This window comes from Urtica dioica, chromosome 7 (genome assembly GCF_054948205.1).
Source record: "Urtica dioica subsp. dioica isolate 48M chromosome 7, U.dioica_male_clone48M_v1_H2, whole genome shotgun sequence".
In the NCBI taxonomy this organism is placed as follows: Eukaryota; Viridiplantae; Streptophyta; class Magnoliopsida; order Rosales; family Urticaceae; genus Urtica; species Urtica dioica.
In genome coordinates, this window is record NC_142762.1 from 25,801,475 (window position 1) to 25,873,563 (window position 72,089).

General features: G+C 38.1%; 3 protein-coding genes and 1 pseudogene across 3 annotated transcripts; 2 read left to right on the top strand and 2 right to left on the bottom strand.

Annotated features, from left to right (window-relative positions):
• Positions 1–26,116: 26,116 nt before the first annotated feature.
• On the top strand, positions 26,117–29,543 carry FBP (Inositol monophosphatase family protein). The gene is made up of 11 exons (XM_089619458.1): positions 26,117–26,638; positions 26,722–26,769; positions 27,021–27,095; positions 27,204–27,332; positions 27,440–27,553; positions 28,144–28,230; positions 28,350–28,420; positions 28,495–28,560; positions 28,630–28,716; positions 28,796–28,871; positions 29,241–29,543. Exons 1-11 carry the CDS (start codon positions 26,480–26,482, stop codon positions 29,349–29,351), a joined length of 1,023 nt encoding a protein of 340 aa, XP_089475584.1. The 5' UTR covers positions 26,117–26,479; the 3' UTR covers positions 29,352–29,543.
• Positions 29,544–29,880: 337 nt separating this feature from the next.
• On the bottom strand, positions 29,881–31,155 carry LOC149390549 (sm-like protein LSM3A). Its single transcript, XM_089620287.1, has 3 exons — positions 30,963–31,155; positions 30,638–30,733; positions 29,881–30,228 (listed from the first exon to the last, which is right to left on the bottom strand). Exons 1-3 carry the CDS (start codon positions 31,080–31,082, stop codon positions 30,148–30,150), a joined length of 297 nt encoding a protein of 98 aa, XP_089476413.1. The 5' UTR covers positions 31,083–31,155; the 3' UTR covers positions 29,881–30,147.
• Positions 31,156–53,706: 22,551 nt separating this feature from the next.
• Positions 53,707–55,993, top strand: LOC149390550 (sequence-specific DNA binding transcription factor). Its single transcript, XM_089620406.1, has one exon. The coding sequence runs from the start codon at positions 54,259–54,261 to the stop codon at positions 55,573–55,575; it is 1,317 nt and encodes a 438-aa protein (XP_089476532.1). The 5' UTR covers positions 53,707–54,258; the 3' UTR covers positions 55,576–55,993.
• Positions 55,994–67,368: 11,375 nt separating this feature from the next.
• LOC149390551 (protein DEFECTIVE IN MERISTEM SILENCING 3-like) lies at positions 67,369–68,944 on the bottom strand (annotated as a pseudogene).
• Between the last annotated feature and the right edge of the window lie 3,145 nt (positions 68,945–72,089).

A 72,089-nucleotide genomic window follows, 5' to 3' on the forward strand; every position in this document is an offset into this window, starting at 1 on the left:
CCATGACTTGATCATTGGGCCTTGTGAATTAATTTCATTTCATAAGAATTTTATTGAAAATTCTTATTGGGCCTTTTTCATGTTGTCATGAACAAATGGAAAAGCTTCTAGAAGCCCATTCTAGAAGGACATAGGCGCCCAACATACCCAACCAAGAGAGAATATTTTGTGCATAAATGTATCAAGATACTTGCCAAAAGAAAAAGAGGAAAAAAATTTGCATGAGGATGCTTTAGGGTAATCGGCCAAGAGAGAGACAAGGCAAGGCAAGGAACAAAAATGGAAACAAATCCAAGCCTTCTAGAAGGCATCCTTGGCCGAGCATCTCAAGTGGGAAAAGAGGTAATTGGCTCATGAATATGTGATATTCTATAGAAGAGGAAACTACCTTATAGAAGGTGAGACCTCTCCTATAAATAGGAGCCCCTTTTCCTCACAATTGATTCATCGAAAGTTTTAGAGATTGAGAGCTTCTCTCTCTAGACTTGGCCGCCCCTTCCTCTCTCACTCTCTAGTTTATATTTTCGATTTTTCTTGTCTTGGCACCTAGGTCTTCACTCGACCTAGCCTTTAGCTCTGCGACTTTGAGACTCGTTCTTAAGTCGTAGCGTTTAAAAGTGCCCACTCACTGATTCCTTCTTTTCGAGTGATTTAGTGATAGAAACTTTCGTGGTTGCTCGAGGTGCCGAGGAAAGAAAGAGAGACGTGCTGCGAGGGGAGACGAGCGTTGCAAACTTTCCACAAGCTTCTTCAAAGTTCAAGCTTCAAGAAAGGTTAGTAAACTTCTAGCTCATATTGGTTTTTAATTACATGTACTTGCACTTGTCTAGGTTAGTAAAAACTGTTTTACTTGTAAAAGAAATTTTTTAAAATTCCGCCGCTTACCGAAGCGTTAATTATTTTCTCAAACCCTAGATCGATTCCAACAGCCGCACCACTTGTTTGGCACGAGCACGGAGAGCCGAATTGTCAGGCTCACGTACGCGCCTCCTTTTTGAGGTATGCGTGGGAAGCATTTAGGAGCGCGCTCCCCGCTCATGTCGAGCGCGGGGCATGAGAGCAGGCTGCGCGCGTGCCTTCTATGCTATGGCATGGGGTGCGCAGCCCATGTTGTGCGTGGTTGTGACGCGAGCGAGCGCGGGCTCTCCTTGGGCCGGTTTTAAGTGGGCCTTAATGCGCTTTTTCATGGCCCAGTCCGTTGGGCCTCCGCATTTGAGATTCTACGCGGAATTCTTCGTAAGTCACGAGGAATTTAATAATTTCTGAAAACCACCGACAAACTACCCATTACAATTAGCTCGTTATCTCTCTTCATGTCTCTTCCCATTAGCTCATTATCTCTCTTCGTTTATCTTCCCATTATTCCGACCACCACTCTTTCTCCTCCAACCCACAATTTCCGACTAGACCCGCTCTCTCTGTCTCCTTTTCCTCATTTTTCCAGCTCAACTTTCTCTCTCCGTTCTCTTCCTCATTTTCTCTGACCAGCTGTGTCTCCCAGCTTAGCGACAAAGCTCTGCAGCACAACGATCATCTCAAAAGCTTTGACATTAAACTGATTACGATAAGTTGTTCGTAGACCTAAGTTTAGTTGAACATTTTTCCCAAAATCTGATAGATTTGTTAGTGATCGGCTCCAAAAATCACTAAACAAATCTAGTTTTCCGATTGAAGGCTTCATGAATATGTTGTCATAAATTAGTATCTATGTTCAACGATACCACTAAATCTTCAACGAAAAACCAAATTTGGGTATATATTTCGTGACAACATAATCACGAAATAACCTATTCATGACCATGCTATCATGAAATATATCTATTGCGTGACCAGATAGTCACAAAAACTCAACAAAATATCATTAGAATATTTCGTGACGATATGATCACCAAACATGTGTATATCTTGATAACATGTTGTACAGAAATACTCTTGCCGCTAGTTATCTTCCTCAAATATTACTTTATTTTGTTATAAATTTTGAATTGTTATGCATATTTAGACTATGTGTAGTGATGAGACACGTTCATACATTTTTCAAGCATAGCGGAAGATGTTAGGAATATTGCCCACTAGAAGATGATGATTATTAAATAAGATAAGAAGTTACTTTATTGGCATCATATGATTAGTGGGTTGAGGTCTGATAACATTAAGAATCAATAACAACTATCATCCATAGTCTCCGTATCAAACTGAATCGCATGTTGGGCATCCGAGATCGGGCGGTGAACTAAAACTTGGTCGATAACTTATATATGCCTGGAAAGCCTTATCTAAAGTCATAGATGTGGAACACAAGTGAAGTTTTATCACTTAGTAGGAGCATTCTTCATTTGTGGTAAGTGTACGACCCGGACAGACCTTGCATGTAAATGTGTCGTTTAAGGACCGTTACGACACACTAGCCAGGGCCACAAATGATGGTCACAGTGACGCTTGATATTAATCCTGAAGTGAACATGGACTTGTAGGTCATGTTACCGGGTTCTTTGATTCATCATGTTAAAGGCCAATGAAGGTTGAATAAAAGAATATTTTGGGAACTCGGGACATGATTGTAGAAGAAAGTGGTTTACAGATACGGAATCCAACCTTCCTAAAAGAAGGTTAATGTTCTCTCACCTAAGGATTGATTTCAGAACCGATTGCTTGTGCACACTTCCGAAGTTGGCTTACGTTCGGTTGAATCTTTCGCTGGGAAAGCAACGATGCTTAAGGCTTATATGTAACGAGAAAGGTATAACGAAGCAAATTGACCTATCTCGATACGGGCAGAACCTGGAGGGTCATGATCACGTACTGACTAAATCAGTGGAAACTCGTTACGATGAGTAAATATAATTCCAGTATTAAAGGAGAGTTCACTCTTAGCTTACACAGTGGAGTATTGACAAAGATTAGACGAATCGATCAAAAAAGAGAAAAGACTTTTTTCGTCTTTTTTATCGGATTTGTTAAACTTCTACTACTAGGTCCATCGTCCCCGATTCAGCCTCGATAAAGGCGGATAAGAACGTTAATATAATAGTATGTATTATTATTATAATCTCAGTTGTTGTAATAGTAATTGACAGCATTAACTTCCAAAAAGGGTATTTTGGGAATTAAATAAATGTTTATAGTAAAGCTATTTATTGCTAGATCAAGTAAATAAACTTATTATTAATTGTTGGACAAGTAAATAAGTGTTTAATGGGCTTAAATCTATTGGGCCTTGAAAAAGCAAAAAAATCGCCTACCCCCCTACGGTGTTGGACATTTTTTGCACTGGTGTGGTAACCAGTATTTTTTCTGTTCCTAAAATATAGGAGAATAAATAGGAGATATATTTTCCTATATTCTCTCCTAATATTTAGGCTAAATATTAGGAGGATATTTAGGAGAAAATCTAGGAGAATATATTTTCCTTGATTTTCTCAACAGCAAAATATTTTATACTATTGTATAAAATAAAATCCTAGATACTGATCTGATGGATGAGAGAAAAAAATAGGATTCACTTGTTGAGATCCAATGGCTGAGATTTAATCCACTCATGTGAACACAATAAAAGGAAATAATATCTTTTTGAATATTCTGGAATAATCTATAAAGATACCTTTTAACCTGCTATAAATAGAGGGCTGATGTGAAGCAAAATTTAACCCAGCCAAACAGCTAAAAATGCCCACACCTTCCCCCTTGTGGCCGTGAGCTTCTTGCTTCTTGTTCCCCTCGGAATTGCTTCAATTCCATTCTTAGAAATAAGAGAGAAAGATCAGAAACACCTCGTTTCCAGATCTAGTGAGATATAACGAAGCCCACTCTTTTGTCTTATCTTCCTCGAAGATTACGTTTCGGAAGACTTTGGTGTCATCACATCGAGTCCTTGAAGGAGGAGTTTCAGATCTGATCGTGTGGAGGCTTGTACGTTCAAGACGAAGACGGATTGTGAAAGCTTTCGATTCGTGAGCCAAAAACTGTAAGTTTTCTAAAACTCGTCTTTTATCTGATATGGTTGCTTGATGAAGTTTCTTATAATTAATTAATTAAGTAATCTAGATCTTGTTTAATAACCATGTTAATAATTAGCTCTTGTTAGCTTAATTATTCTTTTTCGCATTTAATTGGTTATTTAAGGTGTACTAATACCAACAAGTGGTATCAGAGCTAGTTGATTACTTAATTAATCGATTCGTTCTATTAATTAATTTTAATATGGTTTTTATGAGTTTATATTATGATATGTTATTCATTCAATTCAGTATGATATGATATGTGAATTGTGATTTGTGGTTGATCGTAGTTTATTTATTCTCGCTTTTCTAGAATTGTTGTTTAAACCCGAAATTCAAAGGGTATAGGATTTTTGTAATTTTATTTTAAATAATTTCTTTAATCCGATCATCATGAAATTCAGAGGGCTGACTACCCACTGCGAGATGAGATGATAGTATGAAGCACAGCCCCATCGGAGTTCCAGAGATCCACCTTTGACGAAGAAAACGAATTTTGTGTCATCCTTGTCACAAAATTCCGCCTACCCCTTAGATAGGAGTCTCAGATTTTTTGCCCCTTGGCTCTTGATCCGAGCTAACTTGTTGAGCCCTACCTTGGCAAGTGAGCTCAAGGATTCGACCGGGTCAAAGCCCGTTAGCCCGGTTGGGCCCAAGAGGCCCAAACCGATTTTTATTAAAAAAAAAATTAATTTTTTGATGTTTTATTTAAATTAATTATATGGGATGGGCCCTAATAAATTTTATTTAAAACATGAAAAATAAATGATCAAGGACATCGGTTTATTTTTTCAAAGGTCAATTATATTGGGCCTTAATCATTAAATTATTTTTTTGACAACTATGGAAAAATAAATAATCTTTGACATTGATTTATTTTTCACTTGAGACATAGAATGTGCTCAACAATAATCCATGAACTAATGTGATTGAGTTCATCAAGTTAGATTTATAAGAATCAATTAGGATACGATCAATCCGAATCAAAACCATATATGCTTTGTCATGCTTGTTTAATTAATTGTTTTGCCATGTATGATATATCTTGAAAAATTGTTTTGTGGGTTATCATGGGCTTTCATTTATTATATGTAACTTATCTAATATGATTAGGATAGTTTTTAATAAATGAATTGAACGGGTCGGAGAAGCTTAGTCACCAAGCCGATAAGAGGCTAAGCTTGGGGGTTATTATAAGACTATGTCTTCCCTCCTCGCTGGAAGCTTTTTCTGTGAAGGAATGCTATTAGGATAATCAAGACTAGATGTCACGATATTTCTAATCACTAAGCTATATCGAAACTTTATTGTTTTTAAGGGTAGCTTAGAAACACTCGACTTTTTAATATGATTAGATAATTCGAGTGGATCACTTAGATTAAAGTTAATGCTAGGAGATAAAATAATAATACTGAAAGTATATTGAGTCGTAGACCTCCAACATTGCCACAACACCGTGAGGATTAGAGATCCCTGCTTGATCGGCGGTCGTTTAGACATGATGATCTGCTCCTAAGGACAGTTTTTTCTTATTCCAATAACAAGGTTGTGTCTCTAGCGATAGGTGGGGGAGTTGAATTTGGCGTATACTGGCTAAGTCAGTGCGTTTGGGTGATACTCTTTCTGCTGAAATGTTGGGTTGACTCATGCGTGAATCCAACCGGTGGTTGCTCATGTGGTCAAAGATTTCGAATTAATTGGTAGTTAGTGAACATAGTTATGAAGTGTCATGAACCACGATTGTTCACTAATCTAATATGGTTCTCGATTTTCACTAGGTGCACTCCGTTACGCCACCATAGTGGGACGGACTGTGGCTATTGGTGGATTACCGTGGAATATAAAAACTGGGTTCTTTTCTTCAGTATTTTATCCCGTGCTTGGTTGCATTATGTTTTTACTTTCCTAAATCTTATTGATAGCTTGTTTCTTTTCATATTGCTAATATATATGTGCTTTTATATTTTAGTAATCATGTCGAACCCTATTATGGCCATGTTGTCAAAAGACGTCCTGACTGGTGAGAATTTCCCAAAATGGAAGTCTAACTTGAATATTGTGCTGGTGAGTGAAAGCACTCGCTTTATCCTCACTGAAGAGAGTCTTCTCTTTCCGACATCAAATTGATCCCGCTCACAGAAGGATGATTTTGACAGTAGACTGTGGCAAACAACAAAGCCATAGCCTACATGCTCGCAAGCATATCTGATGTGTTGCGAACAAAGTTGGAAGGTAAGGAGACTGATGTGGAGCTAGATCGTTGACTCCCTGTAGGAAATGTTTGGAATGCAGAGTGAGCAAGCCCATATTGAACTCACCCGTAAGTGCACTAGCACTAGGATGATTGCGGGAACTCCTGTGAGGGATCATGTCATGAAAATGACTAATTACTTCACAGAAGCTGAACTCCATGGGGCTTTGATGGATGAGGTCACTCAGGTGGGAATTATCCTGAATTCCCTTTCGAGTGATTTCATACAGTTCGCGTCGAACTATATCATGAATAAGTTGACGCATGGACTGCCTCAGCTATTGAATGAGTTACGGACTTTCGAGTCTATCACTCATCAAGGAAAGAACAAAGGATCGGCTCTGTATGCTCACAAAATCCAAAAAGAACATGTCTTCTGAAGCTGGGTCATCAAAGGCACGTCCTAGTACTTCGAAGGGGAAAGCTCCCGTTAGCAAAGAAAGGAGAAACTTCAAGAGAAGTGGAAAAGGAAAAGAGAAGAAGCGTGGAATGGTGGGCATATGCCACCACTGTATCACACTGAAGGCCATTGGAAGAGGAACTGTCCTTTGTACATAGCCGAGCTTGAAAAGAACAAGAAGAATGCTGGTAATGCATCGAAAAATTCATGATATCCTTAAGTTGTTTTTTAGGATAATTATTCATGAGCATACTTCTATTCTTGTTGCTGAATATATCTAGAGGAACACGATGGTGTTGGTGAGCTTGCTGAGCAATGTCGGATTCAAGCCCGAATTATTGAGAAGCTCATACTCCAACTCAAGATCTAAAATTTTATTACTTTCATTTTTGGATTTATTTTTTAACATAAAAGTTGTGTCACAAATAATCCGAGGTTTTATGGACTGTAGTCTTTTATGACTATTCCAGATAGGATGAATCTTTTCTTTCTTTATGTTTTATTACATTATTTATGAAGATATGAATATGTCATTAAATATTTCTCTACTCATTTATGAATTTCCTTAAATTGCTTTTATGATATTTGAATATTCATAAATGCTTAACCCTTAATTAAATATAGAATATGAAGGACCGTGTTTCCGTTCATTAACTATAGGTGTATAATATTATATTATCCGAGTAAATAATCTCTGTTAGAATTTTAATTAGCTTTTATTGCTTTATTAAAACTACTATTATGAATGTGTTTTATGAAATAATAAGAACTGTTTAGAACTCTGGTAGTGTCTAAATAATTATCTCATATCGACAAATGATTTGTGTGATTAAGAGATAATAAGATAACACTACTTTAAAGTTAGTGTTGATGATATATTGATTGAGTGGGAGGATCTTTATAAGAACCTAGACACTCTAGTTCAATAACTAAGTGGGAGCTTCCTTGAATGGAACCTAGTCACTAGAATTGATTAAGTGGTAGCATCCTTTATTGGATCCTAGTCACTAGAATCACATTATTGAGTGGGAGCATACTTTAAAGGATTCTAGCCACGATTGTTCATTGAATTTAATGGGAGCATCTTTATAAGAATCTCGCCATTATTGAACAATATAATGAAAGCGATGTCCTTCACAGGACTGTTACCATCATTTATGATGGAATCCTTTAATATGGATTAATATTGATATCATGACAATAATATGACTGGAAGTGTAATTAATTATTGACTTTCCATAAATAATCCATTAATAAGTGGGAGTATCTTTAATTAGAATCTTGTCGCTATTGAACGAATTTAAAATAGCTTAATCCTTCACATGATTTTATGCATCATTTATGATGAGATTCTTAAATGAATCTAATAAGCTATTAAATCATACAATAAATGGAAGTATGCATTACTTGCCATTAAGTAGAAAGCATCCATTAATGGATCATTGTCTTTAATCATCAACAGAATCTTTCATTAAATGAAAGTATTGATCTTTAATAATGAAGATCAAGCTAACTTGTTTTAAGTCAATAAACCATTATTTAGTAGATCAACCTGTCAAACTATTAGCTTGTAGGATTTGAGAGATCTATAAATTGAACAATGAATGTGTTCAAACAAGCGGATTGGTACTTAAAGGATTGAGCCCTTGAGAAGAGACATTGGCAATGATGTTTCTCTTCTCTCTGATACCACGAACCAGTTCATTTGGGATCTTATTTAAAATAAGATGAACTGTCCTTTGAGGAACATGTTCTGTTGACTTTGGATCTAAGTAGTTAGATACTACTGAACCTTTTATTAAAGGGTAATTAACTTATATAGCCACACGGTTATAGTGAATTGAGATATAGCCCACCTTTAGTTAATTTCTTGTAAATAGCCAAGTGGACATATTAACAGATTAGTAAAAGACTTATTTAACACAGCTAAACATGTATGAAATAGGTAGTGAATAGGCTGCCACGTCTGTAAATTGGCTATTTACAAAGTATTTACCAAAGGTTGGCTAATTTACAATTCATATAGTTTAGGTGGCTTACTTAACCAATTTTTTGTTTATTAAAAGGTAGATCTTTAAAAAACGAACAAATAATCATATGATGACTCTTGGATTTTTGTTATAATCGATATTCTTGGAATGATCGATATGTGTTATTATTATACACGTGTCATTGAGAAAGTTATTACCATTGTGTAATGGACTTAATGATGATACGATTGATTGAGCTAAAACAATTTATGAAACTTGAGGTTTAAAAACGACAAACTCGTTCCATAAATATCTCAAACTTACTTATTGTGTTAAGGTATGAGCTCAAAGTTGAGGCTAAGGACATTGTCAATAAGTGGACTATAAATTAGCCCTTTTGACAACGCCAAATTTCCGAGAATACTAACGAGTGTTTTAAAACACTGTAATATTTTGGAAATAGTTAGATACTTAATTATTTAATTTTAAATCCTTAAAGTCATGTATATTGAATATGACTTGACCAACAAGGATGCACAATAAATAACTAAGTAATGGAAGAAGTCAATAAAGTTCTTATTGAAACATATTTAATCACACTATGGTTAGTGGTGATGAGATTTGAGCATGCAACAGTGCAAATTGTTAAAGGCACCAATAGATGTACACCAACGAATAGGGTAACTTCGTATCTTTAGATATGAAGTCTGGTGTATAGTTTGAAACATACAAAATGTTAGAATGTTCTAAAGTAAATTATTTTACTAAGAACAAAATGACTTGACCTTAAGAGGTAAGTCAAGAATACTTGCATGTTAGCATGGACTGTGGATATATATTTGGGATATAAGTCGAATCGATATAACATGTGGAGTATGATAAAATTGAGAATCCATGGGAATTTCAATCCTGGGTCAAAACTTCTGAAACTATCTTTACAATGGCTACGAATAAATTGACTCATGGTAACTTATCTTCTCTAGTCAAAATGGGCGATTGTTAGGAATATTGCCCACTAGAAGATGATGATTACTAAATAAGATAAGAAGTTACTTTATTAGCATCATATGATTAGTGGGTTGAGGTCTGATAACATTAAGAATCAATAACAACTATCATCCATAGTCTCCGTATCAAACTGAATCGCATGCTGGGCATCCGAGATCGGGCGGTGAACTAAAACTTGGTCGATGACTGATATGTGCCTTATCTAAAGTCATATATGTGGAGCACAAGTGAAGGTTGATCACTTAGTGGGAGCATTCTGCACTTGTGGTAAGTGTATGACCCGGACAGACCTTGCTTATAGATGTGTCGTTTAAGGACCGTTATGACACACTAGCCAGGGTCACAAATGATGGTCACAGTGACGCTTGATCTTAATCCTGAAGTGATCATGGACTTCTAGGTCATGTTACCAGGTTCTTTGATTCATCACCTTAAAGGCCAATGAAGGTTGGATAAATGGATGTTTTGGGAACTCGTGACATGATTGTAGAAGAAAGTGGTTTACAGATACGGAATCCAGCCTTCCTGAAAGAAGGTTAACATTCTCTCACCTAAGGGTTGATTCTAGAACCGATTAGTTATGCACACTACCAAAGTTGGCTTACGTTCGGTTGAATCTTTCGCTGGGGAAGCAACGATGCTTAGGGCTTATATGTAACGAGAAAGGTATAATGGAACAAATTGACCTATCTCGATATGGGTAGAACCTGGAGGGTCATGATCACGTACTGACAAAATCAGTGGACACTTGTTACAATGAGTAAATATAATTCTAGTATTAAAGGAGAGTTCATTCTTAGGTTACACGGTGGAGTATTGACTAAGATTAGACGAATCGATCGAAAAAGAGAAAGGACTTTTTTCGTCTCTTGATCGGATTTGTTAAGCTTCTACTACTAGGTCCATCGTCTCCGATTCAGCTTCGATAAAGGCGGATAAGAACGTTAATATAATAGTATATATTATTATTATAATCTCAGTTGCTGTAATAGTGATTGACAACATTAACTTCCAAAAAGGGTATTTTGGGAATTAAATAAATATTTATAGTAAAGCCGTTTATTTATTGCTTGATAAAGTAAATAAACTTATTATTTATTGTTAGACAAGTAAATAATTGTTTAATGAGCTTAAATCTATTGGGCCTTGAAAAAGCAAAAAAATCGCATACCCTTACGGTGTTGAACGTTTTTTGCACTGGTGTGGTAACCAGTATTTTTTTTTGTTTTTTTTGTTCCTAAAATATAGGAGAATAAATATGAGATATATTTTTCTACATTCTCTCCTAATATTTAGGCTAAATATTAGGAGGATATTTAGGAGAAAATCTAGGAGAATATATTTTCCTAGATTTTCTCAACTGCAAAATATTTTATACTGTTGTATAAAATAAATCCTAGATACCAATCTGATGGATGAGAGAAAAATAGGATTCACTTGTTGAGATCCAATGGCTGAGATTTAATCCACTAGTGTGAACACAATAAAAGGAAATAATATCTTTTAGAATATTCTGGAATAATATATAAAGATACCTTTTAAGCTGCTATAAATAGAGGGTTGATGTGAAGCAAAATTTAACCTAGTCAAACAGCGAAAAACGCCTTCACCTTCCTCCTTGTGGCCGTGAGCTTCTTGCTTCTTGTTCCCCTTGGAATTGCTTCAATTCCATTCATTGAAATAAGAGAGAAAGATCAGAAACACCTTGTTTCCAGATCTAGTGAGATATAACGAAGCCCACTCTTTTGTCTTATCTTCCTCGAAGATTACGTTTCGGAAGACTTTGGTGTCATCACATCGAGTCCTTGAAGGAGGAGTTTCAGATCTGATCGTGTGGAGGCTTGTACGTTCAAGACGAAGACGGATTGTGAAAGCTTTCGGTTCGTGAGCCAAAAACTGTAAGTTTTCTTAAACTCGTCTTTTATCTGATATGGTTGCTTGATGAAGTTTCTTATAATTAATTAATTAAGTAATTTAGATCTTGTTTAATAATCATGTTAAGAATTAGCTCTTGTTAGCGTAATTATTCTTTTCCGCATTTAATTGGTTATTTAAGGTGCACTAATCACCAACAAAAGATGGGTGAAACCTTCACTATACTTGACCAAGAGGAGTGAGACTATTTTAATACATGTGAACGCGACGTACGATGAGTTTTTGCATCTATTGTATGCCACGCTACAACTTTCACCTTCTACTCATAAGTTCTATGTTAAGTACGAGACTGAAGGGTCTGTGCCACCAGTTATTATTGTGTCGGACCTAAGTTTGAAATGTTATTTGCATCTTCAGAGGGAGAAAACAGACATATTACAATTGAATTTGGTAGTGGACATGGAGCAATTGAAGCCAGACCAACCCAATGTTGATTCTGATATGTCGTGTCTAGAGACGGGGGGTGGTGCTGCTGAAATCCCAAACCACAACTCTGCACGAGTTGGTTCTACTCAAACTCAATCAGATATGCCGTGTCCAAAGTCGGAGGGTGGTGCTTCTGAGACCCCCAACCACTATTTAGAACGAGTCAAACTCAACCAAATATGTGGTGTCCAAAGCCGGATGGTGGTGCTTCTGAGAACCCCTACCACCATTCGGCACAAGTTGCTCCCACTCCAACTCAATTGGATATGCCGTGTCCAGAGCGGGAGGGTGGTGCTTCTTAGATCCCTAACCACGACTCTGCACTAGTTGGTTCAGATAAAATTTTATGATATGTCTTTTCCAAATACAGAGTTGATGTTTCTGAGCTTCCCAACTACGACCCAAGTTAGAGTCCTTTAGGTACACCAGGGCATATTCATGTGTCTTCAGGCACACCGGAGCCCACTCCAGCATCTTCAGGCACTCCAGAGGAGTGCCATTCACCTTCATCAGAAGACCCAACAGACTGGATGCTTGACGTCGGTTTGATGGATATTCATTCTCCCATAAGAATATTCAAAGGAGGAATGTATATCAACAAAGCAGCTTTTAAGAAACATTTAAGCATGTTCTCTATACTCAACCATTTCTGTTTTAAAACAAAAACTTCTAATAAACAGATCATCCATGTAGTTTGCGTTGATGACTCATGTGTGTGGTCAATTCGTGGAGTTAAATTACGGTAAGGTGAAGTCTTTGTTATGAGAAGGTAAACACACATACATATTTTGTACTCCAATATTATAAAAATTGACATTTTGTGACCATGATATCACCAAATCTTCTATCTATCGTGACAATATCATCACAAATTACAAGTTAAGTTCGTGACTACAACGTCACGAAACATGGTCATTTTGTGAAAACATCGTGATCAAATTTAAGCAACTAAGAGTGTCATCTCTATATCACAATGTGAGTATGGGTTATGTGGTGTAATATATTTTATAAATTTTTTCCCACGTACTCACAAGTTCAAATGATTCTTGATACCACTGTTCTTCAGTGATAATAAGTTTTGGTTTAATCTCTAAGAGGAGAACAAAGTTTCGTGAGCACTCAAGTCAGTAATTTTATCTTTTCGTGACGTACACGTCACGAATTTTTGAAATTTTGTGACCACATATGGTCACGAATTCCGAACATTCGTGATCACGTAGTCACGAAAAAATGCATTTATTTGACACTAAGAACCCATATTTCGTACTGACCTAGTCACATAAATTATATTTTTTTCAATTTTCGACCGGATCGAGTTGACTAGAAAAAAAAACGTACCGGCTTCATCGCCGGATACGATGAGGTGTGGAATTTAAAAAATTGTGCGTATATGGACCATGTAAGCCAACACTGTAAGAGATCGTGAGATAGTGACTAATATTATATTTTGTCCACAAATATAATATTGATGTTAAAAATCCTAGTTATATAAAAAAAATTGTATACTTCAAGTGGAATGTGAAGACGTATGTTTTTTTTCCTTAATTAAATATACAAAGAGTATCATCTCTCGATCACAATGTGAGTACGGGTTATGTGGTGTAATGTATCTTATAATTTTTTTTATTTTTCACGTACACACAAGTTCAAATGATTCTTGATATACCACTGTTCTTCAGCAAACAAATAAGTTTTGGTTTAATTTCCAAGAGGAGAATAAAGTTTCGTGACCACTCAAGTCAGGAATTTATCTTTTTGTGACGAACATTCATGATAACGTAGTCACGAAAAAAACGCATTTATTTGTCACGAAGAACTCAGATTTCGTGTCGACCTAGACACGAAAATTATATTTTTTTTCAAATTTCGACCGAATCGACTTGACTGGAAAAAATGTAGCAGTTTCAAGGCCGGAGACGAGGAGGTGTCGAAAAAAATTATACGTATATGGACCATGTAAGCCAACATTGTAAGAGATCATGAGATAGTGACTTGTATTATTTTGTCCACAAATATAATATTTCAATATAATATTTATGTTAAAATTCTAGTTACATAAAAAAAATGTATACTTCAAGTGGAATGTGAAGATGTATGTTTTTTCCTTAATTTAAGTAATAAAGAGTGTCATCTCTAAGAGGAGAACAAATACGGGTTATGTGGTGTAATGTATTCTATAATTTTTGTTTTAATGTTTTACATGTACACACAAGTCCAAATGATCTTGATATACCACTGTTCTTCAGCGAACAAATAAGTTTTGGTTAAATTTCTAAGACGAGAACAAAGTTTGTGACTATTCAATTCAAGAATTTTACCTTTTCGTGACGAACACGTCACAAATTTTCATAATATTGCGACCACATGTGGTCACGAATTCCAAACATTCCTGATCACGTAGTCACGAAAAAATACATTTATTTGTCACGAAGAACCAGGATTTCGTGCCGACCTAGTCACGAAAATTATATTTTTTTCAAATTTCGACGGATCGACTTGAATGGGAAAAATGTTGCGGTTTCAAGGCCGGATACGAGGAGGTATCCAAATAATTTCTTTTAAATGTCCTTACATAACTTTCAGAGTAATTAAATATGATTTTAAATATCCTTACCTAACGGTTTTCACTAATATTAATGAATTTCAACTACTATTGTGCCAACTACCAAACATTTATCACACCTGGTTGCTTTCTTATAAGATATGTGAAGTGAAGAAGCACAGAAGAACATCAAAACTCATCATGCTACTAAGAAAAGTGTGTGCATTGCTGTTACGAATTTAAGTCGGTGTTTAATTTGAACACCTTGGCTTTCCATGTTTAGTAGGTTCCTTAGCAAGCCGAGGCGTTGGAATTAATGCTGACTTGAATATGGGATAATAATAATTCAATGTAGTTAACTATGGGGAAAAGCGAGTTGATAATTTGGGCAAGTAAATATGGAAAGAAGAAATCAGGTAATATGAAATCCGGGTTTTTATCTTTTGTTTTTAATGGCGATGTAAGATAATAACTATATAACTCAAATTAAATTTTTTTGCAGGTGATTGTAATGAGTCTTAAAGGTGCTTGCTCATGGAATTTAGAGGTTTCGTGACCTAGTTTCGTAACAAGCATCACGAAACAGGTACTTCCTCATTCATGACATCCTAGTCACAAAATCTAAAAGCACATTGGAATTAGAAAAACAAACAAGAATTAGAAAACCAAAGCCATTATAAAATAAGCACACTAAATTTATAATAAAAGACATAACAAAAACCACTCGTTATCCATCTAGGTGACCACCAAAGTAATTACAAAAATTCAATCTTGATGTCATGACACACTGTCACCTCGCTTCTGGATGACCACCGATGGTAGCTCTTTCGAGAAAAAAACTCTCGCTCCACCCGTGACTTCCACAATAGTTCCTGCTGCTTTCAAATCGGCCTTCCATGTCTCGCCGAACATGATTGGTAGCATGGAGCTTGCGATCAATATGGGGCAATGTCCATCCCCACCGGAATGATTCTCCACGTACTCCTTGGATTCAGCGTCTTTGAGTTTGCACATATCTCATTCATGTCCTCCACCACAGCCACTTCGTGCAACAAACCGCTTCCCTTTGTCCTCGGAGTTTTAGCTCCCATTGGAGATTGAGATTGTTTCGTGGCTGTGAATGATCAATAATCCAAGGATTTAAGAGTGACAACGATTCAATATTATACAAAAATTCCAATTAATTCCTCTTAAATATCATTACCTAACTTTCATGCTAGAATTAAATATGCTTTTAAATATCCTTACCTAACTTCATTGACCAAGCTTTTACGTTTCGTGATTACAATGTCACGAAGTTTCATGACCACTATATCACGTAATTGCTGGGTTTAGTCACCTATCGTCACGATACAGACTACCAGTCATCATGTAGCCTGTTGATTTAGTGACATCCTGGTCACAAAATTAAGGGGTCTAGTGATAAAACTAGCATTTAATTCCAATTCATTGTTGTTAATTATCTTTACTTAACTTTTATAATAGAATGAAATATGTTTTAAATATTCCAATTCATTGACTAATTTATTGCTTATGTGTTTGGTGAGGATATTTAATAGCAATAATTAATGAGATTTGGTTAAAATATAGAATTTCATTTTTCTTTGAAAATGCACACACACAAGAATTCTCTCTTTCTAAACATAAATCTGAAATACATGCCATGGAACAGGAGTGGTATTCATGGACTGATGCAAACCCAGATTTCATTCCGACCTAGTCACAAAAATTATATTTTTTCGAATTTCGACCGGATCGACTTGAGTAGAAAAAAAAATGTAGCGTTTTCAAGGCCGGAAACGAGGAGATGTTACTTACATCACATAAGTTACATAAAAAAAAACTAGCATATGTTACTTACATACATAAACTTAGTTACTTGCCATAACTGTATTTATGACATTGTTGTCACACAAAAAAAATATCATACCATATTACCTAAACAATATTAGAACATTCTATTTTTAAACCGAGTATCCTTGGTTTATGACCTTTAACGCTCCGTGCTTCAACAGTCAAGTACCATCTTCTTTCTGTACATGGCCATGTCTTATTGCTTCAAATTAAAAAGCGAAACTCCATGGATCAAGAATTCAGCACCCTTTATGCAAAACATACCACAACTGCCCCTGAAATACTGGTTAACATTAGAGTTTTCACACCAATACAATGTAGAATACTTAATAAGACAATAAATCTTACTCGTCGGATTGTTGTGACATGTTCCATTTGTATATTTTAAATGGCTCGGAGTTGCCCTCCACAAGATCTAGGACATTGAAAAAAATCGGCAAAAATTCTGATACTTCTTTAATCATTTCCTGATAAGATCTAGCAAAAGTCGTATGCAAAGAGTCATATGTCGTTATACGTCTTTGCTTCACATTTACGACAATAAAGATCTAGTGGCTCGGCACATTGGAGGGGATATAAATATTGTCTACTTCCACCCATGGTGTATCAGTAATGCTTAAATTTCGGTTAATTTCGGTTAACCATTACCTTAAATATACGATCAACAATTAATTGTTAACCTAAATTTTTTTTTCCAATTGATTGAAGTTAACCTATTTAACCATGTAAAGTGGGAAACTCATATGCAGTTATTTTTATTGTTTTTCTTTTCCACAAAACTTGTCAGTTATCATAAATGCTTTTGACTTTAAAATATCATTTAAAATATCATGCCAATAACTGCTAAAGTTGGCCGAATAAGATGAATGTATATGGCAAACAATAAACGTTCACTGACTTAAATTTACACTCGCTCTAGAAAACAAAAACAAAAGTTGCACATGACTTCTTAAATTGTCCAATTAAAAAAAAAAGCTTTATATTTGTTAGACATTAAAAATTGCAAATGACTTCTTAAATTTATATTGAAATTTCACTTAAAAAAAAGTTGCACACCGACACTTCCAAAAAAAAAACAATTAAAACATGGACATGAAAACATCAACATTTAGCATAGTTCTAGAAATCAAAATACAATTAAACACAATCACAATCTTCTTCAAAAAAATTCGTTGAGACCCCAATCATTGAATGCTTCAATAAAATCTTCGTGATCTTGTGATAGCTCATACGGCATCTTTAGCTAGGCACGTTCCCAATCCTTGACACACGTAAGAATCTTCACTAATTTCTGCCTAAGTCGCGTATGTCGGTCATCCGTAATTCTTCCGGCGGTTCTAAAAGCGGTTTGGACGAGACTCTAGACACCAGTACGATGAGTACATCTTGGGCAAAGATGGATAAGATCGGAAATTGTGCTGATGCGTCTTCCACCAATTGAGCAAGTCGAGTTTGGCTCGTTGAATGTCAATGAATTGCGCGTTGATGTACAGGTTCAATTCGTTAGTATCGATGGGAGCAGCTGGTGACATAGAGGTTGTGGACGAAGATGCCTCAGCTCGATAACAGTTGAAATCGGTTCAACTCTTCCCCACCGGTGAATTTGAGAGCTTTGCACTACTACAAATTAACATATTAGGTGCGGAAGGGTATTAGGTGTGACTTGTCGCACCTAAATGTCGCACCTAAGCACATATTAGGTGCGACATGTCGCACCTAATACCCTTCCAAGCGACTAAAATTTCGCTGATGATTAGTGTTATCCGGTGCGACTTTGTCGCACCCTATATGATAGTGTCGCACCTGATACTATTGGGTGCGACATTTGTCGCACCTAATACCATTAGATGCAACAAGTGTCGCACCTAATGGGTTTAAAAATTTCAAACGGTCAGAAATTCCCCCCGAATATTTTTGGTTCTGGAATTTCACATTGGTATCTGTTGTACCGGTCCTCTATACTTGTTTTCGTAATAATTGTAACATTGAAGAATACTTTCCCAGACACCATCATAATTAGAATTATAATCAAATCCTATATTATTGCTAAGCATTTGAAACCATAATTTAAGACCTATATACCTAATGCGTGGATCTAAAATGAATGCATAACAATTTAAGTTTGGCAAGGGAACAAAATATTTTTCCATACCTCCTTCATTTTTGCGAAGACGGGGCCTAACAGCTTATCTACTTCATATTTTTTTTAAAATGACACTCATCTCGTACAGTTTGTGTATGGCGAGAGGAGACGTAGGATGTTCGTAAGCGGAGAGGTAGTTTGTGGCATCAAAAAATCATTTTGAAAATTCACAAACGGCCTTAGTCACATCCCAATCATCGTTTGTGATCCCTTGACGTCCGATCTCGGCATGATAAAACGAAGTGAAAAAATCTTGAGAAATTGCCCCATTTAACACCAATTTTATAACGTTTTCCCACTTTCCACCAAAAGACTAATTTTTCCCAAAATGCCACCATCTATGTCAACAATGTTGACATCTATTTTTGTCTTTCACTATGAGATGTCAGCATTGTTGACATAGATGTCAACAATGTTGACATCTCGGTGGCATTTTGGGCCAAATTAGTGTTTTGGTGGAAAGTGGGAAAATGTTATAAAATTGGTGGTAAATGGGGCAATTTCTCAAAAATCTTTGTATGGAATGACTCTTTCCAAGATCACATACGTCGAGTTCCATCGGACGGACATGTCTTACGCAATGATGCGTGGATCGACACCACAACCTTTGCAATATGCCTTCCATCGGTCACATCGTGTGTTTGGGTTGTTCATTTCAGCCACGGCTTCTCGGATACGTGAAATGTGCGGCTTGAGAAGGGCTAGACCGGCTTGTACCATCAAGTTGATAATATGAGTCGCACATCTTTGGTGGAGAATCACTCCTCCGGCATGGTTCCCAAGATGATTCTTTAACTCCGTTATTGCCGTGGTGTTGGTCGAGGCATTGTCCATCGTAATAGCAACAATATGGTTCACGAGACCCCACTCTTCCAATACCTCGTTGATGCGATCGCTAATATTTTTGCCGGCATGGCGCATGTTCATATGCTTAAAATCCTATCATTTTTTTATGCAAATACCAATCTCTATCGACATAATGAATGACAGCACTCAAATAATCATTTTTTGTTAGATGAGTTCGATATATCACTAGTGCATGCAATGTTGTTTTCGGGCATACTAGCTAATGTTTCTACATATATTTTCCTATCATGTTTATAGAAATTCATTAAATCTAAAGTAGCCGTAGGACGAGACACGGGTTGGTAAATAGCATTGAAACCATCTCTAACCATTTGTACAAAGTGGGGGTTAGAACCAATCCCTAGTTGTTGATCAGTAGATGCAATAAAGTTAGCTATAGCTCGTCTACCCTTAGCTTCATCATATGAAATTGAACTTACTTGATCGATTGACTCTCCTCGCTTCTCATGTGAATTGATATGGTAGCGTAGTGATGACGTGCCTCCACCGGCGTAAGCAAGGGTATGCATACAAATTTTGCACTTCACTCCATGGACATATGAAGAACCATCGGGGTACGTCGTGATGATCTTCTCAAAGACTTCCCAAACATCGGACCGTTGACTTCTGCTAATTTTACTCTTTTTACGGCGAGAGCTTGTAGGTGCAGTGGTCTCGATTTGATGAGATCCCGTTGAAGAGGGTGGTGTGGGTTGTTCTTGAAGTTATTATTGCGGCGGTTGTTGTCGAAGAGAATGTTGTGATTCCGGCGTCAAGGTTGGTTGTGATACCGGAGTGGAGATTGGTGGAAACAATTGTGCCCTTTCCCTTCGAGAACGAGTACGTTGGAATATGCCTTGTGCCTATGCTTCTTGGTCTTGGGTACTGGCAAGGTGAGGAAAATTTTGCATAGTGGTATTGATATCGTCAACGGTGTTCATAAATTGTAAAGGGTCTTGGAAAATATGAGCATTGATGTTGTCAACGGTTGTTGTCGAAGAGAATGTTGTGATTCCGGCGTCAAGGTTGGTTGTGATACCGGAGTGGAGATTAGTGGAAACAATTGTGGCATTGCCCTTCGAGAACGACTACGTTGGAATATGCCTTGTGCCAATGCTTCTTGGTCTTGGGTACTGGCAATGTGAGATAAATTTTGCATAGTGGTATTGATATCGTCAACGGTGTTCATAAATTCTAAAGGGTCTTGGAAAATAGGAGCATTGACGTCAAAATTATCAACATCATAGCCATCGGGTGGTTAAGTTTCGAAATCGGAATGGTAAAAAATATTTAGTAATGTGTAAAAGAGGAAGAAATTAATTGATGATATTTGGCTTTGTGTACAATGGATATGTGTGTATTTATAGATGTGCGTATGTTAGGTGTTATAAAAAAATGGACCGTTTAATATGTTGAACGGTAATATTACCGTTTTTATTTGTTGTACAAAGGCTCACTGAGAATTGAAAAAGAACAAAGACATTTAGGATAAAAAAAATTGAAAAAATAATTGTTTTTGGCAGACTAACTGTGACAATTAATAAAGGTTGTGCATGTGTTGTGGACTGTGGTCAAACTCCGCAGAGGAAGACATGAAGTTTTACTTTTCAGTAACAAACAAAAGTTTTTAAATATTTAAAAATTATTTTTTATTTCGGTTAACTTAAGTTAACTTAAAATCCAATCGGTTAAATTATCCGTACAGTTAATTTTAACCAAAATTTCGTTTATTTTAACCGTACGGTTAATTTTCACCGAGTATTTTTGGTTAAAAAATAAAATCAAAATTATATTAACCAAAATTTCAGCTTTATGTATCAGAGAACCCAGTTTTTGCGTTGGCCGTAATGTAGTCCATAACATCGATATGCTTCGAAATTGTCCTTGTCAGCCGCTTTATCCCATTTTTTTCACGCCCATGAGAAAGTTATAAAAGTATGAGTCTGTTGTCATGAACTTTTGTGCAACTTTCTCATAACTACCCTTCTTCCTTAAGTAGTAGAAGGCAATGTTAATGTGTTGCGTAAAAGAAAGATGTTGATATGTTAAGAGTGAATGCATTAAGAAAAGGAAATTAATATTTGCACTTAGTGATAATGTAGTCACGAATTCCAGTGTCAAAATCATCAGTGACCACTTCGAAACTAAGTGTTGTGTAACACAAATCAGTGACAACTATGTCACTAAATACTGTGTTTGTCGCATTAAAAACCATTTTCAAAACAAACAATTAGGATTATTTGTATTATATCAAAGTCATAAAAACAATAAATAAGAAACTAGCACATCATTCATTGTCATTGATGATGATACAAACACATAAAAAAAGGTGATATTATTGTTTGGTTTCATGGACTTCGGGAAAATACCAAAATGCCAAAACATGAACCATAGTCACGAAAAAACACCATAACAAACATACTATTACATGCACACATTAAGTGAGCGGATATATCGGTCTTTGTTGTCCTTCGTGCTATGTTGTCACGAAAACACTGAACCAGTTTCTTAAAGATTTTACCTATTTCTTAAAGATTTTTGCGGCCTAAGTTTGATACATCTCTCCAAGTCACCCTTGGAAGGTTTATCCATTGGGTCGGATAGTGGATAGACCGATCGCTTCCGGAGTGATCTTGCAAACCTCTAAAGCGGAGCCAACAGAGGTGTAGACGTGTAATGCATGTTGGTGATTATGCACCCATATTAAATTGAGAGAGAATATCTCAGCCATTATTATTCTCTCTCTTATTTAATTAGTTACCTGATTTCTTTTCCACAAATCTTGCAACTAATTATAGAGAGAATATTGGGTATTTTCTACCCATAGTAGGCGCCCATATTGACTGGTACTGTGCCAAGGAATTTCAAATTTTACAATGTCCATAAGGCCCAACTTAAAATTGAATTAATTATTCACTTAATCCAACAATAAATAATTAATTCCAGAGACAAATTTCCGAATGAATGCTGCTAAACAATTTACAGTTGTGAGATTGTAATAATAATATTCACTATTACCAGAGAGTTCTTATCCGTCTTTATCAGAGCCGAATCGGGGACTATGGATCTAGCAATAGAAGCTTGACAAATCTTGGTATAATACTCAACTATGTAAGCCAAGATTGAACCTTCCTTTATACTAGAATTATATTTACCCATCGTGACGAGTGTCCACTCATCTAGTCAGTTCGTAATCAAGTTCCTCTAGACTCAACCCGTATCAAGAAAGGTCAATTATTCATTTATACATTTCTTGATACATATTTACCCTAAGCACCGTTGTTTCCCCAGAAAAAGATTCTTCCGAGCGTTACTTACTTCGAAAGTGCTAGCAATCTATCGGTTCTGGAATCAACCCTTAGGTGAGTGAACATTAACCTTATTTCAAGAACGCTGGATTCCGTATCTGTCAACCATTTTCTTCTCATATCATATTCTGAATTCCCAAGATATAAGTTTAATCAGCGTCTAAGTAGCCTTTAACGAAATGAGTCAAAGAAGCCGACGATATGGCCTAAAAGTCAATGATCACTTCAGGATTTAGATCAAGTCTCACTATGACCATCATAAGCGACCCCCGCTAGTGTGTCGTAATGGTACTTACACGACACATCTACAACCAAAGTCTGTCAAGTTCGTACACTTACCACAAGTACAGAATGCTCCCACTAAGTGATCAACCTTCACTCATGTTCCACATATATGATTTTAGATTCAGCTATCCAGACATGAATCAATCATTGATCATGTTTTAGTTCACCGCCCGAACTCATGTGCTCTACACGTTATTCAGTTTAATACGGAGGCTATGAAAGATAGTTGTTATTGATTCTGATTTCTTAACTCAATCCACTAATCATATGATGCTAATAAAATAAACTTCTTATCTAATTCAGTAATCATTCATGTTTTATTATCTTCAAGTGGGCAATGTTCCTAACAACGCTGACCGCCGATTGGCCTGAAGTCGATCTGGAAAATAATTAACAAATTAGTATAACACTAAAAGTTCTATATATAATTGAAAAATTATTACCTCGTAAAAGTGAATCCTTTGTAGATGGGATTCGAAGACCTTTCCTTCGACAACAGTCCATCTTTTAATCAATGGCGTTGCATTGGCATTCAACACTCAAGCAAACCGAAGTTCCACAAATTTGGGGATAGACTCGTAACTCCAAATTTGGAGCGAGATCTAGAAACCCGAAAGATGGAGTTTTGGGTTATTTCCGACGGATATGTTCTTTGCTTTCTCGTCGAAGGAGTTCACCGAGTCCAAGAAGTAGTCTCATACAACGTTTCCCCATGGATAGGTGTCAAATACCTCAGAGTCGTCCCTCATCTTAATGTAGCTCATGGTAGCAGTTTGATAGTCTTCTCATTTGCGAGGAGGACATTGTACATAAAGTGTAAGAGTAGAAGTCTCACTCTTTTCTCGTCACTCCATTGCTCGTTGACCTCTCTCGCAACTGCAGCAATGTTGCTATATTTTTGGCCGAGAACGCCTATGCATAACGTGTCATGATACAACACTTTATCAACCACATTCTCATACTCTTTCTGCACTCCGTAGGCATGATCAAATCTCAACCACGTGATCTTAGCGAAATGCTCCTTCGTGAACGTCATCGGTCGTCCACCGATCTCTATGAACAACGAGTCATTTGACGTGCCAGCCCCGTCAAAATATCCAACTCTTAATACTATGTTATTAATAATCCTGGAAGACTTGGTGAGTAAAGGCAAGTCTAGGGATTGTCTGAAACAAGATTTCTGGAATAGATTTATTTGAGGAGGTGTCATGCATGTCTCTTCCACGAAACCATTCAGGTTTCGGTGGAAGGTGAAATGATATCCCTTTTTCATATCTTGTTCTTCTATATGTCGGTTCCAACCCTATAATTAAATCATATAAATAAGGTCACTAAATTATTAACACATCACGAAAACAGATAAATTTAGTGACAACGTTGTCACGAAAACAATTGTTTCGTGACGATGCTGTCAAGAAATATTTGAATTTGGTTACAACATATTCACAAAATGATGTTGTCACGGAACGATGAAGTACTTTACTACGCGAACGTCGTTGTGTCACGAAATTACTACAATCACTAGATTTCGTTATAACAATGATCACGAAATCAATGAAAAATAACCAAAACACACAAACTAGAGCAACATCTTATCCTGCATTCTAACCAATACAAACCAGACCTATTTTAACATAAAAATGTAGTATATCAAGCCACATTTCTGCTAAATAACCATCGATGTATATATTATTAGGAAACTAGAAAAATTCATGATTGGAATTTCTGAAATACAGCACATTTCTAACATTTTCAATCAACACATTTTTACAAAATAGTCACGAAATTCGACAATCCACATTCATGAAAACCACAAAATCTCCATCAAAATCCATGGGAAACACACACAAAAAAAAAAAAAAAAAAAATCCAGACCTAATTATAAATAACTAACCTTCTGGGGTGGGTCTGTTCTGCACGAGGCCATGACGAATGCATCGACGTCAAACTCAGAGGAGAAAGACGATCCAGAGTCATTGGTTTTCTCGATTTTCTGACGTTGGGTAGAATATTTTGGAAGCGCTGATGGCCTTTTCTTCTTCGCCGTCGTCGATTTTTTCGTCACATGAGCCGCCTTCTTCTCGACTACGGCTTTGGCGTCATAACCCACTCGTTGACTCCGACGCAGCGTTGCATGTGTCTCAGGCGGATGATTTTTTGTGGGTGTTTGATGAGAATCGTATTTCGAAAGCTTTTTAGGGTTTGTGGGTTTCTTGGTTGGGGGATCAGATTTCTTCATTTCGGTTGGCGAAGGAGAGTGAATAAGAAGAAGACGGCGATTGGGTCGGCGAAGGTCCTTTGTGTCGGCGAAGGTCCTTTGTGTCGGCAAGGAAGGTGAGCTTTTTTTCTTTTCTTTTTTTTTCGCTTCGTGAGAAGATGAAGGTCACGAATCGGAGATGTCGAGAGAGAGCGAGTGAAGGGAACAAAAGAAAAAAATTGAAAAAATTACGTTAACGAAGAGAGAGAGATAGTATGGTTATTATGTGGGGCTCAGTGAGAAGTTAATTACTGTCCTAATTCAAATTAACATGTTATAATGAAAGCTGAAACGAGGGTAAAATTATCATTATAATTCGGCAAAGTGGGAGTAAAAATGGGAAGAAAAAAAATTCTCTTTTTGGTCTTATTTGTGACCTTACATAGTTGGAATAACACTCCAATTTCATCGAATCCTAGGCAAATTCTATTTCGATTTTTCCTCACCAGGCTCTCGCGTGAAAGAGACGTAATATCCTTACATGGGAAGATGTCCACTACGTAAAATATGTACATTTCTCATCATCGAATCTACACGCTACTCTTTATCATATTTTAATTTCTTTTAATAGGAGGACATATTAAGTCATGTATACGAGTATGACTTTACAATTACATAATAATCTTCCTGCTCCCGATAAGATGCATTCTTTATGTTATACAATGCATTTTATTTTATTTTTATGAAATTTATTACCATTTCAAGTAAGTGGCTTACTCATTTATAATCTTTTTAATTTTATTTGTTATGGTAGCCTAATTATAAACATATTGAGAGCGGGGAATATGTTCTCCTAAAAGATATATGCTCCCTTGAGAAAAAGAGAATAACTGAAACCAAGAGGACCAAGTTGCAAAGAGAGAGGTGTGGGAATAATAAATAATTAATAAAGAAGACAGAGAGAGAGAGAGCTTAGAGTCTACGTTAAACACGATGTGTCCGATCGTGGATATGCATAAATATAGATGTGGGATAACGGTGGTGATGATGATCAGAGTCAGCGAAAAACGACAAAGAAGGTGAGAGCAACCGCGGGAGAAGACGACGAGAGGCGTTATCTCTCTGACGACCACCCAGACCTCTCCGCCATCCCACCCTCGCCACGTGTCCTGCATCCCTTTCCTTAAAAATCTCAATTTTCTTCCAATCTCAATCTCCTCGAACCGAGCACCACCACCACCACCACCGAGTCTTCTCTTTTTCTTTTTCTTTCTCATTTTAATTCTCTCGTTCATTCTTCATTGCTTTGATCGAAGATGGACCACGCCGCCGATGCCCACAGGACGGACCTGATGACGATAACTCGGTACGTGCTGAACGAGCAGTCAAAGTACCCTGAGTCTCGCGGCGACTTCTCAATATTGCTTAACCACATCGTCCTCGGCTGCAAGTTCGTTTGCTCTGCCGTCAACAAGGTCCTTTTTCCTTTTTTATTATTATATTCTTTGTGGTCGTGTGGTGGGACAAACACCTGACAGAAAACTGGGTTTCTTGACAGGCAGGTCTGGCCAAACTCATTGGACTTGCTGGGGAGACCAATGTCCAGGTGCGCACTTTTTCATGGGTTGCTTTCTCAGCTGCGGATTTTTTTTCTTTTTTATGGGCCCAACCCAAACATCTCAGTTTTGTCATTGCTTGCGCGGCTGTGTCTTGAATTTTGAAACTTCCTCGTGCTCATGTGTTGTCTCTAGTTTTAAATCTGTTTTGCTTTCATTTTTTTTGTCCTTGTTCTGGTTAGTTTTTTTTTTTTTTTTTTTAAGTAAGGCTCTGGTTTTATCTTTTATTTGCAACTTAAAGGGTGAAGAGCAGAAGAAACTGGATGTGCTTTCGAACGAAGTTTTCATCAAGGCTTTAGTTAGCAGCGGCCGCACGGTAAGTCAGCTTCTTGTGATGATAATCCGAGACTGGTAAAAATGTCTTTTATTTTATTTTTTTAGTTCTTATATTGAGAGAATTTATGCTTCTTTGTGGTGTTGGCAGTGCATCCTCGTGTCCGAAGAAGATGAAGAGGCGACATTTGTGGAGCCATCGAAGCGTGGAAGGTACAGTGTTGTTTTCGATCCACTGGACGGCTCCTCCAACATTGATTGTGGTGTTTCCATCGGAACGGTATGAACTACTCTCTCATCTTTAACTGGACTCTCATATTACTATTAACATATAATTGATAATATCAGTAATCTGACGGAGAAAAAAACAATAATATTTGTTCATAGATTTTCGGGATTTATGCGTTGAAAGATGGAACAGAACCTACTCTGGACGAGGTCTTGCAGCCTGGGACGAACATGCTAGCTGCTGGCTATTGCATGTATGGAAGCTCTTGCACGGTACACCAAACATAATCTTTTCTTTCTCTTTTGTTTAAATTGCCTTCGCTTTGTGTCAAACGAGAGTACTAACAATGCTGGCAATATGGGACGGGCGTGACAGTCCGAGCCTGGACCGCCCCTTTTTAGCCAGATTGGGCTCGACCTACCCTGCTTTGGAATCGTTTGGTCTGGCCTGAGCCTGCCTAAATATAAGGGTCGGTCCAGGGAGGCTTATTTCTTCAGAGAAATGGGCCGGTCCTAGCCATGTTTTTAAATTTGAGCAAAAATTTTATAAACTGTAGAGCTATTTTAGTGACGTTTACTGTTATAAACTTTGTCGAACGAGATCTTTTTTGAAAATTGGAAAACAATGTAAAGGAGCACAAACCTTGTGATAAAATCTAATATAAATTTTGCACTAATAGTAAAACAAAAATATACTAATAGTAAGTGACAAGCAATTGATAGCTGTAGGCTTATTCGGGCCAAGCCCTTCCTTTATAATCGTGAATTGAATTCTTATTTCGGACGTAATCAGAGTCCGTTTTAAAATAACTGTTCGGAGTGAAATACTTACTGTTCGGAGTTTCCATTATGTTTCACTGCAGTTTGTGATGAGCACCGGATCTGGAGTTAATGGGTTCACGCTTGACCCGTCTCTTGGGGAGTTCATCTTAACCCACCCTGACATCAAGGTAGTCTATGCGTTTATTAACATGATTTGTGAAGTCTAAAGTTGTTGACGTCCTGGAAAAATTGCTTTCTTTTCTTAGTATGCATAAAAAATTTCACTCTGCCTTGTTTTCTGCAACAGATTCCGAAGAAAGGAAAAATCTATTCTGTGAATGAAGGAAATGCCAGAAACTGGGATGGTCCAACCACCAAGTACGTAACGTTCTATTCTGTAGTTTTCCCGCTCCTATAGAGGGTCAGCTTTGGTTTGACGTTTCTCTTACCAGGTACGTGGAGAGATGCAAATTCCCAACGGATGGTTCAGTTCCCAAGTCTCTGAGATACATCGGAAGGTATTCATAAATCATGATCAAGTCTTTGTGTAACACAGTTTTCAGAAAGCTAAAACAATCGATTGACAGTATGGTGGCTGATGTCCACCGCACATTGCTGTACGGTGGTATCTTTCTGTACCCTGGCGACAAGAAGAGCCCCAATGGGAAACTTCGGTATGTCAAGCTTGTTTACAATACAGAGCTTCTTATTCAAATTTTTAAATCTGATGTGAAACCGGTGTTTGGAAACTAGTGTTCTGTACGAAGTCTTCCCGATGTCATTCCTGGTGGAGCAAGCGGGAGGCCAGGCTTTCACAGGAAAGGAACGGGTAAGGACATCTTCTTATTATGCTCATCCCAAATGCCTAAATATGACAAAACTCATGTTCTCGGCCAATGATACTATCTGTCTTGTACAGAGCTTTATTGAGCCCAGTATTTTGTTTGGTTTGTCTCGAATGCTCGAGGGTGTTCAGAGGTTAGAGAGTTAGTAACTAGCGATCCATCGAAATCCTGGATGGGTTAAAATTGGAAATAAATAAAAAAAGTCTAGGGATGAAAAACTAGAGCATGGATATGTCATTGAGAAAGGATTACTGCTCTTTTAAACAAGAGCTGGCATATTAGGTTGATCTGATATGAGCAACAGCTTATACATACGTATTAACGTCGAATTTTGATTTATTCTAATTGGTCAGGCATTGGAATTGGTTCCCAAGAAGATACATGATCGATCTCCGATATTTCTTGGTAGCTATGATGATGTTGAGGAGATCAAAGCTCTGCACGCAGCTGAAGAACAAAAGTAACAATATATCTACAATTTTCCTCTGGTACAAGTAGATCTATCTCCTGAAGGTTGTTCTCGTACTAGTCTGAAATAATTCCTTAATCACCTTTTCATAAGATGAAACTGCTATGTAATTTAGGCAGTTTCTCGAAACGAACCAACAAGTTCTAATTCAAATATATTGTAATAAATAAGTTTTGATTCCCATTCATTCGATTTGATGCACTTTTCTCCCTGTGGTTTGCGATCAGGACTTGAATTTTTTAAGCGGGTTCCATCAATGACTACCCAAAGCAAATAACGAACAGGAAAAAAAAAATTATATATATATATATATATATTAGAAAACACAAAGCTTTAATGCTCTTGCTAAAGTTTAAAGCCTCACGAAATATATGATGAAGGTAAGAAGTTAAACCCTTGCACAAAATTACAATGAAGAGAACAGTAATTCTCCCCCTCACATTTCATGCCTATCACAAACAAATATCGCTCGCTCCACATACATGTGTATGGATTTTCAGCAGTAAATCAATACAGCAATAAAATAGACAAGTACAACACATCAATGGTTAAGATATAGCATTCACGAATAACATGTGACTATCTCAAATCAAACTAGCAAACTTCATTTCATTAGAAGCCATATCAAACAGGGCATAAGAGCTTGTCATCCTATTTCTTACATACCAATTGCCAATAAGTATATTTGCTTGAATTCGACAATAGGTAAGGAAAAAAAAAAGTACAGCAACACTGACAGTCTCTACTGAAATGGACCATCACCCACTCACATGTTAAAGAGTAGCAAACAATCAAGCCGTCCTTAGAGGCGGCGAAACGAGAATGACCCCATCCCCTCTGACAAACAGAAATGGCACTGTTCGCTTTGTAGTCTGTAATATTAAAAACATGAAGCAGATGAGTTGCCAAACTTCTATAGTAAGGATGAACAAGTGTCTAAGAAGTGACCGAAAGAAACCCAGTAATATTTTCATTCGTATTTACTATTTCCCTGACATACTATGCATTTCTCACTTTCTCAGACTGCATAGTATGCCCATGCTAACATGCTTTAAAACAGAAACACAGAGATCTTTCTAAGGCTTCTCAGGCTTGGCCAGAGAAGTATATTGAAATTCATCCCTTAAGTCGTGCCAATCACTATTGAACTAAGCGGCCAAACTGTGGTATCAAGTTCCCTATGAATTGCTTCAAAACTACCCACAATTTATGCCTACTATCAAATTCAAATTATGTTACCCGTTTTACTTGGAAACAATAAATCAACTCAAACATACATACCCGAACAATCTCTTCATATGTTTCGTCATCAATTTCCACAGTCGTTACAATTTCTTCAACGTCCCCCAGAATCATGTTTAAATGTTGATCATATGCCTGCAGAACCCACGAAACAAACCCCATAAGGAATTGAAAAAATTCTACTCAGACTCAAAAATTTCAAAATTCATAGAACAACGGCAAAGTGACCAGAGCTGTATATTTTGCAGAAACATTAATTGTCGACGCGTATCTATGAGAAACTAAGAAATTTTCAAAATAGTCAGCAAAAGTCCAATCACTTCGAAAAAGAAAAACGAAACCCTAAAAAGGTATAATAGAGTACATGAAGCTTGCCGCGAAGCTCGCGGTCGGAGCGGAGCTTGACGTAGATGCGTTCATCGAGACTCAGCCGTATCAGATCCAATGGCTCCTTCACTGCGCTCTCTTCCTCCGCCGTCGCCATTATCTCACTCGCTCGTGTATAATATGTGTTCTCAAACTTTGCAACTTTGAACTTTTCAGCGGAAGGTGAAAAAGTACTTAAATTTTTTTCCCAAAAATCTACTTATATATCTAATATTTTTTTCGACTACAAAAAAACATAAATTATAGAGAAATTGTCTAATTTCCCACCAATTTCATAACATTTTCTCACTTTCCACCAAAAGACTAATTTTTCCCAAAATGCCACCATCTATGTCAACAATGTTGACATTTATTTTTGCCCTTCACTATGAGATGTCAACATTGTTGACATATGTCAACAATGTTAACATCTCGGTGGCATTTTGGGAAAAATTAGTCTTTTGGTGGAAAGTGGGAAAATGTTATGAAATTTGTGACAAATGAGGCAATTTCTCTAAATTATACCGTAAGTAACTAATTTGTTAGGCCGTTAAATTGAATGAATAAACACGGAACAACTTCAGATTTAATGAACAAATAATATATTTTTTTAAACTAATCAAATATCAATTATATAATTTTATTATACAAAAAATTCACAAGAGAAAAAAAAATTCTCCTCTTTAGTATAAGAAAATCATTATTTTTTTCTTAAAATTAAATAAAGTTAATTATATCATATTATAATAAATAAAAATAAGGTTACAATTAGGTATATAATGTTACAATTTTACTTTACCATTTTTTTTTATCTAAAATAGTATTTAGATTTAGAAGACAAAACAATTAAGAGAAATTGCTCAAACTACTACCTTATCACTAATTTTTTCCAAAAATTCATCAAAGTATAATTTTGGCCAAAAATACAAGTTGGTCACTTGTAAAAAACCAAGTTTACCCTCCACTTTAAATTTTCTTTCAATCTCACACATACCCTCTCATACCTCATTTAATACCATCATTTAATCCATTCTGAATTAAACTTTTTATCTCTCTCTCTCTCTCTCTCTCTCTCTCTCTCTCTCTCTCTCTCTCTCTCTCTCTCGTCAGAAAAGAGCTCAAAGCTCAAAACCAAAAGAGAACCAAAACCCTAGATTTGAGCTCACTCAATCCTTGCCAAAGTTGAGCTGACTCAAACCCTTGGATTTGAGCTCTGACACGCTCAAGGAAGCACGAACAAAGCTCATAGATCCGGTCACGACGAAGACCGTAGCTCCGACCAAGCACGTAGCTCCGATCCTCGCCTAAGGTTAGTTTTGTTTTTAGTTTTATCAAACTTTTCTTTCGTTTTTGTGTATGTTTATTCTGGGTATGTTTAAATTTGGGGCAAAAATAAGGTTTTCGTGATTCTGGGTAAGTTTTGAAGTTGTTTAGCGAAGTTCGTAAGTTTCGTCAGATGTCAACAGTTGACGTCAACAATTGATGTCAACAGTTGACATCTATTGTTGAGATCTTATGTCAACAGTTGATGTCATCTGTTGACATATATTGTTGATGTCTAATGTCAACAGTTGACATCAACTGTTGACGTCAATTGTTGACATTTGATGTCAACAATTACTAACTTTGGATTTCTTCTTGATTTGTACAGTGATGGCGAAAATTTATTATTCAAGCAAGATGGTGCTTTGGTTGAACCTGGTCGGTATCATGAGAAAAGTCTTTCGAAATTATGGTGTCGTCCGAAGTGAACTTCGCTAGCTTTGTTCAATACCTTTATGCCATCGAATCCCCTTATGCCATCAATACTCGAGGATGGGTGTGATTCGGTCCCAACTCATGAATCGGCAATTCGTTCTACATTAGGATTGGATGACTATTTTTTTATACTTTGTTCAGACTACTTTTTTTAATTTATTATGCTTTGTTCATACTACTTTTGTTAAAGAGTCTATTTGTTTAATTCATTATGCTTTTTGTTCAAACTACTTTTGTTAAAGAGAATCTCTTTTGTGCAGACTACTTGTTGACCTCAACTATTGACGTTGATGTCAACAATTGACGTCAACTGTTGACATCAATGTCAACAGCATCAATGTCAACAATTGACGTCAACTGTTGATATCAATGTCAACAATTGACGTCAATTGTTGACATCAATGTCAACAGCATCAATGTCAACAATTGACGTCAAAACCATTAAAAAACAACTACAGATTGATAATTGATATATTGTTGATATTCATTAAACATGCTATCAAAAGCATACCAAAATATTAAGATATGAGTAGTACGTGAACAACATTGCTATCAAAAGCATACCAAAAGATTAAGATAAGAGTAGTACATGAAACACATTGCTATCTATTGTTTACATTGTTTCCTGATTGTCATAAATCTCCATGTCCGATCCAACATGGGTCGCTAACTTCACTGCCCCGTGCCGATATAAGTCGATCGTGAACTTTTGCCGGTGCATGTACATATCCTCTTGTTTGACATCTTGCAGATCTAAGCCGTGAGACATAAATGTAGAATTGAGTGTCGTACCTGATCACCAAGTCATTCTTCTTCGGTCCAGAGGTCATAGTAAAATGTCTTCAATTTGATTTCAACTTCTGTGAAATTCCATCCCTATGACAATTTATCTTCTAGTGGCTTATACCAATCCCTCTCCTCATCTTTCTTCAGCCCACTCTCCATTACAGTGACGTCCTCAAATTAAGCTAGTGAAGTTCACTTCGGACGACACCATAATTCCGAAAGATCTTTTCTCATGATATCGACCAGGTTCAACCAAAGTACCACCTTGCTTGAATAATAAATAAATTTCCGCCATCATTGTACAAATCAATAAGAAATCCAAAGTTAGTAATTGTTGACATCAGATGTCAACAGTTGACGTCAACAGTTGACGTCAACAGTTGATGACAACTGTTGACGTCAACAGTTGATGTCAACTGTTGACATTATACATCAACAATATATGTCAACATGTGACATCAACTGTTGACATAATATGTCAACAATTGATGTCAACTGTTGACGTCTGACGAAACTTACGAACTTCGCTAAACAACTTCAAAAATTACCCAGAATCACGAAAACCTTATTTTTGCCCCAAATTTAAACATACCCAGAATAAACATACACAAAAACGAAAGAAAAGTTTGATAAAACAAAAAACAAAACTAACCTTCGGCGATGATCGGAGCTACGTGCTTGGTCGGAGCTACGGTCTTCGTCACTATTAACATATTGGGTGTGGAAGGGTATTAGGTGCGACATGTCGCACCTAATAGTCGCACCTAAGCTAACATTAGGTGCGACATGTCGCACCATATAGTCCTCCAAGCGACTAAAAATTTCGCTGATGATTAGTGCTATCCGGTGCGACTTTGTCGCACCTAATATGACAATGTCGCACCTGATACTATTGGGTGCGACATTTGTCGCACCTAATACCTTTAGATGCGACATTTGTCGCACCTAATGGGTTTAAAAAATTTAAAACGGTCAAAAATTCCCCCCGAATATTTTTGGTTCTGGAATTTTACATTAGGTGCGACATTGTCGCACCCAATATGACTATTAGGTGCGAATTGTCGCACCTAATAGTTTAGGGTATTTTAAATACCGAGCTTATTCTTCCTCTCGCCCAAACCGTGCGCCTCTCTCTCTATCTAACACTCTCTCTCTCCGAAGCTCGTTCTTCTTCCTCCGCCGTGACCTCCCCCGCCGCCGTGACCCCTTCGTCGTCCTCCTTCAAGGTACGTCTCTCTCTCTCTCTCTATCTATCTATCTATCTCTCTCTCTCTCTCTTATTATGTCTCTCCGACTTGCAGGTCGTCCTCCGCCGCCCGTAACCACCTCGGCTCAGCCCGGTCGTCCCCCGCCGCCCGTGACCTCCCCGCCGCCGCCCGTGACCTCCCCGCCGCCCGTGCGCCTCTCTGCCGCCGTGACCTCCCCGGCACCGTGACGTACGTCTCTCTCTCTCTCTATCTATCTATCTCTCTCTCTCTTACTTCTGTCTTTCTCCGACCTGCAGGTCGTCCCCCGCCGCCCGTGACCACCTCGGCTCAGCCCGGTCATCCCCCGCCGCCCGTGACCATCCCTCGACTCAGCCCGGTCCTCCCCCCGTACACGCTGCCACCCAAAAAGCCCTCGGCCCGCCCTCGGCCCACCCGGTGCAGCCCAAATAGCCCCCGGCCCTCTCTTGGCTCAGCCCCGGCCTCGCGTCTAGCTCGTCGCCTCGTCGTCGCCTCGGAAAAGGTTAGTTATAATTAATAATATTTTTTAGATTATTTCATATAGATTAATTAGTAATATGTTTGAAAATAGAACTTTGATTAGATGTTAACATGTTTAGTTAATTAATTAATTAGTAATATGTTTAGTTAGATTAATTAGTAATATATATGAAAATAGTAACATGTTAGATTAGATGAAAATACAATTTGATTAGTTTGTTAAAAATTTGTAATATATTGTATTGAAATTGAATTTGAAATGGATATACGTTTAAATTAGAATATTGAGTTAAATGGTTGAAATTAAAATGAATAAATGTTGAAATTGGAATGTTGAGTTAAATTGTTATATGTTGAAATTAGAAAGTTGAATTGGAATATTGAAATGGATATTCGTCTGTTAATTAGTTAATTAGTATCATATGTAGTTAGATTAATTAGTAATATATTTCAAAATGATTAGTAACATGTTACATTTAATGTAATTATTGAAAATTTATTATTGCGACCTAGCCACAGAGGCTCGGTTTAGTATTTAGTATGTTAATAGGATAGAGCTGGTTGGTTATATATGTGTTTTTTTTTAAATTGCATATTTTGGTGAGTCAATATTTTAGGGGAAACTCTGCCGAATTTTTGGTAGAATAATAACTATATGTAATATAACGAATTCTAACCATTTTTTCAAATTAATATATATTTTTCGCAATTTCTCTTTCACTCTCACCAATTCGATCTCGAATCTTTCAAATGTTAACGAGTCACTCTCAATTTCCTAACAATTCATCACTCTCAATTTCATAACAATTCACTTTAAATTTCAAATATTCACTCTCAATTTTACCTCTCAATGTCAATAATTCACTCTTACAAAATGAATTCTAACGATTCATTTTTATCTCACAATTTCCCGTCTCATTTTGAAGAATGTCAAATCCAAGTAGGGACTGGATTACCGAGAACAATCGGTTGAGTTTGCAATATAAAACAGGGGTTAACGAGTTTATCCGCGTTGCAAGCAAACTCCCGAACGAAAACGGTCATTATCGTTGTCCTTATAAGTCTTGCAATAACGTGAGATGTCTGGACATCGGGGTCGTAAAGAATCACCTTTTGAACAAGGGGTTTACCCCGGGATACACCGAATGGTATCATTATGGCGAACGTCGAATGATAGAAGATGCCAGCGAGACTAACCAAAGAGGAGTCTGTGGATTGCACGATGCTCTCCATGATATAATGGATCACGAGGACTTCGACGATTTTACGGATCCGACTCCGAGTGAAGTGCGTGTAGATGAGCGAGTGGAAGATTTGTTCGTCGAGTTGGAAGCAGAATTGTACCCTAGGTGCAAAGAGTTTTCGTCTTTTTCGTTCTTGGTTTCGTTGATGCTCATCAAAGTCACGAACAAGTCGTTTACAGAATTGTTGCAGCTCTTGAGGAAGTCTCACCCAATTGGTAATCGAATTCCGGAAAAACACTACGAGGCAAAGGCGAAGCTGAAGCGTTTCGGCATGGGATACGATATGATCGACGCGTGCATCAACAATTGTGTGTTATTTCGAAAAGATCTCGAGAAAGCTGAAGTGTGCCCAATTTGCAATGAGAGCAGATGGAAGCCAACCGAGAAGAATGTATCACAAAAGTTATTACGATACTATCCCTTGAAAGATCGATTGAAGCGATTTTACGCTTCTCGACACACGTCGCTTGAGATGCAGTGGCATGAACGAGATCGCGTCAAAGAGAAGGCTTTTTGCGACATCCTGCAGATGGTTCGACGTGGAAGAATCTAGATGAGAGATACCCAAATTTCGCTGCAGAGCCTCGTAACGTACGTCTGGGACTAGCTTCTGATGGGTTCAACCCGTTTGGGGAAATGAGTCTAGCGTATAGTATGTGGCCCGTGGTACTAACTGCGTACAACTTGCCACCTTGGTTGTGCATGAAAAAAGAGTACTTGATGCTGACGCTTTTGATACCTGAACCGAGCTCACTTGGAAAAGACATGGACTTGTTTTTAGAACCACTAGTTAAAGAGCTGAAAGAATTGTGGGATACTGGGTTCCAAGTGCAAGACGGGGCGAACGATGAAGTGTTTCGGTTGCGTGCCGCGCTTCTATGGACGATAAACGACTTTCCGGCTCTATCGTATTTGTCGGGATAGAGTGGCCAAGGGTATCTTGCGTGTCCCACGTGCAACATTGAGACGTCATCTATGAAAATTAGAAACAGGATTGTCTACTATGACCATCATCGATTCTTGCCTACGCCTCACCGATTGAGGAAAAGCACTGATCACTACGTAAATCGTCATGAGAAGCGCCTGAAACCTGTGAAGTTGAATGCGCAAGAAATACTCGATCAGTTGACTAGTGTTTCTTCCATGACAACCGACAAAAATATCGGTAAACAAAAACGTGCTGAGTGCGAATTGAATTGGACCAAAAAGAGCATCTTCTATAAGTTGTCTTATTGGTCAGAATTGGAGTTGAAGCACAACATGGACGTCATGCATATAGAGAAGAACATGTGCGAGAATCTTCTCGGGACGATGCTCAGCTTGGAAAAGAAGAACTACGATACGGAGAAGTCGAGATTGGACTTGATGGACTTGAAAATCAAGTCTTATTTGCACTTGAGACAACAAAGGAATGGGTGGTACAAACCGTCAGTAGCGTACACGTTAACGCTTGAGCAGAGACACCGTTTTACCGAGTTCCTCCAATCTGTTAAATTCCCAGACGGGCTCGCTGGAAATTTGAAGAAAAATGTAATTGTTGACGGGAAGCTCACAGGTTTGAAATCGCACGATTGTCACGTGTTCATGCAGAGGCTGTTAGCTGATGGTATTCGCCCTTTTGTGCCAAAACCGATACAAGAGACGATCTCCGAGCTCTGCAACTTTTTCAAATTGATCAGTTCTAGAACCCTGCGAGTGGACGATCTCGAAAAAGTGCAAGATTCAATCATTGAGATATTGTGTAAGCTTGAGATGATATTTCCGCCAGCTTTTTTCACGATCATGGTTCACGTGACAATTCATCTACCAGATGAAGCATTGTGTGGCGGTCCGGTGCATATGCGATGGATGTACCCAATTGAGAGATACCTTGGAACGTTAAAACAATTTGTCAGAAATAGAGCTAGACCCGAAGGCTCTATTGCGGAAGCGTACGTTGTAGAAGAGGCATTGACATTTGTTGCAAGGTATCTCGAAGATAAGAAAATTGTCGATGAAGTTCAAGTGCGAGAACTTAGTGTTTTTCGGTCTGAAAACTGTGTGCCTTACGGGATGATGAAGCCGATAGTTTTAGATGACGACCAAAAAGAGAAGGCGGAGTGGTACATTTTTACCAATTGTCCAGAAATCGATCCGTATTTGATGTAAGGGAATCTTTTATTTAAATATGTACATTATCTAGCTCATTGATTTACATCTAATTATGTAATGTTAACAGTGAGCATTTGGAACTTATACAAAATAACTCTGAAGCGGGAACCGCAGATTCTGATATCGAAGCAATGCACAGAAAAGAATTCAAAATTTGGTTTGCGAAAAAGGTAAACTGAAAGGATTCATTTGCTGAAAGCATACTAAAATTGCTAAAATGACATAATCTTAATTTACATATATTTCAGATTTTTGACATGAAAGTTAGTGGTTCCAACGTGTCTGAAGAGCTTTACGCATTGTCTACGGGATCTATGCAAATTGCTCATCAGTATCCGAGTTGCTTTGTGAATGGCGTGAAGTTCATCGCTCGTCGTCGTGATAACCAACAGATCACCCAGAATAGCGGTGTTTGTGTGCCCGTGAACGACTTCAGCTTATACGGTCGAATGGAAGACGTAATCGTGCTGAACTATACACACAAATGCCGTGTCGTACTGTTCAAATGCATATGGTATGGTGACAAGTACAATGCAGGACGTATAGTGCACGTTGATAAGACCACCGGAGCAACGAGTTCGTATACCGCCAAAGAGTGGTTTACAGAAGAGCCGTTTATACTGGCGACTCAAGCGAAGCAAGTGTTTTACATCCAAGATCTCGTTAAGGGTCGCGAATGGGAAATCGTTTAGGAATGCAATCAACGGGGGATATGGGACATTCCTGAAGTTGATCCGACCACTTCAGCATCGATTCCATTGACAATAGAATTGTCAAATATCGACCGTCTTAATCATCGACACGAAACCGCTACGGCCGAGCTTGTTACTGTTGTTGAAGATGATGAAGAAGTGGATGAAGAAGATGAGACGTACGCCGTTTTTGAGGAAGACGATGTTGATGTCGATACTAACATTACATCGAGTGACAACGATGAATGACTAACACCATGTAATAACCATAGTCGTCGAATACTAATTACATAGTAATTAAAAATACTAACTACAATTCATTTTGCAGGATGTCTACTTCAGGTCAGGACCCATCAGGAGGAGACCGTGACCCTCCGCAGATGCCGAGGAAGAAGCGGGGACCAACGACTGACGTCGTTTCTGCGAGAGCTCGTGTTGGGACCCCTGGAGCGAACACAGTTCGCTACGATCAGATTGCGCAGGCGTTCTACCAAGAAGTCAGGGAGCAAAATCCGTTGATCGGGACGTTCCAAAACCGATTAGGAAACCTGATCAAGAGTACCATTCTAGTCGACCTCCCAGACTGGAATCATGTGCCTGCGCAGAGTGTGGCGGCTCTTATGAACTCGATTTATAACGAGTATAACTTCGTTTATGAACATCCCGAGAGTGGCGAGCTTGTGTCTGCAGATTCTATTCGCAACTTGATTGATATGACTATAATTCGCGATGCGAAGAGGATGCGCCGTGGCCAGAAGTCGAGGTTGTCACAGCTCTTCTTCAAGACATTTTGCGGGAGTAAGGATCTCGCTAAAAATGAAACTCCCGAAGGGTACAACAAGGAAGCCTGATTGAAAGCAATAGAGACGTTCGACTCGCCGGAGCATAAGGTATGAGTTGAACTTCCGATGGTTATTCGAATTTCTTAAAATTAAACTTAACGAATTTCTGTCTTGCAGGCGAAATCTCTCCGCAACCGGGAAAATTCGAAGATGAAGAAGACGAAGGCGAGACAAGGCTCGCTTAGTTTTTTTGGTCATCGCTCGAGGAACGTAAGTCTCTTAAAATTAATATGCAATATATATGTGATTCATATTTTAATGTTGAAAAATTACAGCGAAGGGAAGATGGGAGTATAGGCTCGGCTTTAGCGATATGGTCAGAAAAACACCATGACGCTAAGGGATCGTGGACGACGGACTTCGCGAAGTCGCAATACGTAAGTTAATTTTTTTTATTTACTATATTTAATTACTTTATTTATTCTTATCTGATAAGTTTTTGTGGTTTTTTTTAAGGATCAAATCACCGCCCAAACGATATATATTTTACGGCAAGCGGCGGAGCAAAACGCCGTGATCTCCCAAGAAGATGCGGAGATGTACGCGATGCGCGATGTTTTGGGAGTACGCAGAGACTGGGAAGTCGGTTTAGGGCCTTCGATCCCAAGGTCATCGCTGGGTGTTACCCAAACGCTAGATAGAGGCTCGTCAAGTTCGTCATCTCAGACCAATCCACTGGTTGCCGAGATGCGAGCTCAGATGGATGCCTAACAAGCCGAGCTGCAGCAGATGCGGCAACAGATCGCATTCCTAAGCCAGCTGCACAACCAGCCTCCCACGACTCCCCAACCTCCTGCATCACAACCAGGTGGGATTGATCAGCAGACGCCCGGTTCCACGCCGAGTTCTACGCCTGGTTCTATGGATTTCTTGCGAGACCGTCCTTACGGAAGCGGTGGAGCGAGCGGTAGTGCGTCGGGCAGCGGTGGACGAGGACGCGGAAGCGGTTCTCGAAGTTCTGGCAACTTATTCGGTAGAGGGAATTCTACTATCGATAAGTTTTATAGGAAAAAAATTTTGGAATTTATTTTTCCGCTTTTTTAGAATGAATTTGTATTTTTAATTAAGAATTCTATTTTCATAATATTATTTCTAATTAATTTAGAATTTTTTTAATTAATTTTTATTTAATTCTAAATTAATTTTTATTTAATTCTAAATGAATTTTGTTAATTAATTTTTATTTAATTCAATATTTTTTTTTAATTAAAAAACATATTGGGTGCGACATTGTCGCACCGAATAGTGTGGCGAGAACGGTATTGGGTGCGACAATGTCGCACCCAATATGAATTTACCCGCCAAGTTTATTAAATTTGGTAGGAAAACGGCTTATGTATTTGGTGCGACATGTCGCACCTGAAAGTGTCGCACCTAAAGGGGTACTTATTAGGTGCGACATGTCGCACCCAATACCTTCTGCGACGGGTTATCCGGTGCGACGCTGTCGCACCCAATGTCGCACCTAATAAACTTTTAGGTGCGACATTTTAAGCATTGGGTGCGACATTCGTTGCACCGGATAACGTATTTTGTCCTAGTGCGTCGTGACCGGATCTATGAACTTTGGTCGTGCTTCCTTGAGCGTGTCGGAGCTCAAATCCAAGGATTTGGTGAGATCAAATCTAGGGTTTTGGTTCTCTTTTGGTTTTGAGCTTTGAGCTCTTTTCTGACGAGAGAGAGAGAGAGAGAGAGAGAGAGAGAGAGAGACGGAGAGAGATATAAAAAAGTTTAATTCAGAATGGATTAAATGATGGTATTAAATGAGGTATGAGAGGGTAGGTGTGAGATTGAAAGAAAATTTAAAGTGGAGGGTAAACTTGGTTTTTCACAAGTGGCCAACTTGTAATTTTGGCCAAAATTATACTTTGGTGGATTTTTGAAAAAAATTAGTGATAAGGTGGTAGTTTGAGCAATTTCTCAACAATTAATAAGAATAGAAAAAATGATATTTTTGGCCCCTCAACTTTGTCACCAATAACAAGTTGGTCCCTGAACAAAAATATCTGCAATTGTACCCCTTCGTCATTGTAATTGTATCATATTTGGTCCTTATGTTACTTATATCGGCAAAATAAACGAAAATCGATCGTGTGTCTATCATGTGTTGGAAAAAATAAAAATAAAAATAAAAATATTGGTAATAACGTGAATTCGCAACATTCGAATCCATTCGACAGTGTTTTTTAGGCGGTTTGGCTTTCATGAAGCCGTTGTCGTCACCATCGGTAAGTAATTAATCTCTCTTGAAATGGGTCTCTCTCGAATTAATCTCTCCTGTTATAATCAATATAACATTGTTTTTGAACCCATGATAAGAACACGATCGAATTTCGTTTATTTTTGTAATATAAGTAACATAAGGACCAAATATGATACAATTACTATGACGAAGGGGTAAAACTGTAGATTTTTTTGTTCAGGGATCAACTTGCTACTGGTGACAAAGTTGAGGGGCCAAAAATATCATTTTTCCATAAGAATAATATTTAATTCTTATTATTTACATAATAGTAAATGATTTAGTAGATCAATAGTTAATTGTTATTGTTTGGGTGTATCATGTATCATTGACTTAACAAATAGAAACAATGGTCTCCTTCTTATCAGATGATTGAGTGTCATCTTCTCGTTCCTCGTCTAAAAATTGCTTCTTTCTCTTTTTGTGAGAGAGCATGTATTCTTATCGTATCGAGGATTGACCTAATCTTGACATAGCATAAATTTTACTTTGACATCTTTATGACATGGCCACGACTGCTTACATATAAGCTCATCTATTATCAAGAAACTGCATCAAATATAATTTTATGGTAGAATTAAAAAAAAAAAAATTAGACTTCTTTACATGTTCTCAACTTGACTTATGATGAACAACGACGTGATCGAGTCCTCCACTTATGTTATCACCGCATTTACCATTATCCTAAGCGAGCTTTTTGCCAAAGGGTAGATCCCATAAATCACGAGAGTCACAGAAGGCAAAGAGACCTATATAGATCACCCACTTTGTTATGTTACCACAAAATGCATTAAAATCACAAAAAAAATAACTATGGCCCACACCAAGGATTGAAATCTCGCGTGAGATGAGGGTATCTTGCGCGAGATCTCGTTTCTCGCACCTCTGCGAGAGGGAGATGAATATATCTCGCGGTATGTATTCATTCTCGCTGATCTCGCGCAATTTCTCGCACTTTCCGCACGAGAAAATGAATATCTCGCGAAAAGACTTAAAATATGTTAAAAAAAATATTTAAAAAAATGTAAAAAAATATTTAGACTGTTTTAGGTCTGCCAAAGTCATTTCAAACATCACAAGATGCGAGATACCCATTTAGTAACTGCTAGCTGCGTCATTGCCACAAACACAAGATGTTTTTCCAACAGCCTCATACATCCTATTTATACTAACTCCACATTGTTTATCTCTTTGTCCTTCACCGATGTGAGATTTTTTTGGTGTCCACATGCATGAAGAAAGAAACTCCTCATTTTGGTGGTGTGGCTTTTCCTGAATCTATGTGTTCTTATTAGTCAAAAAAAAAAAAACCATTGCTTTGCATATGATTTTTTTTTTTAATTGTTGCAGTGTATATGGTAATTTATTAGATTTTAACTTCTATCCTATGTTATATAGTCTTGGTTTGTACTTTGTACTATGTTTGGTAATGTAATTTATACTTTTTTTTTTACAATTTGCAAATTAATATCCAAGTGATATCAAAATTAATTTCGTGAAAGTACAATATTTATAAATCAATATCAAAATTACTCTAAAAATTCTAATTTACAAATTAATATCAAAATTAGTCTCTAAGTGTAATATGTTTTATATGATATTAATGATTTTTAACGTACTAATAATATTTATAAGTATCAAAATTCATTAGGAGAAAATCAAACAATTTATATTAGTATGTATTGTAATGTTTTTTTAAAATTATTTATTGTCCAAATACCCCGCGGAATACCTTTTTTTTGCGGTATACCTCGCGGAAAGAGTTACCACGCGGTACGAGATACCCTCAACGTTCGTCAAATACCGCGGAATACCCTGGTACGAGATGAGATACCCTCAAAATTTAAATTGCGATATGATTGTGAGATGCGAGATTTCAATCATTGGCCCACAATAGCCACCGCCAAGCAATGAGGAAAACTAAAGTGAGCACCGATTTATCAAATCTAGATGGTCATGTAGACAAGTTTCACCGGGGAGCACCAAATATGGTGAGAGAGAACAAAGAAGCTTATGAAGCTTTATGAATGCCTTGGGGCTCGCCAATCACCACTGCTTCATGTTAAGCTTTATTGCCTACGAGTATGTAATCATTACGGAATTTGAAAAACATTGTTCAAGAGAAAATGAACTTCAGATTTAAATATGGAAGAGATAGAGTTTTGATTATTGAATATCTTTAGAAGACAAACAAGACCAATTTTCAATGAGGACATGCTATCATGTAATTATAAGGGTACTTACGTAAATTTACTAATCCATTCCATTTCAATTTTATATATTTCAAATTACATACAGACTAGAGAATAAAATATGCATTTCATTCTATTCAATTGTACATTATTTGTCATTCTTGTTTCTATTCAATTTTTAGTTTACAACTAATTATGTCCTTAGGGCTTATGTGCGACTTAAAAGTAAAATACACCATTCTCTCTGTGAAAGTATCATGTGGTTCCATCTCAAAACCAATTGGTAATGAGAGGAGTAACTCATGACCTTTATAAGCTCTTGTTAGTTCTCATTAACTTTCGATGTGGGATTCCTAACACGCCCCCTCAAGATGGCGGCTCTTTGCGTTCGCTCATCTTGGGCCGAATCTCAACTATTGGATCGGATACTCGTTTGGGCTTAATGAGCTCTGATACCATGTAAAAGTATCATGGGGTTTCATCTCAAAACCAATTGGTAATGAGAGGAGTAACTCATAACCTTTATAAGCTCTTGTTAGTTCCCATTCACTTTCGATGTGAGATTCCTAACACTCTCCACGAGTGGAACCATGAGACTCAATAAAAACTAATCAAAAGGAAAAACTGCTTAGTATTTGTATTCGTCTTCATTAAAGTTTGAATTATTTGATCCGTAATCTCTGAGTCGGTTGTGAAAAATGGACCGAGACGCTCCATAACAATATCAAATTAACTATGAGATAAATTTCACAATTTGATTACAGTAGGTTTGAGATTCGTAAAAAAAAGTTTTAATAAATTAATTATTACTAGTAAATAAAAAATAATACATGTCACATTATTTTAATTCAGCTTTGAGTACATTAAAAGTTAAATCCAACCAATAAATATATGGCCCACAACAAAGGAAAATTACCCTTGTGGACTTTATGTGATGTTAAAGATTTTTTCTAAAAAAAAGAGAGGTTTTCTTCTAGAGGATTAGAGATATTAATTTGATGCTTGAGATTCGATATTAACTACAAGATTTTTGAATCATAGTTTGAGATTAAATATTATGATATATTCTATAAATATCCCACACTATATATTATCTTGAGAATATATACTATATTAAGGTTTTTCAATTCTTTGGAAGGTTATAAATAAGACTTTCACTGATAGTAATACTAGACCAACTCATATAGTGATACTTGATTTTTTTTTTCTTTTCCCCTCGAGAATTTCGAGCTCTCTCTCAAAACCGTCCACAATCAACAAAGATTTTGTTGAATTAAATGACCAAAGAATTAACATACTTTTTTTTCTCGTTCATCATAAAAGTGGCCATGAGAACAGAACCTGTGTCAGGGCCAAAATGAACATAACCATGAGAACAGAACCTGTGTCAGGGAGATATCAGTGGGGGATATGTTTATCGTTTATAAAAAACGGCTAACAGTTCAAGGACAACGTGTCTACTGAGTAGTCAGTAAAGATGGCATATCTTTCCGAGGGAAGGTTCAAAGGCTTTACCTACCTATCCTATACTGGTATTGACCGTAGAATCTATCACCACATCGAGTCGTGTCTTTTATAATTGTCGTCTCAATTTCATTCATGTGGGGGATTGTTGGAATAAAGTTAATAAATAGTATTTATTAACATGTGGATGGTTGATTTTGTTTGCCAAAATCGGACCTAAGTTGAATGAGAAATTGACTAGATAGGACGAGCTAGACGAACTGACGAAGTCATTCAGCTCGACTAGATAGGTCGAGCTGGACGAAGTGACAGTCATTTCAGCTCGACCGGGTCAGCTCGACAAGCGAGGTCGAACTGGATCAGCTCGACTAGCGAGGTCGAACTGAACCAGCTCGACTAGGCGAGGTCGATCTAGAAGAATTGACGAAGTCATTCCAGCTCGACAAATGCAAGGCCAACGTACTGAAGTGACAACGTTATTCCAGTTCGACTGGGATGAGCTCGACTTGGGCGACCTCGACCAGGCGAACTGGACGAGCTCGACTGGGGGCGAGCTCGACCAGGTGAACTGGATGAGCTCGACCAGACGTAATGGACGAGCTCGACCAGACGTACTGGACGAGCTCGACCAGGCGAACTGGTGACAAAGTCATTCTAAGTCGGACGAGCTCGACCAGACGAAGGGACGCTCTAAAGCCTACGGTTTTGAGCTTTAAGTGCGCATTATGGCTGTGCCATTAATGCTGAAAACGTTGGACGCTCTGCATAGGTTTGAAACGGTGTATTTACTGGGTGTAATAATATGCTTTAATGCCTTTATGGCTGTACGTTTTTGAAGTTTCAAACCTCACAGCCTTCGCCTATATAAGTGAAGTTTAAGTTCTCATTCAGTACACCAAAAAATACAGAGAGAAATAAAAATCCAATTAGTTTTCCCCACTGTTCCGAGCTCCCTCTCTCCCAGAAAATATTTCTTTTCTTTTATCGTGGTGGTAGTGTTCGCTCAGGTTCAAGTTCACTGAGAGATTCAAGTGGTTGGTGCTCAACTTGTCTCTGCAAGTCGTTGTATCCTGGGAGGCTTTCGCTCACGTGTCCTAGCATCCGTGGGAGGGTGATAAAAAGCTTCAAGGAAACCGTCCAACGGGCCTCGACTTTTTCGATCTGTTTTGTGTTTTCCGGTTCAAGGTTTAGCCGGTTTTCCTTAATATTATTTACGTGTAATTTTTTCTTGCATGCAATTTGTCTTTTATTTACATCAATATTAAGTGTAATATTGCTAACAATCTTGAAGCTTTTTATCTCTAAGTTTAAGACAGGTTGCGTGGAAAGGTTATTATTGGTTTTCCAGTTTTTTGTTTCCGATTTGTTTTTCGGATTTGTTTGAAGATTACTGACTTGTGATTTTTCTTTTGTAGAAAAATATGACTAACGTTAACGACACGACAATTGTGACTGGTGATGGGAGCCTCACCGAGAACCCCTCTTTGGTGAACACCCCGCCAAACCTTATCAACATCGGCCAAATCCCTGTGGCTTTGGGACAAGGCTCGATGGCGGCTACGGCCGGGAGTGGACCCGCGGGTCTTGTTCAACCTATGGCGGGTTTGGGCCTAGATGGTTCAAACATGGGTGTGGCTCGAGGGCCTCCCACGGTGATGCCGGCCGAGAGGCCTGGGAAGTTTGACGGACTCAACTTTAAAAGGTGGCAACAAAAGATGGTTTTCTTTTTGACAACCATCGGACTTGCACGGTTTTTAACCGAAGATCCTCCGGCCACTCCTCGAGAGGGTGAAGCCGACCCACAAGTGCTTCGGGCCTATGTGGGGTGGAACGAATCCGACTATCTTTGTCGAAACCACGTGTTAAATTGTCTCGCCGACTCTTTATACAATGTGTATAGCTCTAAAGTATCTTCTAAAGAGCTATGGGATTCGTTGGATCGCAAGTACAAAACCGAGGATGCGGGCTCAAAGAAGTATATTGTGGGTCGCTTCCTTGAGTACAAGATGGTGGACACAAAGACCATTGTGAGTCAAGTCCAAGAGCTTCAACTCATTTTCCATGAGGTTCAAGCCGAGGGAATGACCATTAGCGAGTCTTTCCAAGTTGCCTCCGTGATAGAGAAGTTACCACCGGGGTGGAAGGAGTTCAAGAACTACCTTAAGCACAAGCGAAAGGAGATGAGTCTTGAGGACTTGGTTGTTCGCCTCCGAATCGAGGAAGACAACCGAGGATCCGATAGGAGACTTAGAACCGTCTCCGAGCGAGCTAACGTCGTAGAACATGGCGAGAACTCGAAAGGGAAGAAGCACGCCCACAAGCTTGGAGTCAAGAGTGGGACATTCAAGAAGAAGGGCCAACAAAAGATTGTTGGTAAATGCTACAATTGCAACAAGGTCGGTCACCGAGTTGTCGATTGTAGAAAGCCGAAGAAGAACAAGGAGGCCAATGTTGTGGAGGATGATAATGACCTCCTCGTCACTGTGGTCTCCGAGGTCAACATGGTTGACTCAAACCCGAAGGAGTGGTGGCTGGACACTGGAGCAACCCGCCACATCTGCACTGATAAGAATTCCTTCTCCACCCTTGAGCTACCTGGAGATGGAGAGAGGTTGTTTATGGGCAACTCTGCCACCTCTGAAGTCAAGGGGGAAGGTGAAGTCTTCTTGAAGATGACCTCTGGGAAGGAATTGAAGCTCACCAAGGTGTTCTACGTGCCTGATATGAGGAAGAATCTGATTTCTGGGACTGTGCTAGATAACCATGGGTTTAGGATGGTTTTAGAGTCTCAAAAGCTTGTATTGTCTAAGAATGACATGTATGTGGGCAAGGGCTATGTCAAGAATGGCATGGTCAAAATGAATGTAATGGCCATCAAGACAAAAGATATTAATAAAGCTTCTTCTTCCTCGTATATGATTGAGTCGTCTAATTTATGGCATGGTAGACTAGGTCATGTAAATTATGACACACTGAGAAAGTTGATTAATTTGGAATGTATTCCAAAGTTTAATATTGACTCAAATCATAAATGTGAAATTTGTGTTGAAGCAAAACTCACAAGAACATCCTTACATAGTGTTGAAAGAAGTAATGAATCTCTCGACTTAATCCATACCGATATATGTGATTTAAAGTTCATGCCCACGAGAGGTGGTAATAAATATTTTGTGACTTTTATTGATGATTGTACAAAATTTTGTTACGTATATTTGCTTAAAAGCAAAGATGAAGCAATTGAGAAATTTGTTATATACAAATTGGAAGTTGAGAATCAACTTAATAAGAAGATTAAGAAAGTGCGAAGTGATCGAGGAGGTGAATATGTTGAACCTTTTGGTGCCTTTTGTGCACAACATGGTATTATTCACGAAGTCACTCCACCTTATTCTCCTCAATCAAACGGCGTGGCCGAACGTAAGAATCGCACTCTCAAGGAGATGATGAATGCGATGTTGTTAAGTTCTGGGTTACCCCAAGAAATGTGGGGGGAAGCGATCTTGTCCGCAAATTATCTTCTGAACAAGATACCCCGAAAGAAGGAGGATAAGTCTCCGTCTGAGTTATTTATAGGAAAGAAACCTTCCTATAAATACTTGCGAATGTGGGGGTGCTTGGCCAAAGTAATGGCTCCCGCTCCTAAGAAAATGAAGATAGGACCAAAAACTGTAGATTGTATCTTCATTGGGTATGCACACCATAGTAATGCATATAGATTCCTTGTGTATGACTCGAAAAACCCCGATATACACAATGATTCGATTATGGAATCTAAAAATGCTTCGTTCTTTGAACATGTATTTCCTTATAAGTCTAAGGAAGATGAACTGAGCTCATCAAACCATTTTCTTGAGGATATTGAGGAAATAACTCAAGGTAATGATGAAGAGTCCGACGAAGAGATAGAGTCTGAGGGACTTAGACGAAGCAAGCGAGCGAGGGTAGAAAAATCATTTGGTTCTTATTTTTTCACCTATATGCTGGAGGCTCCACCTCTAAATTATAAAGAGGACGTGAACTCTGTTGATGGTCACTTATGGAAAGAAGCCATAAGAAGTGAAATAGACTCTATCATGCAAAACCACACTTGGGAGTTGGTTGATCTTCCTCCTAGAAGTAAAACGCTTGGATCTAGGTGGATCTTTACGAGGAAGATGAAAGTCGATGGCTCAATTGATAAATACAAAGCACGACTGGTAATCAAAGGGTATAAACAACAAGAGGGTGTTGATTACTTTGATACTTATTCTCCCGTGACGAGAATAACTTCTATTAGATTGATAATTGCCGTTGCTGCATTACGCAATCTTGAAATTCATCAAATGGATGTAAAAACAGCCTTTCTTAATGGAGATCTCGACGAAGAGATCTATATGAATCAACCTGAGGGTTGTATTGCACCTGGACAAGAAAAGAAAGTATGTAAACTTCTCAAGTCGCTTTATGGCCTTAAACAAGCCCCAAAGCAATGGCATGAGAAATTTGACAACGTCATGATGTCAAATGGATTTAAGATCAACGAGTGTGACAAATGTGTGTACATTAAAACCACTGAACATGGATATGTGATTCTGTGTTTTATATGTAGATGACATGCTCATAGTGGGGAGTAATGATCGTATGGTCCAATCCACAAAAGATATATTGAACTCAAGGTTCGATATGAAAGATCTGGGAATTGCTGATGTAATTCTGGGGATCAAGATTACCCGAACACCCAATGGGATTGTACTGGATCAAACACACTACGTTGATAAAATTCTAGACAAGTTTGGAAATGACGATTCTGGAGTCTCGAGAACTCCCATAGACATAAGTCAACACTTGTCTAAGAATAAAGGTGAAAGCATCTCTCAAATTGAATATGCTAGAGTGATAGGCAGTCTCATGTACTTGATGAGTTGCACGAGACCGGATTTAGCTTACACCGTGAGTAGACTAGCTCGATATACGAGTAATCCAAGTTCTGAACACTGGAAAGCAATCGTTAGAGTTTTGAGGTATCTACGATTCACTCGTGATTATGGTCTACACTATACGAGATATCCTGAAGTAATTGAAGGTTACACTGATGCAAGTTGGATATCTGATATTCAAGATTCAAAAGCCACGAGTGGTTATGTATTCACTCTGGGAGGTGCAGCCATATCTTGGAAATCCTCCAAACAAACTGTGATAACGAGATCCACGATGGAATCTGAGTTTGTTGCATTGGATAAATGTGGGGAAGAAGCCGAATGGCTAAGGAACTTTGTGGAGGATATTCCTAATTGGACAAAACCGATGCCTGCAATATGTGTATATTGTGATAACCAATCTGCTATTGGTAGGGCACATAATGTGATGTATAATGGTAAGTCTAGACATATACGTCGACGACATAATACCATTAGACAACTTCTCTCATCTGGAGTCATTAGTATTGACTATGTTAGGTCCAAAGAGAACATTGCAGATCCGCTAACCAAAGGGTTAAACAGGGACCAAGTAGAGAAGACAACCAAAGGAATGGGGCTAAAGCCCATGGCAAATAAAGCCAAGGCAAAGGAAACCCAACCATGATGACTGGAGATCCCAAGATCTTGGTTCAAAGGGACAACCTAATTTTCAATGGCTTTGTGAGGTCACTGTGGGGGAAAACCCCTAGTCCTATTCCTATATATTAAACAGTGACTCCCGTACGAGGTTAAACTTAGAGCTTTTAATGATTCTAGTAATGCGGGATTACTCTTGACAAAAGAATCACCTATGTGAGAGAGAAGTGGGGCCGCTTCGAAGGAGAATTAATTGGGCATAATTCTTTAGAAACTCTTGCAGAACCAGGCTGATGTTCAGGGCCATAATGAACATAACCATGAGAACAGAACCTGTGTCAGGGAGATATCAGTGGGGGATATGTTTATCGTTTATACAAAACGGCTAACAGTTCAAGGACAACGTGTCTACTGAGTAGTCAGTAAAGATGGCATATCTTTCCGAGGGAAGGTTCAAAGGCTTTACCTACCTATCCTATACTGGTATTGACCGTAGAATCTATCACCACATCGAGTCGTGTCTTTTATAATTGTCGTCTCAATTTCATTCATGTGGGGGATTGTTGGAATAAAGTTAATAAATAGTATTTATTAACATGTGGATGGTTGATTTTGTTTGCCAAAATCGGACCTAAGTTGAATGAGAAATTGACTAGATAGGACAAGCTAGACGAACTGACGAAGTCATTCAGCTCGACTAGATAGGTCGAGCTGGACGAAGTGACAGTCATTTCAGCTCGACCGGGTCAGCTCGACAAGCGAGGTCGAACTGGATCAGCTCGACTAGCGAGGTCGAACTGAACCAGCTCGACTAGGCGAGGTCGATCTGGAAGAATTGACGAAGTCATTCCAGCTCGACAAATGCAAGGCCAACGTACTGAAGTGACAACGTTATTCCAGTTCGACTGGGACGAGCTCGACTTGGGCGAGCTCGACCAGGCGAACTGGACGAGCTCGACTGGGGGCGAGCTCGACCAGGTGAACTGGATGAGCTCGACCAGACGTAATGGACGAGCTCGACCAGACGTACTGGACGAGCTCGACCAGGCGAACTGGTGACAAAGTCATTCTAAGTCGGACGAGCTCGACCAGACGAAGGGACGCTTTAAAGCCTACGGTTTTGAGCTTTAAGTGCGCATTATGGCTGTGCCATTAATGCTGAAAACGTTGGACGCTCTGCATAGGTTTGAAACGGTGTATTTACTGGGTGTAATAATATGCTTTAATGCCTTTATGGCTGTACGTTTTTGAAGTTTCAAACCTCACAGCCTTCGCCTATATAAGTGAAGTTTAAGTTCTCATTCAGTACACCGAAAAATACAGAGAGAAATAAAAATCCAATTAGTTTTCCCCACTGTTCCGAGCTCCCTCTCTCCCAGAAAATATTTCTTTTCTTTTATCGTGGTGGTAGTGTTCGCTCAGGTTCAAGTTCACTGAGAGAGTCAAGTGGTTGGTGCTCAACTTGTCTCTGCAAGTCGTTGTATCCTGGGAGGCTTTCGCTCACGTGTCCTAGCATCCGTGGGAGGGCCATAAAAAGCTTCAAGGAAACCGTCCAACGGGCCTCGACTTTTTCGATCTGTTTTGTGTTTTCTGGTTCAAGGTTTAGCCGGTTTTCCTTAATATTATTTACGTGTAATTTTTTCTTGCATGCAATTTGTCTTTTATTTACATCAATATTAAGTGTAATATTGCTAACATATTCAAACTCTTGTTATTATTTTTTAAAAGATAATTTTATTATCAGTGAAAATTAACTCTACGATCTTCACTTTGGAGATGGTGTGTAATTACCAATTAAACTATGATAGATACTACAAACCCTAGTTATTATTATTCTAAATTACCATTTTCAAATTTGAGCTCGTGTAAACTATTTAGGAAACTTTCTATTTTTTGAAGTAAGAAACTCTTAAATTTGTGGTTTGCTTTTTTTATTTATAAATATCGAAGGTGGAAGGAGGGTCCCACAGGATCTTGAAATACATTGAACCCGATGAAATCCTCGCGTTTGGCCTTTTTCTTGCTACTCCATATTAATAATACCTTTTATTTTAGGGATACTCCATATTAATAATACTCGCCAACTATCCCTTAAAAAAAAATTAAAAAATACTCGCCGTCGCCAATTATGTCATAGACTCATAGCCAATGACTCTCTCTAACATAAAAAACAAAAGCTTAAAAGAAAACGACGCAAAGCCAATCACTCTCTCTCTCTCTCTCTCTCTCTCTCGCATGTGTAGAGACTAGAGATGCTTCATCTTTCGTGATCTAACGCCCTCTGTTCTCGGCTTGGCGTTTGCGTTATTTTCGGTTCGGCTCAGATAAGTAAACTCCGCTTAAAGCTCAAGGCTTTTTCAATTTTACCTTGATGTTCTGTAAGTATTGTTTTTGGAATAGTTTTTCGGTGGTGTTTTACGAAGTGGGTATTCGAGCTCACGTCTCTAGGTTGTGAAATTTGATTGCAAATGAAAGTTGCACAAGGAAATTAAGAAATGGGTAACGCTCGGATTTCGTCAATAAGTTGTGAATCAAAAGGTATTTAGAGAGAGAGATAGGGGAAGTAAAGGAGGAAGAAGAAGAAGAAGCGAAGATTAGGGTTTTGGTGGTCAGTGAATTGCTGGCAGGTTTGATCTCCATTGTTAAGGGTGATTTTTTAAAAAGAAAAAAAAAGAGGAGATAAATGGAAGGGCATTTGCCTCAAGGAGGATGTATGATTCCTGGCGGGGGTTCGTATCCGGGTCTTGATTTGCAAAGCCCATTGAGGGCCAACAATCAGCAATACCCAATCAACAATCACCATCACCACCGACACGGTCACGCCTCAATCCAAGAGGGTTTTCCGTTGACAATGGGCACGATGCACAGCTGCGATCAGAGCTTGCCGATGGGCGATTACAGCAAAGCGGGGGAGAGAGGAAAGAACTCGGCGAGCGAGGAGGACGAGCCGAGCTTCACCGAGGAAGGCGCCGAGACCAGCAGAGGGAAGAAGGGGTCGCCGTGGCAGCGCGTGAAGTGGACGGACAAGATGGTCAAGCTTCTCATCACCGCCGTTTCTTACATCGGTGACGACTCCGGCCTCGACTGCGGCGGAAGCAGCGGGAGGAGGAAATTCGCAGTCTTGCAGAAGAAGGGGAAATGGAAATCCGTCTCCAAAGTCATGGCCGAGAGAGCTTATCATGTTTCTCCTCAGCAGTGCGAGGACAAGTTCAACGACCTTAACAAGAGATACAAGAGACTCAACGACATGCTCGGCAGAGGCACTTCCTGCCAGGTCGTCGAAAACCCTGCGCTTTTGGATGTGATCGATTTCCTCAACGAGAAAGAAAAGGACGATGTTCGGAAAATACTGAGCTCGAAGCACCTGTTTTACGAGGAGATGTGCTCTTACCATAACGGCAATCGGCTTCATCTGCCTCACGACCCGGCGCTGCAGCGTTCCCTACAGTTGGCTCTTAGAAGCAGAGAGGATCATGATAATGAAGATGCGAGGAAGCCCCAACACGACAATCTCGACGAGGACGATCAAGATGTGGAAACCGATGATCACGATGAGTTAGAGGAAAGTAACGCTCCGCATCGGGAGAGGCTGATGTATGGGATGCTAGGGGACTCTGGAAAGAGGTTCAGACAGAGTCAGCCAGATCGCGAAGATGCTAGTTTCCTGAACCCGTTGGGTACTCAGGACTGCAACAGAGTTTCTTATTCTCAGCCACAGCTGGGTCAAGCGGAAATGAACCAAGCGTTGCCTGATAGCACAAGAGTGGCGTGGGTACAAAAGCAGTGGATGGAGTCTCGTTCACTGCAGTTGGAAGAAAGAAAGCTACAAATTCAAGCCGAGACGTTGGAATTGGAGAAACAGCGCTTGAAATGGGAAAGAATCAGCAAGAAACGAGACCGTGAACTGGAAAAGTTGAGGATGGAAAATGAGAGAATGAAGATTGAAAATGAGCGTATGGCATTGGAATTGAAGCGGAAGGAATTGGGTGCTGGGCTTTAGTTAAAACTTAAAGGCGCCTTTTCTTGTCTAAAGTTCATGCTTAAATTAGTACATTTAAGAAATGATCACATAAATGGTTGGGAAACCTTCAAATACAACTCTGCTGGTTTTAGATATGCGAAAGGTAGGAGTGATGAAAGATTATTTATAAACCAGTTTCTATGTTTGGGACGTAATATTTTGGTACGATTTCAAGCATTATGGCCAGGACCTTTCTCTTCAGTCCATTGTAGAAAGTAAGTGAATATTTTATGTTGTCAATTGTAGGGAAATCCAGGTCCTATTCTGAACTTCATGTTTCTTCTTATTGGAGCCTACTTGTATGCTAGATAGGCTGGTCTTTGCTTGATCAGCTAATAAGTTGTATGTTTATGAACATTTCGTTCTAAGTATCAAGCATTGCTTATCAGTTACCTAAGTTTTAGAAACATCAAGATATGGGTGTTTATAACCAGTGAGGTTCTTGTTTGTGCCGAACTTGCCGACTTTTCCGGGGCAACTCTTTTCCTGCTCTGATGTTTTGATTAATTTATATTAGCAGAATCCTTAAGATTTTATAAGTGGATTCCCATTCGGGGAATCACTGTGGACTATTATGCATAGTATTATTAATCCTAGGGTTTGGGCTTGGCTAATAATCTCAACGATTTCTTACTTCATAAATCACAATGTGCCAGAGATTTGCAGTTGATCCTTTCTCGGTAACTCAATTCGTTACAATACTTTCTCGGTTTGAAAGCCGGTCGTTACAAAATATTTTTCCGTGGAAAAATCGGTTGCCGAATCTAGTGCTGACAGAAATAGTCGCAAAACATAAGAAAAATCATATTTCAAAATAGAGGTCTAATTAAAATATACAAAATTAAATAGACATTAAATTAAATCGATATGAACCTCAATTTCATTATAGATAATGAAAATAAATAAACGAGCAAGGTTAATACATCTTTATCCTAATTTATCTTGAAAGGCCAATTAGTCCTAAATGACATGTTATTAGTCCCCAGTGATAATAATTTCAAGGAGACAAATCATAACAGGGGAAATCACAAAATAACTATTTAAAGTGTAATATTTTAAAAACAGTGAACAAAATTAAGTAGAGTCCAAAATAGTACACAAATCTTTTTTAAAAAAATTACAAACATAAAAAAAAAAAAATCAAGAAAAATGTATGTTCACAACTTAAAAACAACTTTTTCGTAGTAAAAATTTTAAAAATGCTATTTTCGTGATAAATTAACAAAAACGGCTATTTGAAGCAATTTTATATCAATTAAACATTGGAAACTACACTATTGACTTAAATTTCAAAATATTGCATGAAATGCACTATATAGGATATATATTGAACAGCTATCATGTATAACCTTATAAACATAGTTTATTTTTACATAGTTGAAATAAGAGGATTTCAGATTCTCAACTTGAAACTAACTGCCGGAATTTCATCAAAACCACCATCTTATAATTGTAATGTTTCGATCAATATTTCTTCTCTCACAAGTGACAAAATATGCGGAATTTTTTTTTATTTCGTACTTAAAAATTGATAACCGATGCTAAAATGTGTGATGTTTTGAGTTGGACATAGGTTCTAAAATTTGGAAAACATCATAAACACTACCTCGAAACTGCGTTTTCGGCTGTTACAAGCCACTGGAATGAGGTTTCATTTTGTGTCAATATTCCAGTTAAATCTCGATGGACAATTATTTTTCAAAAATTTTTTTGACGGGATATAAAGTTCAAATCTGGGTTACAGGGAAAAATAACAAATATTTAGTGGTATAAGCCACAAAAACATAAGCATTTGCATTTTAGTCAACGTTTTGTAAATTTTTCGTAAATAGCCATAAATGTTTTGTAAATAGCAAAAAGCATGATGTAACCAACGTTACTTACACATATTTATTATAAATTTACTCTGCGTAAATAGATTTATGCGGCTATTTACAAAAAATTAACGAAAACGTTGGCTATTTAAAATTTTCTAATGTTTCATATGACTAGATAGCCATTGGTAGGTCATGAAAATTCGCGATATTTTGACAAAATATATATATATATCTATATATATATATATATATATATATATTTTCATATTTTCAGTGAAATGATTATATCTAAAAGTAAAACGTGAAAAATAAAAAATCTTCTCTGTGGCTCTTGAGGTCACAAAAGGAGGGTTTATATATTACATTTGATGAAATTGTCCCGAGTTATGTGTGTGTATGGCTCACTTGATTATGACATTAATGCGTGAGGGACCAGTCAAGCCACTGGTGTTTGTGTGTGTGTGTGTGTGAGATAGTGATTGTGATATCTCTCACTAACAATAAATACCATAACAAGAATGAGCAAGGTATTTTCGCTTCATTCCTTTCCTTGTTTTTGGTTTGCAGTTTAAAATTTCCCTTTCAACTCTTTGTTTTTATTTGTGCAGCGATCCCATGTATTTGCTTTAACTAAAGTATCATCCGTGTCGGGCCAACTCCTTGCCTATGCAGCTGTCGATGGGTGGCCATCGTATCGATCTCTTAGCATCGTCGACTATTATTAGAATGTCCCACATCGATTGGGTACTTGAGCAATGTGCTCTTTATAAGTGTTTGACATCCCTCCACTCTTGAGCTAGTTTTTGAGTGTGAGTTAAGCCCACACTTCTAATATGGTATCAGAGCTCGGCTCATGCACTATATATGTTCGTAGTTGACGTCAATTTTCGATGATAGCCGTTGATTCGGTTTTTACATTTTTTTTAATAAATAAATTGCAGTCAAATAAATTACAAAAGATCATAACCCTTGAATTTTGCGCAAATAACCATTCTAATAAACTTAAAGAATGGAGATCACTAAATCCAAACCGATTCACATATCTTCTATTGAATTTTATATGCATAACACTTATTATATTAAATCACTTTCATACAAAACGTAAAATGAATATAATTGTAGAAACAAACCTCGTTTTGATGTCATGCGGAAAGTGTAGAAATTAACGAATACGTGTCTAGCATACACAACAAGCTATAGATTCTATGCTTACTGTACAGGTGAGCAAAGGACAACGACTAAAAACGAGGTTAAGATGAGAGAAGAAACTTATGTTTATTGTAAGTCTTTGACTTTTGATAGCAAATCTTCTGACCTATACAGATGGATTGAGACGAAAATGTGGGTTAACTCGTAATAATTGGGTGTTTAAGTTTTACAATTTGTAAATATTGAGTATTTTTGCTGTCATTTTCTCTTATTAGATAAGTGTTTTTTTTTTCTCTTAGTTCTTTATAGCTTTTTGTTTCAAAAGATGACGCATAGAATGTCACCAAGCATACGCTCAAGTCCAATTTGAAAAGGCTTCTCGAAATGTATGTGTCTATAAACATCACATAAACATATTTTAGATAAGAGTTTTTATGTGTCTCTTAGTTCTTCATGGCTCTTTGTTTCGGAAGATGACGCATATAATATCACCGAATGTACGTTAAAGTCCAATTTGGAAAGACTTCTCCATATGTATGTGTCTATAATAAACATCACAGAAACGGACATGAGTAATTTTTATTAAAGCTAGAGACCAATATAATTAATTATTAATTAAAAACATTGTTAGTGTCCCTTGAATTTTAAGTTGTCCTATATCCTCAACTTAAATTTTATTTCTCTATTTCTCCACCTTCAAATAGTTTTCAAACTCTAAATTTGATCTTGAAATATTTTTAATTAGGCTTCTCCAAATGTAATTTTGCCGTCACTTTCTCTTATTAGATAAGTATTTTTGTGTGTCTCTTAGTTCTTCATGGCTCTTTGTTTAAGAAGATAACGCATAGAATGCCATCAAACGTATGTTAAAGTTTAATTTGGAAAAACTTCTCCAAATGTATGTGTCTATAAACATCACAAAAACATAATTTTGCTAAGTGTTTTTTTGTGTCTCTTAGTTATTCATGGCTCTTTGTTTCAAAAAATGACACATACAATGTCACAAAACATACATTAAAGTCCAATTTGGAAAGGCTTCTCCAAATATATGTGTCTATAAACATCACAGACACGGACATGACTAATTTAATTAAAGCTAGAGACCAATAAAATTAATTATTAATCAAAACATTGTTAGTGTCCCTCGAATTTTCAATTGTCCCATATCCTCAACTTAAATTTTTATTTCTCTATTTGTCCACCTTCAAATAGTTTTCAAACCTTAAATTTGATCTTCAAATATTATTAGTTAGGCTTCTCCAAATGCATTTTTTTCGTCATTTTCTCTTATTAGACAAGTGGTGTTTTTTTTGTTTTTGTTTTTGTTTTTGTCTCTTAGTTCTTCATGGCTCTTTGTTTAAGAGATGACGCATATAGTGTCAGACGTACATTAAAGTCCAATTAGGAAAGGCTTCTCCAAATATATGTGTCTATAAACATTATAGAAACAGACTTGAGTAATTTTATTTAAGCTAGAAACCAATAAAACTAATTATAAATTAAAATATTATTAGTGTCCCTCGAATTTTCAGTTGTTCCGTATCTTCAACTTAAATTTTTATTTCTCTATCTGTCCCCTTCAAATAGTTTTCAAACCCTAAATTTGATCATTGATGCTGATATCCAATTACGCAATTTACGAGCTTGAACACAGTTACATATATGTACTCTTAAGACAAGTTGGAGTGAGAACAATCCTATTTTTCGATAAAGTGTAACTATTTTGAAGTCTGAACCAAGACGTGGTTTAGAACTAACAAACTCAACAGTAATGATATAAGTGAACAATATTCTCGTGCCTCACCAAACTTGGAAGATTGAAAAACATAGAATTGAACCTCCGTATGTCTCACCTCCTGTTTGCAGATGACAGCTTGATGTTCTTTAAGGCGTGCCCTGAGGAATGTGAGAAAGTGGCGGAGACCCTACGGGTATACTCAGGAGCATCGGGCTAGCTGGTTAGTTTTCAGAAATCTGACGTCTGTTTCGGGAGAGACGTTGAGATGGAGGAGGAGGAGCTCTTTGCCCAGATCCTAGGAGTTCGGAGGACGGATTGCCATAAACGCTACTTGGGCCTCCCCGCGTTCATAGGTCGTAAGAAGAAAGATCTCTTCGAGTATGTGAGAGAACGCATCTGGGGTAAGATTAAAAGTTGGAATGGTCTCTTCTTCTCGCAAGCTGGTAGAGAGGTGCTCATTAAATCCATCCTTCAGGCTATCCCAAGCTATGTGGCCTCCTGCCTAAAGCTTCGGAAAGCACTGATCTCTGAGATCCATTCGGCTATTACTAGATTCTGGTGGGGCAATTGTAATAGGGCTAAGAAGACCCACCGGTGCGCTTGAGAGGTCCTCGTGAAAAATAAGATGGAGGGGGGTATGGGCTTTAGAGATTTGGATAAGTTCAACCAAGCCTTGATCGCAAAGAATGTGTGGAGATTCCTTAGACGGCCAGACAGTCTGGTTGACAAGTTCTTTAGACAGAGTTATTACCCACATGGGGACATCTTGACTGGCCATTGTGGGTCAAATAGTTCTTTTATGTGGCGCAGTCTAGTCTGGGGAAGGGAGATTATCCTTGCGGGCACGAGATGGATAATTGGAGATGGTGAGTAGGTTATGGTTATGGGAGATAAGTGGATTCCTAGACCCAGATCCTTCTCGTGGATTGATCCCCCACTGATTTCTCCTGATATGAGAGTCGCGGAGTTGATGATGGTTGACGGAATTTGGGATGAGGCTCATATTCGAGCTATGTTTGGGGAGGAAGACGGTAGGGCTATTCTGAGCATTCCGTGTGGTGGTGAGGGGGTCCCTGATAGACGACGATGACACTACACTAAGGTTGGAGAGTACACAGTCAAGAGTGGGTATCGGGTGGCTATGGAGGAATGGTGGAATTATTTTTTAAAATTATGTTTATTCCTCGTCTCTGTAATATTGCGGCTCACAACTTAGCCCGCTTTGCTGTTACTCATAACTCTAACTCGAGATGGATGAGGTAGGAATGGCAACGGGTATGGGTTTTAGCGGGTACACCATTACCATATCCGTACCCGCCAAAAAAAATACCCGTTAGCCTATACCCGTTAACCCGTCTATTTAAACGGGGCGGGTAACGGGTATACCCGCCGGGTGACGGGTGCCAAAAATATGCACCCGTTAACCCGCTTTTTTTAATAAAAAAAACTGACTCATATTATAAGAAAAAAATTGTCACTACTACATAGGTTATATAGTAATATAAAAGCTGAAATTATAGTTCACAAGACAAAAAAGCTGAATATTTGGGATATTCTAAATCTATCACTACTACACAATAAGTTATACAAAAATTCTAGGTTTTTTTTAATGTTTACGGGTCGGGTATGTTATTTCCGCCACCCGACCCGTACCCGCTAAAAATGATAACGGGTATTACCCGTTAACCCATTTGAGCGGGTATCACCCGGCCCGTTTAGCTCGGATAGCCGACGGGTTAACGGGTTTCGCATTAAACTGCCATTCCTAGGATGAGGCTTGTCCCTCCTTGCTCGGAAGAGGCTATTAGGCCGATGATAGAGAGATTCGATCCCGTGCTTCGGAGTAGGGTCCTTTTTGGTTGCTTTGCTCTCTTGTTTGCGTGGTTTATGTATGTGACTTTTTTCCATCTCTTGTAATTACGGTATTCATCCGCCATATGTGAGGGCTTTTATGAAATTTTCATGGCGCCGTCCACGTTTAAAAAAAAAAATCAAGGGAAAAATACAATACAAATTCAAGTTCGAAGACTCTATGATATCTCATATGGTCAATAATTCGGAAAAAGGCACAATGCTTCCTACAATAAAGTGAAAGAAATGAAAAGGAAATTAAAATAAAGTTAGGAAGTGTATGTGAGAAGGATGAACATTGTTGATTTATTTATTTTTGGTACTGCTCTAAACTTTTTTCTACCACTATTTGTTGGCTCAAGTGGGCCCTCAAACTGCCTGTCTCTCATTGCTCTAATGGGCGTTTGAAGTGCTTAATGTTTGGCCCACATGCTAAATTTTGTGTTCCCGCGCTTTGAAACTATTGCACAATTTATCTAAAATATCTGTGTTCATAAAAGTGGAAGATTAATTAAAAGTTATATATGTATATAAATATTATGATAATGATGCACGATGGTTCCAAATAATCTTATAATGGAGCTTATTTGAAAAATATAAAAATTACTAACATATAGGAAATAAACTAGACAGAATTTTGACATTCCACGTTTTTTTTTTTTTTTTTTAAATAACTCATAAAAAAAAACTAGTACCATAAGCATCAAGAAGAGTGTAAATGCTTGTTCACTTTATATTAATTATTCTTTATGATCGTAATAATGTAATAGGTCCTGTTACAGTTTAATCTGATGCACATGGTTCCATGTTACATGTATTAAAGAATTGTATATATAAAAGGGAAGGTTTTCCCTTATAATTATAATTACTGAGAAAGTAAATCAGATCATTAAGTATTCAATATCGGCACATGGAATCAATTCCTTCTTGCTTACTCCACAGTAATAAATAGTATATTTTGGTGAATAAAAATTTACTTCACGGCAGAAATCTAGTACTTTATAATTATTTTCTCAAGTATGCACATGGAAGGGGCTTAATGCAAATTACAATCATCAAATACATAGCTGTTGAGTCCGAACAAACTACATGAAAAGTTGATAGGGATTGGGTTTATTAAAATATTTAAAACAAAGTTTATTGGGGAAGATAACGGCGGTCACTAACAATGATAATCATTGTTATGACAAGATTATATATTAGTTCTTTTTGCTAATATTGGTACTTTCCTTTCTTTATTGTTACTTGATATTACAAGGGACATTTCAGGAGATAGGAAAAGGCCAAGGTAACTTTGGAAAAGTATAACTAGAATGAAAATTATACATAACGTGAATGATCCGTGCTGTGATAAAATATACAAAAACTACGTGCTAATTTTCTATTTTCTGTGTGATTGTCGTACAGGCTTTACTTAATTGGCTAAATATTCAGTGTTTTGACGCATTGAGGCGTTGGGTGAAATTTTTATAGGCCAAATTCACGAAAACAAATTACTAATTCAAGATGAAACATGGTTTATTGCACGGCTTGAAATGTCAATGAATTTTGTAAAAAAACAAATTTAATAACTGTTATGATTGAAATTTATCATAACCGAACAATCATATAATGTCGAACTAACATGTTCGAGGTGTAATAACGTGAAGAGTGATCAGGATCATTAGTTGAGTTCCAAATACCGACTAGCAGAAGTGAAAAATATCGGAGAAACACTCGCTATAAAAAATACAAGTCAAATTATTGCTTACGAATGCCATGTAAGCACAAGTAATTGTCCGAATAACCCACAAACAGTTACATCACACGACTAGGACATTTATTCAACGTGGGACCTGATCAGCACACATCCATACATTACCTCTATTTATAAAAAGCAGATGACCCCAAACGAAAAGGCAGAATACTCTTTTCACAACACACACCCACAATGCACAACTTTTCATCGTTATTTCGCCTTTAGCTTGAATTCCCTTGTATTTTTATACTTATTGTATTGAGATTTGTCTAATATAAGAACAATCTGACCTTCATATTCGATATAATGACGAGTTTGTTCGGCGTATTCATGTGATTGTCGAGACAATTGTTGTATCTATTTTTTGACATCAACAGTTTGGTCCTGAAACTAGGGGATTTCAGTTTTGAAGTTCAATGGCAAGTTTGTCGGCAACACCGAGACCCGGGACAGAAGGAGATCTTTGAAGGGAAGAGCGCGAGAAATCGAGCATCACAAGAGGACTCTATCGATGACTATTGGGGAAATTGCGGAGATGCTCCCACAACCAAGTCTTCCGGAGATATTCAGAGCGATGCAAAAGCGTCTGTACACAACTGGAAATGAAGAAAAAGGAACTAGAAGATCAGATCATAACCAAGCGTGTCACGGTGTGCACTGCAATCATGACACTGGAGGATGAGACTTTCCGCCAAAGTCAGGGATATTAGTCAATGGCGCTGAAGACCGGTCTAAGAAGGCCAAGAAACTTGCCAAAGATAGTTATGAGAAAGAAGTGATCAATGAAGATACCAATAATTCCGACCACCATGATAATAAAAAATTTGATGATAGATATTAGCGTTCTGAGGAATACCCTTTGGCTAAGAAGGAAAAGTCATATGGGTCAAAGTACTAGCCAGACTAATTTCCAAAGGCTCGACGAATTGAAGAAGTCGCGCTGGGTCAAAGAAATATTATGTCACGCGGAGGAGACACTACTTCACCTTTCACCTTAAAGGTATTAAAACACCTTCCTCATCACGGGTTTAAAATGCCGAGGATCCCACTGTACGACGGAAAATTTGACCAAGGAGATCACCTTGATACATACAAGTCTTAGATGGCACTGCAATGAGCGAGCCCCTAGGTGCTATGCCAAGCATTTTCCATTATTTTATCAGGAACTACTAAGAAAAGGTATCGAAAGTTGAGACCGAATTCGATCGACTCATGAAAACAGATGCGCAACATCTTTATGGATAAATTTGTGGGATCCCGAGCAGGAAAAACACTGAAGGAAAGACGGTTGGGAATCTAATAGAGGTCTGATGAATATTTAAAAGATTACATCAACTACTATTTGGAACAAGTCATCGTGATAGACAATCTGAATGAAGATTTTAGATTGTCCGGAATCACGTCGGGGTCACTTACTAGATTTGGCTTTTTGGTGGTCACTATAGAAGACTGGACATAGATACTATAATGAATTCATCTTGAAAGCTCATAAGTACATCAATGCCGAAGAGGCGAGAATCGCAGCGAAAATGATCGATAAACCCAAAAGCCGATCAGAAGATGATCACATATATCGTCACTCTAATTGACGTCAGGATGATTGGCACCGTGGGATCACGCCCCCTAAAGAAGAATCGATCAAAGCAAGTATAGAGCAAGCCTTTTACTAGCCTGTATGACAAGAAGCATCCATTCACCACGGGAATAGATGATTTTTTCGAGCTCACTGAGCACCTGAAATTTTTTTTAAAGCCAACCAATATCAAGAAGGAAATCACCAAGAGGGATTGTACCATGTTCTGTGCTTTCCACTGTGACATTGGACACAACATCGCTGATTGCTTCAACCTAAATGAAGCAACTGAAGCCCTGGTCAGAAGAGGAAAGCTACAGAAATACCAAGCAGATGAGCTTCACGGACGAGAGGAAGATGATAAACCTGAGAAGGCTTACAATGAAATAGCTAACATAGCGGGAAGACCATATCTCGGTGGGGACACTCGCCGAGCACAAAAGATTTATATCCGAGAAGCCACATCATCCCCACCAATAATGATGTTTTCATCCGAGCATCGATCAAATAAGATGTTGAAGAAAGAAACGGAAGAGATCACCTTCTCGGAGGCTTATGGAAAATGGGTGCACTTTCCCTACAACGATCCGATAGTAGTCAAGGCTACAATCGGGAACTATGTGATTGGAAGGATACTCATTGATAATGGGAGCTCAGATGACATACTGTATGGGCATACGTTCGGGAACATGGATCTAAAGATAGCTCCTCTGGCACCGTCCTCGACGCAACTATACAGCTTCACATGAGACTTCATCATGTTAAGCGGTCTTATCTCACTCCCACTAACCATCGGTGAGCATTCGAAGACAAAAACTGTCAACATCAATGTGTGCTTGTTCTTGGGTCTTCAGCATTCAATGTCGTGATCGGAAGGCTACCCCTGTAGGAACTCGATTGGCCAACCAACTTGGATGTTTGAAAAAAATATCTAAGTTGGTTGGCCAATCGTGTTCTGGTTAAAATACCGAATGGAAAATGGCGCAATTGAGTAGATTTTACTGATCTGAACAAGACCTGTCGAAAAGATAGTTTCCCAATGCCCATGATAAACTGGCACGTAGATGTTACGACTGGTCATGAACTATTAAGCTTCATATGCGCTTACTCGGGATAAATCAAATTCTTATGTATCGTCCAGACGGAGATCATAGGGCATTTCTCACAGATCGGGGGCTATATTGTTATACATTCATGTCATTCGTTCTAAAGAATGCAAGACCTACTTATTAAAGGTTGGTGAACTTAATGTTCACCGACCAACTAGGAATCTCAATGGAATCTTATATTGATGATTAACTAGTTAAAAGTCGAGCAATAGTTGACCATGTTTTAGATCTTTCAACTGCTTTCAAAATTTTAAGGCAATTTAGAATGAAACTAAACCCTTCAAATTGTACATTCGATGTCTCTGCAAGAAAGTTAATCGGCTACATTGTCAACGAACGAGGTATATAAGTCAACCCAAACAAAATCCAGGCACTGCTCAACATAAGGCCCTCAAGAAACATCAAAGAAGTTCAGAGGCTAACGGGATCGATCACCGCGCTAAGAAGATTTATCTCCATGGAAAATGATAAAAGTGTGGTTCTTCGACAATTTTAGAAGGTAAGAAAAATTCAAGTCGACGTCAAAGTGCAATGAGGAATTTTCAAAAAGTTAAAGGAATACCTCATCTGGCCACCTCGGATGTTGAAAGTTCAACAAGGAGAATGACTCGTCTTATGTTTGCAGTCTCTAAACACGTCGTCAGCTCGACATTGATTAAAAATGATGAAACTATCCAACTTTCGGTGTACTATACCAGTCGCAGAATGAAAGATGCAGAAACGTGATACCCAGAGATGTAAAAATTTGTGTTAGCACTGGCGACGTCTTGCAAAAAGCTTCATAACGATTTCTTGACTCACTTGATCATAGTCCTGGCCAATTTTCCACTCAGACAAGTTCTGCAAAAGCCAGACACTTCTGATCGGCTAATGAAGTGGTCGATTGAACTCACCCAACACGAAAATAAATATCAACCCAGACTAGCAATCAAGTGACATGCGGTTGAAGATTTCTTAGCAGAGTTAACACACTACTAGTCAAGACTTTGATTTGAGAACTCTATGTCGATGGAGAGGCTAACATCCACGACTTGGGGGCCACTAGTACAAAAAAGACCTTTGGGTGCGACTATTTTCGCACCCAAAAGTCAATTTTCGCACCCAAAGATATCTTTAGGTGCGACTTTGGGTGCGACTTTTCCGCACCCGAAAGTTCGCACCTAAAAGTCTTAGGTGCGAAAAGTCGCACCCAAAAGTCTTAACTTTCGGGTGCGACATTTAGGTGCGACTTTCCGCACCTAAAGTCGCACCTAAAAAGTCACCAAAATCCATGGAAAAGGCGGGTAAAAGAGCATTGGGTGCGACAAAGTCGCACCCGATAGTCATTTGTGGATTAAAAAAAAGTGCTTAAGATGTCGCTCTATTATAAAGTGACTTGAAATCTTGTTAGCAGTGCTTTAGTTGTCACCTGATTTAAAAGTGACTTCGATTCTTAATTTATTTATATAAAAAAAAAAGCAACTAAATACGTTCAGCCTCAAATTTTGAAACACATATTCAACATACGTATGCACAAATCACGGTACCGATAAGAAATACACAAATCACGGTACTGATACACGAATGTATATAGATCAAGACTACAACAAACACTCAACTAAGGACTGTAAATCAGCAAACATTTTTTTTTTTTTTTTTTGTGTACTAACCTAGTTCCCAGTGATAGTATACCAGACTTTCTAATAATGCCACCGTCTAAAGACAAGGCTCCATCGGTTATGCACGGGAGAGCCTAAAGCATATCCATTCTTGTCTTGTAGATTTGCAAGCGAGAGAAGAGGCTGTAAAACAGCGTCTCTCTGAGACCTTCTCCACCGGATGTGACACAAGACAAGTTCTTGCTTTCCAGATTGATCAAGTTCACCGCGTAGTCAACGAAGCCAACGTATCGTCTGAAGTTTCGGAAGTTTCGGCTTCGGAAGAGCAAGCTTTCTCTGTGGATCGCCCGCCACAAGCTCACCCGCGTATCGTCTGAAGCCCAACAGAAATACAAAAGAAAATAAAATGAAAACACAAATTGGAAAAGGAAACAAAAAAAAAACGAGGACTGTTTAATTGCCTCAAATCTTCAAGGCACATGACGAGAAAGCGTCCACTTATTTTCTTCCCCGAAGCCAGTCCGACACCATGCAGAGAAGAAGCGTCGTTTTTTATATTCCCTTGCTCGTCGTACTTCTCGAGAGCCTTAACACCTTCGTAGCTTCTGCAAACTATGCCCAGCAGGGCCTGCATTCCCAAGTACTCCGACAAAAGCCTGTGCTCAAAATTTCCCACAGCCCGTTATTTCAAGAACCAATCTTTAAAACTAATACCGATAAGAAATAGAAACCTGCTGAGATTCTCGTCTTCGACTCTGCCAAGGGCAGCGACGAATTAGAACATTTTAATTTCAATCACTTGACATTATTATTCTATAAATTAAAAAAAAAAAACAGCAACTTTATGACAGTTAATTGTTTGCTTGCAATAATAATTTGCCCACTTGCAAACCATCAAATAAAGGCTAGCTGCTGTAAAACTAAAATATTAACGAACGCACTATCTTATTTAGCATTACTAGCTAGTTTCCCGCGTAAGGCAGAACATTAACGACCTTAATGCTAATTATAAATACTCCATAAACAATATTAACACACACACACACACATATATATATATATACACACACACAATACAATATTTGTCACATCATAAGTTGTTATCGATTCAAAAGCAAATAACTAACACTACTAAGTAAATAAAATGACTAATTTCACCTTAAGAATCTAACACAATAATAATCACCTGAGGATTCAACAACTTGACCTTTTCTCCACCGTTTTAGAGTACTATTTCAAATACAATAAAGAGATTACAGATTTGTGAATTCCAATCAAACAAAACACCCAAAAAAAAAAATCAAAAACAGATTCGTCCATTTATACAAATGAGGCAATGCCATTCTCGTAGTCTTAAAAAAGTGAGAACAAGACAGACTATCAGTATGCTTGCAATGACTCCAACAAAAAACCTCACAAGCATAAGATACTATTGTTATCATTATATTTACTAATAAAAAAAAATCTAAGCCTACAACAAGTTTTCCTTCATCTACCAAAGCTCGTAACAACTTGAAGCCAAGATTCTCATGCCCAAATCAAATCTTTAACACAATGCATCACTGCAGCGTATCATCGGAATATATCACTATGATACAAAACACTACTGTTTCTTCTTCCCAATCCACTCCCCTTTCAGTCCTCCAAATGTCAAATTTGAATAAAAAAAACCTCAACCAAAACAAGGTCATAAAAAATATTTCATAAACGCCGGGAATCAAACAGAAAACTCACCAATCAACAGACGAGGACACAATGTCGCCGCCGTCCACAGCAACTCCGGTGACCTGAAGCTGGTGCCCGAAACCAATTCCTCAACATAAACAAGCACCAAAAACACTCCAAAACATATGAAAATCATCAATCTCGTTTCAAACCGAAAACCCCCAAATTCAAGTTCCAAAAACCCTAGAATCGAATCTCAAAATCGGGGAAGAAACATCTCACCTTGTTTGTGAGATCACGTCTTCTCGGCGTTCTCTCCCTCCTTCCTCAGCGCCTCTCCCCTCGGTCCGGCGTCCTCGGCGGAGCGCGGTGGCTCATCTCTTCTCGGTCAATGGCTCTCGGTGGCTTGCTGTCGGCCGATCTCTTCCTCCGCGAGCTCGAATCCATCTCACTCTCTCGCTCTCTTCCTCTCTCTCGCTCTCTCTCTCTCGCTCTCTCGCTCTCTCTTCCTCTCTCTCCTTCTCTCGGCTCTTTCTCTCTCTCCTTCTCTCTTCTTTCTTTTCTTTTCTAATTTTTTAGAAGTGAAATAAGAGGGAACAAAATCCCGCTACTTTTTTAGACGAAATGTTTTGGATTTTTGGGTGCGACTTTGTCGCACCCAAAGGTATGATGAACTTTTGGGTGCGATTTTTCGCACCCAAATTTAAAAAAAATCAGCGAAATTTTTTTGTTACTTCAGTGACTTTTGGGTGCGAAAAGTCGCACCCGAAAGTAATTTTGGTGCGACTTTTAGGTGCGAAAAGTCGCACCTAAAAGTCATCCGCACCGAAAAACTGTATTTGTAGTAGTGGGCATGAATGGTATTGTCGGTCCCATATGGCTATCAAGTAAGCGTCTCTTTACGATTTGAATTTAAGGCCTCAAACAATAAATTCGTGTACAAAGCGATTATTAATGAACAATAAAGCCGAACGAACAAAGTCTACTCTTTCTCTAGTGATTGGATGAATGCCAAATTTTGGATCTAGCTCTTTGCGAATGTGAAACCTGCTACCTAAAAAGGTTACAAGTATATTTTCCCTACAGAAATAAGTAGCCGAGTCAGATCAATCAGGTCATTCAGAATCTAAATTCTAACAAACCGATAAGTAACTAAAAATCTCTCCAGTCAAAAGGAAAATAATAAAATTCGCCAATAAGCTTGTGATCTTCCGAAGAAAATGATTCGGATGAGAATCGTGACGTCGAATCCAAAAATCTAAATAAAGTAAAGAAGATATGGTTGCATACTTATAGACTTGCGAGGAAAAAACAACTGATCAGATGTGGAAGATCTAGAACACGTCTAGCAAAATCAAAGGAAAAGTTGAGAAAATGAGCGGAAAATCTGAAATGAGCGAGAAACTCTCATAATATAGGCAAACAAATCCCAAAAGAAGTTTAAAAAATTAACGATCGAGATCAATCATTGGCAACAATCCATGTCACAAATCATGATCCAACGAATGAAGATCGAATCATCACCTAAAAATAAAACCTCAATTAGTCGTCGCCCTCTGGTGATCGCTGAGGCAGACGAATCGACGATTTGGTCGGCACCTATCGTGTCCAGAAGCAATGAATAAAATGAAATCAATCAACAACTTCTTAGAAAAACACGTTGGATCTGCATCTTGCCTATTCGCTGTATTACCTAAAAACACCAAGCATAAATAAAGTTTCTCATTACTGAAAAATACTAAGAAACTAGAGGGCAATGTTATGATCGAAATATATCATAACGCTGAACAAACCTGTTCGAGGAGTAATAATGTGATGAATGACCAGGAACATAAGTTGAGTTCCAAATACCGACTAGTAGAACAAAAAATATTGGATAACCACTTAGGTATAAGAAAGACTAGTCAAATTAGTGCTTACAAAGGTCACGTAAGGACAAATAACTGTACGGATAACCCATGAACAGTTATCACAATGGTTATATCACTCGATTAGGGAAGTTATTGAATAACCTTCAGGGACGTGGGAACTGATCAGCCGATGTCCATACATGATCCCCCATCTATAAAAAGCATATAACCCCAAATAAAAAAAAGGCGGAATACTATTTTCACAATACACACCCACGCTGCACAACTTTTAATCGTTATTTTGCCTTTAGCTTGAATTCCCTTGTACTTGTGTACTTCTTGTATTGAGATAGAGATTTATCTGATGTAAGAACAATCCGATCTTCACATTCGATATATTGTCGA

Bases quoted from the DNA above. Each gene is read 5' to 3' on its own strand.
- FBP (XM_089619458.1), top strand. From the start codon at position 26,480: ATGGACCACGCCGCCGATGCCCACAGGACGGACCTGATGACGATAACT. The intron at 27,554-28,143 runs GTACACCAAACA...GTTTCACTGCAG, and splicing joins TGTATGGAAGCTCTTGCACG to TTTGTGATGAGCACCGGATC. The intron at 28,561-28,629 runs GTATTCATAAAT...ATCGATTGACAG, and splicing joins TCTCTGAGATACATCGGAAG to TATGGTGGCTGATGTCCACC.
- LOC149390549 (XM_089620287.1), bottom strand. From the start codon at position 31,082: ATGGCGACGGCGGAGGAAGAGAGCGCAGTGAAGGAGCCATTGGATCTG. The intron at 30,734-30,962 runs GTACTCTATTAT...TGGGTTCTGCAG, and splicing joins AGCTTCGCGGCAAGCTTCAT to GCATATGATCAACATTTAAA. The intron at 30,229-30,637 runs GTATGTATGTTT...TTAATATTACAG, and splicing joins CATATGAAGAGATTGTTCGG to ACTACAAAGCGAACAGTGCC.
- LOC149390550 (XM_089620406.1), top strand. From the start codon at position 54,259: ATGGAAGGGCATTTGCCTCAAGGAGGATGTATGATTCCTGGCGGGGGT.